This window comes from Hemicordylus capensis, chromosome 5, assembly GCF_027244095.1.
Source record: "Hemicordylus capensis ecotype Gifberg chromosome 5, rHemCap1.1.pri, whole genome shotgun sequence".
In the NCBI taxonomy this organism is placed as follows: Eukaryota; Metazoa; Chordata; class Lepidosauria; order Squamata; family Cordylidae; genus Hemicordylus; species Hemicordylus capensis.
Genome location: NC_069661.1, coordinates 152,124,124 through 152,196,212, shown reverse-complemented (window position 1 = coordinate 152,196,212; position 72,089 = coordinate 152,124,124). Strand labels below are relative to the sequence as shown.

Below are 72,089 nucleotides of genomic sequence, written 5' to 3'. Positions count from 1 at the left end.
GACGCCCACACAGAGCCTTCATCATCTGGGCGTGGTAATGGACACCTCAGTATGCAAACTCTTTCTGCCACAGGATCGGATGGAGGTCTTATCGTCACTGGCTCGTGTGATTGCTTCGAGACCGTGGGCCAGGCTTCTCAATCTAGCAAGGTTGTTGGGTCTCATGGTGGCGGCTATGGACTTGGTGCCTTGGGCGAGGTTTCATCTATGCCAGTTACAGTGGGCTCTCCTCCCTTACCAGCACAGGATTGCTCTCAAGCGCAACAAGAACATTCCTCTCCCGATGTCTCCTCGCAAGTCGATTCGTTGGTGGACGGCCCGGGAAACCTAGACAAGGGCAAGCTGTTCATAAAACCTGAGAGAGTGATGGTCATGACAGACGCCAGCCTATCGGGCTGGGGGACTCACTGTCAGAACAGGTCTGCCCAGGGGCTTTGGTCGGTGGAGGAGTCGCTCCACAGCATAAACTGGCTTGAGCTACTGGCTGTCTTTCTGGCCCTAAAAGCCTTCACACCCTTGGTGAAGAGAAGGAACATCTTAGTGTGTAGAGACAACATCTCAACCAAGGCACACATAAACAGGCAAGGGAGGACAAGGTCAAGATCTCTTTTTCTTCAGTCTGTGGAGTTGTTGGATTGGGCGGAGAACAAATTAATATATCCATTCTGGGCCATCACGTAAACAGAATTTCCAACGTTTGGACAGATTGGCTAGGTCGGCAGGAGATCCAGCCAGCAGAATGGGGCCTGCACTCTCAAGTTTTTTGGTGGCTGACAGAGTGGCTGGGGTGTCCCCAGATAGACTTGTTCGCATATCCTCAGAATGCCAAGATTCAGAGGTTTTACTCACGTTTTCCGACTTTGGGGGCTGAAGAGACGGATGCGCTATCGGTGCCATGGCCTCCGTGTCTGCTGTATGCATTTCCTCCAATGCCACTGTTCTCCCATTGCCTCAGGAAGCTGCGGGGGTCACGGGCATCCCTGATATTGATTGCGCCTTTTTGGCCCAGAGGGCCTTGGTTTTCCAAGATCATCGACTTGGCCATAGGTCATCCACTCAGATTGCCATACCATCCAGATCTGCTGTGTCAAGGTCCAATTTACCATCCTTGTGTCTAGAAAGTGTTCAGCCAACAAGATTTACTAATCAACTTGGCGTAGTTTTCTGCGTTGGACAGCAAAGCACTCCCTGAAGCAGGACAAGTGCAGGTTGAGGGAATTACTGGATTTTCTTCAGGACGGCCTTGCGCTGGGTCTGAAACCCAACACACTTAAACGCCAGGCGGCGTGCTTGATCCAGATATTGTTTCCTCATCAATGTTCGATTCAGGCACAGCACCCTCTTCTACGCAAGTTATTGAGGGGGGCAGCTTTGTTGTCTCCACCGGTCTGCCATCATTTTCCATCATGGGATTTGCATATTGTTTTGCGGGGTCTGCAGTTTCCACCATTTGAACCACTTTGATCTGTGTCATTGCAGATTTTGTCCTGGAAGGTGGCCTTTTTAGTAGCTGTAACATCGGCCAGGAGGGTTTCTGAATTGCAGGCTCTGTCAGTTAAGAGTAATTTGTGTATTTTCTCTAAAGACTCTTCGAGACTTATCCTGGATCCTTCATTTATTCCTAAGGTAAACTCTCAGTTTCATCGTGAGGCGGACATTTACTTACCTTCTTTTTGTCTGGATGCTCGTCACCCTGTGGAGAAGGAGTGGCACCGTCTGGATGTCAGGCGGGCATTGAAGATATATATTGACAGGGCGCAGGCTTTTCGTAAGTCAGATGCTCTTTTCGTGGCCTTAAGGCTTCTAAGATGCAAGGTCTCTACAGCCATTATCGCTCGATGGGTCCGTTCATGCATTACAGTGTTGTATGAAGCCCAGAAACTTCCGGTGCCTGGTCAGATTACGGCGCACTCAACTAGATCTGCAGCCACTTCCGCTGCATTATCTTCACCGGCATCCCTTGAAAAAATTTGCAAGGCAGCTACTTGGTTGTCGCCTTTTACATTTTCGGCATTACAAGTTGGATGAACATGAAGTTGCCAGAGTGGCATTTGGTCGGAGGGTCCTGCAACGGGTCCTTCTGGGTCAGTAGCTCCAGCTTGGGTATTTTCCCTCCCGTGGTTGGTGCTGTGGTATGTCCCAAGCTTGGGTGACCTCCTACACCAGCCGAGAAAGGTACATTGGTACTCACCATGAAGGTGTCTTCTGGCTGGTGTAGAAGAGGTCACCCAAGGCCCACCCAGGTTGTGTTAGGCTGGAGCTGATGAACTGGTTGTAGGGGGACAGTTTTTCTGTCTTTCTCTGCATTATTGTTCATATATTCTTGTATTTTCTCTGTTATGTTCTGTGTTCTGTGGTTTTCATTCTGTAGCTTGAGCTGTTTAACGCACTGAGAAGATCCGCCCACATGCACTGGGTTAAGGATCTTCAAGTATGACTACTTCCTGCCTTTTGGAGCATGTGGGGGGATGTAATCCCAAGCTTGGGTGACCTCTTCTACACCAGCCAGAAGACACCTTCACGGTGAGTACCAATGTACCTATTTCTAGCTTATACAGAGGTAAGTTGGCACCTAGGATTGAGTATTTGTGCGCATCTTGGCACTGCCCTCTTGAAGAAAAACGAACCCTTTGTTTTGTGTGTGTTAAGGCTCTAAGGATAAGTGATAACATAAAAATACACCCTTACTAACTTCTAACGCTGACACCACATTGCTATTAGCTGTATAAAACTGCATGCTGTGCCTAAAGTGGATAAATCAGTTTTCTCTCTGCACATTAGCGCATGGAGTCATCCAGTCAAACTGACAAAAGATTCAGCACTGATAAAAAGAAGTCTGTCTTCACTTAGCACATAACTCTCTTACAGAATTTGCTACCACAAGATGTAGTGATGGCCACTGACAAGAACCTTAAAAGGATTAGACAAATTCTTGGAGGACAAGTAGATCTGTGGCAACTAGTAAAGAGGGCTCTGTGTTATGTCTGTTCAGAGGCAACTCACCTTTGAGTACTAATTGCTGGGAACAATGGCGGGAGAGGACTATTGGCTTAATGTCCTGCCGGTGGGCTTCCTGGAGGCATCTGGTTGGCCACTGGCCTTTGGTCTCTACTTCTACTAAATGTTTTCCCTTCAAAATATTTAATTATCCAGTAATAATAGATTCATGAGCCACCTAATGGCAAGGCGGGGAAATGACTTGCCTAGGGAGCAAAAGGTTGCCGGTTCGAATCCCTGCTGGTATGTTTTCCAGACTATGGGAAAACACCTATATTGGGTAGCAGCGATATGAGAAGATGCTGAAAGGCATCATCTCATACTGCATGGGAGGAGGCAATGGTAAACTCCTCCTGTATTCTACAAAAGACAACCACAGGGCTCTGTGGTTGCCAGGAGTTGACACTCAACAGCACACCTTTACCTTTAATAGATTCATGGCCCAATTCTGTGAGCCCATTCTCTGCTGCAGGGCGTAACCATGCTGGGTTGAGGGATAGTTTAAGCCAGAGGTTAAGAATGGATAGCCACACTCTGGCCTCAATCTTTAATATGCCTGTTTCCAAGTGTAGAGTGGCATTTGAGACCCAGTGAGGCACTTGGAGGGCCACTCTTAGAAATTTGGACTGCACCAGCAACAAAGGGGGCAAGATTGGAAGGGTCCCTGACTGGGCACCATAGAGGACCTTCCATCTGTAAATACATCATCATCAACAACTTTATTTGTTAGCTGCCCCATAACAAATTGTTCTCTGGGGGGCTCACAACAGAGGATTAAAACATACAATAAAAACACATAACCATAACAGACCCCCAAAAAGATGAAAAGAAAATACAAAATACAATACAAAGCAGCTTAAAAACTCACTTTAAAATTAGTTTAAAATTAGATCAAATCTGAAACCCCAAATTTAAGAGGCCTTGGTGAACAAAAACGTCTTTACCTGGAACTTAAAAGAACAAAATGATGAAGCCAGGTGAGCCTCACTGGGGAGGCTATCCTACAAATGGGCTGCAACCACCAAAAAAGCCCTCTCCCTGGTAGCCACCCGCCTCACCTCATTTGGCAGGGGCACCCGGAAGAGGGCCTCTGAAGAAGCTCTTAAGGTTCGAGCAGGGACATATGGGGCAAGGCGCTCTCTCAGGTAACCCAGTCTCAAGCCATTTAGGGCTTTAAAAGTTAAAACCAGCACTTTGAACTGGGTCCGGAAACGAACTGGGAGCCCGTGCAACTGCCGAAGCACTGGCATAATATGATCAAAGTATCCAGTCCCAGTTAATAACCTTGCAGCCCTATTTTGTACCAGCTGCAGTTTCTGGACCATTTTCAAAGGCAGCCCCATGTACCACGCATTGCAGTAATCTAAGCGAGAGGTTACCAGAGCATGAGTAATGGTGGGATTGCCAAGCAATCTCTGTCCAGGTAAGGTTGCAGTTGGCGTATCAGCCAAAGCTAATAAAAGGCGCTCCGAGCCACAGAGGCCACTTGAGCCTCTAGTGCCAGTGCCAGATTGATGAGCACCCCAGACTGTGAAATATCCTTTATGTCAGCACTGCCATTGTGTCCTTTAGTAAGTTACACAAACTTTCAGCATGATATGTTAGGTAGGGACAAACTAAATGTGACTTTAATCACCATTGGCCCTGGCATGTTTGCTCCCCCCGCCCCCGCCGCCTTGTAAAAAGCATGAAATGGAGGAGAGATTTGGATTGGGACCACAGTGGAATGTAGGGGAGCTTTAACCCTAACCCTTCACCACGCTCCAGATGCTATTTGCCCAGCTCTTTGAGATGCCTGCAGGTTCCTTAAAACCATAACTAAAGGGAGAATTCTGTCAGTTATCTCTGAAAGCGCTGCCGTACCACTAGGAGCCACTGTTGCAGCATTTAGAAAGGTTATGAAGTGGAAAGACTATATTGGTCTGTTTTCAATCATCGCCGTTTATAGCTCTAATGTACACTTGGATTGTGAAACACAAATTTGTGCCAAAGTATGCAATGCCAGTTGCAGGCGCGTTCATTTTCTCTCTCCACTACTACTATCCCGCCCCCTTGTTTAAAAAATAAAATAAAAGCAGCAGGTTCTTCTCAGCAAATTGAATTCAACCAGCACTAGGCGAAACCCAGGTTCAAACCCATACTCAGCCATCAAGCTCACTGGATTACTTTGGGCTTTTCCAACTCTCTCAGCCTAACTCACCTCACAGTTTTGAGGATATAATGTGGCAGGGGAGAACCATATATGCTGTCCTAAGCTCTTTGGAGGAAGGGCGAGATTCAAATAGAACAACAACTTGAAAATGAATGTGTTTTCCTCAGGTTCTCTGGTTTCTGGAATCTCATGTACAGACAGATTGCTTGTTCCTGGTTCACCTGCTGTATGTTTGTGTGATGCTGCATAGCAACAAATATCATCTTGTGCCAGCAAAAGCCTGTGATACAACAGAAATAATCTGAAAATACTCAGCCTCTCCAGAATGTTTCCTGTAACCCTCTTTTCCACTTCCAGCACTTTTGTCTTGCAGTCCAGCAATTATAGCTTCCCTCCTGAGGGACCAATGCCAGCTTGCCTCCTGAGGCAAATGGCAGCTTGGGGTGCCATTTTTGTTGGGACTGTGGTTAAGGGGAAAGGGTTAAATGCCCCCTTCCCATGCACTGCAACACTGCAGGCCCAATTCTAATTAATTCCCCTCACTCCAGCTATTATGCAACTCTCTCTCTCTCTCTCTCTCTCTCTCTCTCTCTCTCACACACACACACACACACACACACACACCCCTACATGTTTAACATAATGTGTACTTTAGCTACCCAACTTTTAATTTACCAGTCTGTTCTAAGCTGATCTAAACCTCTCATAGATTCTGGAGTGCATCAAGTTTGTAATGTGTTTGGTGTGCGAGGTTATCAGGTGCTTGTTGTGACTTGTGTGACCATTGTGTGGATGTTCAAAAAATTCAGGGTTTTAGTGCCTGGTCTGTGCTTTCTGTAAGTTCTCCGAAGCCGAGATTCTGATCTCTGTGGTGCAATTGTCATCTCTGTGTACTCATGAATGGCACTGCATTCAGGATTATATCTATGGTTACATAAGCAATGGATCATGATATCTGACTTGTTCTGTACTAGCCACAGGTATGCTAAAAATATATACACCACAGCTAACTTAGCAATCCCTCTCCACACAAATCCAAACAAAGTGTAATTCTGTGAGGTAGACTAGTTCTGTGAGGTAGGGATCTCCAACTAAGAATTATCATAATCATCAAACTTCAATTCTCAGGATTATTTAGGGAAACCCATGACTATTAAATTGGTATAAAACTGCTATGAGTTAGTAATGTAAATAGGCCTATTGAATCTCTGTCCCATTATGTCCCTATCGAAGAAATAAAATTAATACTACTAAATATTCCAAAATGGTGGGTTGTTGGCTAAATGGTAATTCTTTTGTGAGTGAATCACTTGGGGGAGGGGGATAACTTTAAGAACTGGGGAAGGTGCTCTTATTCCCTGCTGTGTCCCCCCCGCCGCTGCGTTCCCCCTCCCGCTGCTGCGTCCCCCCCCCGCCGCTGCATTCCCCCCCCCACGCCGCTGCATTCCCCCCACTGGCGCTGTTCTCAAAAATGGTCCTGCTGGGGCGGCAGCATAACTCCTTGCTGCCTTGATACGTCGCGGACTGGAAGTGGCCTCTGTGTATGTGCACGTTGCAATGTACACGTGCACACTGTATCTGCTCACTTGCACATCGCAACATGTGCACACACAGTGGCCACTTCAGGTCTGCGACATACTAGGGCAGCAAGGAGGTCTGCTGCTGCCCCAGCAGGACCATTTTTGAGAACAGTGCCGGCGGGGGAAACATGGCAGAGGGGTAAGAGCACCCTCCCCAGTACTTAAAGTTATCCCTCCCACCTTCGAACCAGCCGAACCGCTGGTCTTTCAGACTGGTCCGAAGGCTCATAAAGGTTCCATGCACATCTCTATCAATCACTGTAAGTGAATCATTCATTGATGAGTTGATGGGCAAAGATTGCTAGAGAATGTTGCTCTGATGGCTCTAATTGCATTCTGAATGGGGGCTGTTAACAATTTTGTAAGGGCTGGTACAGAAGATACTGTCCTGGCACATCTGATAAAGAAGGGATTTAAACAGGTATTTGGAGAGTGTGTAGAGGGGCCATTCTGATAAACAGCCCTCCATGCGATAAAAGGAACATATCTAGAGTGTGTTGGGACGTCTGCCCTCCCTTACTGTGTATTCTGGGACTGTATTGTTCATACTGGCCCTAAGACAAACAACCAACCTGAAGGGAGGAGCTGAAGGTGACACCGTACTGTTCCCCTTCCCTTTTCCTAGGAGGTGTGCCTGTGTTAAGTCTGTGTAAGAAGGAAACTATAGGCAGCCACCATTGAGAAACATGTGACATGTTTCTCCCACCTCACAGCAAAGGCTCAAGGGAAAGTGTAGAATTACAGGTGAAACTCGGAAAATTAGAATATTGTGCAAAAGTCCATTAATTTCAGTAATGCAAATTAAAAGGTGAAACTGATATATGAGACAGACGCATTACATGCAAAGCGAGATAAGTCAAGCCTTAATTTGTTATAATTGTGATGATCATGGAATACAGCTCATGAAAACCCCAAATCCACAATCTCAGAAAATTAGAATATTACATGGAACCAATAAGACAAGGATTGAAGAACAGAACAATATCAGACCTCTGAAAAGTATACAGTGTAGTGTGCTTGATTGGCCAGCAAACTCGCCTGACCTGACCCCATAGAGAATCTATGGGGCATTGCCAAGAGAAGGATGAGAGACATGAGACCAAACAATGCAGAAGAGCTGAAGGCCGCTAATGAAGCATCCTGGTCTTCCATAACACCTCATCAGTGCCACAGGCTGATAGCATCCATGCCATGCCGCATTGAGGCAGTAATTGCTGCAAAAGGGGCCCAAACCAAGTACTGAATACATATGCATGCTTATACTTTTCAGAGGTCCGATATTGTTCTATTCTTCAATCCTTATCTTCTTGGTTCCATGTAATATTCTAATTTTCTGAGATTGTGGATTTGGGGTTTTCATGAGCTGTACGCCATGATCATCACAATTATAACAAATTAAGGCTTGACTTATCTCACTTTGCATGTAATGAGTCTGTCTCATATATCAGTTTCACCTTTTAATTTGCATTACTGAAATTAATGGACTTTTGCACGATATTCTAATTTGCCGAGTTTCACCTGTATATCACTCCTTTCTCCCTCCTCTGGAAATATGTATGAGTCAGTTAAAAAGACAGAAGGTAATTTCTACTAGCAGAGGCAGACTGAAAAAGGATTTTAAGAGCCTAGAAGATACATCAGCCAAGCAGACAGCAGCAGAGGCATCCTATGATGAGGAGAGCTGGTCTGGAGGGGAGAGCTGGTCTTGTGGTATCAAGCATGACTTGTCCCCTTAGCTAAGCAGGGTCCACCCTGGTTGCATATGAATGGGAGACTAGAAGTGTGAGCACTGCAAGATATTCCCCTCAGGGGATGAAGCCGCTCTGGGAAGAGCAGAAGGTTTCACGTTCCCTCTCTGGCTTCTCCAAGATAAGGCTGAGAGAGATTCCTGCCTGCCACCTTGGAGAAGCTGCTGCCAGTCTGTGAAGACAATACTGAGCTAGATACACCAATGATCTGATGCAGTATATGGCAGCTTCCTGTGTTCCTATGATGCAGAATTTGGTCCATCTGTGGTAACCTGTATTTTAGGTTACAGCCTGTATTTTTGTGTAAATAAACCAAGTATTACAAAAATACCTTAAGTATGCAGTGACTCACCTTCCAGGGGGAACCAAACCCCTAGAATTTCTCACTGCTTGGGGAAGTGGGGCAAACTGAGGCAGAATTAACAATATACTTATACAATATAGTTCATTCTTGTGTTTTAGCAGCATCTGTAAGTTCTAACTGAAAGTAATGCTAGAGACTGCACATAAGAGATATGTCAAACGTTGAGATGGCTTCTAAATCATGTGCCTTAAAATAGTGGCAAGACAACAATAACAACAACAGATATTTATATACCGCTTTTCAATAAAAGTTCCCAAAGCGGTTTACATAGAGAAATAATATGTAAATAAAATGGATCCCTGTCCCCAAAGGGCTCACATTCTAGAAAGAAACACAAGATAGACACCAGCAACAGTCACTGGAGATACTTTGCTGGGGGTGGATAGGGCCAGTTACTCCCCCCCTGCTAATTTGTGGTTGTTTAGCAAAGCACCAAGAGGAAGCTGCCCGCTCCAGTTATGTAGTAGTGCAGAGCCTTATTGTTGCAGTTAGTCAAGATCAAGCATGGAGATTATAGTGCAGTATAAAGTAAATAAGATATATTAGATTAAGTACATTTGAGATAAGAAAGACCAATTCTAACTATGAACTACATATTGAATAGGAGTGGGGGGGGAGAGACGCTCCCATCTGCTCTCCAAGGAGAAAGGAAATAGAAATACCTGAGGAGTCAAGGCAGGGGTCATAGAGTAGAGGCAAAGCAGGGACAGGTAAGGGGATTCTCACTAACTACCTCTACTCCCAGTGCCCCTAGTGGTCATTAGAATAGTTGGTGCATAAAATCTTTTTTTTTTAAGGATTGTTGGTGCAAAATGTCGATGCACTGGAACTACATCTCTAACACGTTTAAATGGTGCCTCTTTTCCCAGTTAGCAGGGGACAAGACATAATGAGGAGTAGAAATAGAAAAGCTGTGTTTGGGCAACAGCAATATAGAAGCGTTTCCCAAATGGTGGAAACAAATGATAGTGCCATGGGACATTGTCTGGTTTGCTGCATGGACTTGCTCTCTGAGTCCATTCCAAAAGTGGGGAGTTTAAACTCCCCATTTCTGGGGTGGCAGGGGAGTAACTATAATAGGGCAAGGGGAGACAGTTGTCTGGGGGCCCACTGCCTTGGGGGGGCCCCCAGAGGCAAGTCACATGACTGACTCCCCCAGCCGTGCACCCGCTCGGGCTTCCTTCAGTTGTATTCATCTGAAATTGATGTGAGTGTTAAGACTTGGAGCTACCAGAACAGCATGTCTTTCTCTAGTACCATTAAATGACTTGCATCGTCCACAATTTACAAAACATTTTTAAAAATAATTTAAGATGATGTTCTATTGAGGCATGTAGGTGTGTATATATGTATGTATGTATGTATGTATGTATGTATGTATGTATATATATATATATATAGAGAGAGAGAGAGAGAGAGAGAGAGAGAGAGAGAGAGAGAGAGAGATTTCACTGTGCTTTTTGTTACCACTATTCAGCCTCATTTAAGATTTCTTTTCTTCATGAGCTGAGATTCAGTGAGGGGAGGCATTTTAAAATCTTGTCGCTGGACCCACTCCAACCTTGCTATGCCCCTGTGGGGTGGGCTTGCTCGCTTATGCACTGGGGATGCCACATCCTTCCTGGTGCATTATGGGGCAAGTCAACTCCCATGTGTGTCTGCCTAGGAATGAAAAAGGTTGGGAAACACTGCAATATAGCCATGTTTTCCTGTAAGCAATTCTGATATGGCTTCACTTCAGAAATGATAAACATCCCTTGGTCATTGCCTGAAGGCCATCTCCTTGACAAACACTGCTTATGAATTCAGTCTGTCCAAGATGCTCAGATGAAAAGGATTCAGAACAAAAACAGACACATCCAACCTAGTTGTAGATTATTTGTATTCATTTAGGCCTTGAAAGTTATTTATATTCTGTCTGAAACTATGACACATAGATCTTTGATGCTGCTTTAATAGGATGGTTAAATTTTTCTCAGTAAATTCCATTCATGGCGTTTCCAGACCTTGACCAGCTCTCACCAGCTTATGCAGCTGTTGCTATAAGAATTATTGAGATAATGTATATGGAGTGCTTTGAATGACTTAAATGCACCACATAGGTGCTACTTGCTAGTTGCTTTAAAGAGTGATGTTTGTAATGGGAGGGACGCTAACATTTTGGTTTTCATTTGGGTGGTTTGCTTATTGGTGTCCAACTTCTTTTTTGTAAATAAATAGTATCTTGGGTTTTTGGATTTCAAATCCTAAGTCCATTCTTCCCAGGCAGAGAGGGTTCCTGCCCTGCCCCTCCAACTAGAGTCCATGGTAAAACTGTATTAGCTGAGCTCCAGCAGGTGAGAAAAACCTTGACACCTCCCAATGCCGATGGTTGAACCAAGCATTCTTTGAAGTTCTTTCTATGGCTATGATCCCAATAATATTTTACACCAGGCAGGGCCAACTTTAGTATTCTCAGGGATCACTCCCCCACCCCCGCCAGTGATCTGGGGAATGGAAGCCTATTTTTTCCTCATACCCAACAAATATCCCATGAATAATCACTTGTTTAAATCTCCCATTGAAATTACTAATAGCACTTTAAAAGAGCTAATCTTTTAGCTTGGACAACATTTTTAAAGAACAGACTATAGAATTGACACATCTGGCAGCCAATGGGACATACATTGGTCCCAGAAACTCAGCTGTGCAATGGAAAGAAAAATGTTTGATGCCACCGCTTGTTGCAACAGGTGACAGTACATATTGTGAGATCAGTAATTCAGTTCTGTTTGGAGATAGAGCATGGGAGTTCCTTTAGTGTCTTAGGTCAAGAAGTTTTGCAGCGTGTGTGTGTTTTTTTTAAAAAAATCTCTGCAAAACTCATTTAACCAGAGTCAATAGCACGTCATGACCTTGACTTTCAGCAGCAAGACAGACAGAGACTCAGGGGGCAATGGGGAGGGGTGGAAATAGGCTGTAGCTGAGTGGTAGAGCATCTGCTTTGCATGCAGACAGTCCCACTTTCAATTCTAGGCATGTCCAGGTAGGGATGGAAAGACCCCCTGAGCCTGAAAACTTGGAGAGCTGCTGCCAGTGTAGTCAATACTGAACTAGATGGAGGACCAATGGTCCAACTCGGTATGCCGCTCCCTGTTCCTATGTTAATGCTACAAGAGGAGAAAGCCCTGGGCCATCAAGGGACTGCAAGCTCATGCTCCACAGAACCTGCTTGCCATGCAGGTAATGCATGCACTCAGGGAGAAATCATAAAGGGCAACAGAGTGCTAGCAGGCTCCTGTCTAGAGGACTGCCCCTTTAAGGGTCTTCACTCCTCAGAAAGGAGGTGAAGCCTGAGAGGTAAAGGTAAGGTAAAGTGTGCCGTCAAGTCGATTTCGACTCCTGGCGCCCACAGAGTCCTGTGGTTTTCTTCGGTAGTATACAGGAGGGGTTTACCATTGCCAGCTCTTGCGCAGTATGTGATTATGCCTTTCAGCATCTTCCTAGATCGCTGCTGCCTGATATAGTATCAATGGGGAATCGAACCAGCAACCTTCTGCTTATTAGTCTAGCATTTCCCCGCTGCGCCACTATATGCATTACAGTAGAGCTGTAAGTACTCCTGCCACTGCAGTTTGAGACAGAGGATTGTCTTGATTTAAATGTTTTATTTATGGTATTATGTGATGGAGGATGTTCTAAATTAACTTCATTTTAAAACAAAGAACACATGCTTTTTCTTCAGACTTATTGTTCTTATACATATGAAAATTTATGCAGATTTAATAAATCGATTAAAACAAAGATCAATCAAATACAGTTTTGTGAATCAAGACGTCAGTTCTATATTTGCATGCAAAAGCTACTGAGAATCATCATAGCACTGCCAGTTGAAACCCCAAGAGGAAAATATATGCAAACTTTTAAAGGCTTTTGTTTGTGTCTAAGATATACGGCTTCTTTATATGGACCTGGCATAGCTGTCGGAAGCACAGAGCTATGCTGATGGAAAGATTAGAGTAACAATATGGGCTTCCAATTACAGTAGCTCCTCCTGGTTCATCAAAAAGGCATCCATGCAGAAACTGGATGTATTTTATTTACATGAAACCAGTGGAAACAATGCACTTCTGTGGAGCTCTGAAAAGCAAACATATGTCACGAGTGTTGCCTGACTCTTTGCCACTATAACAACCAGCAGTCACAGTAAACTCCAGACATGTCAGGACTGCTTGCAGGCTGTGAATCATTCTTCCCTAGCTTTGTCATTGTGTGATTTTCAGATAAGTAGGAAATGAAATGTCATTGTTGAACAACTTTGAACAAGGTTGAACTTGACCTGCCCTGGACTTCCCTACTTGCTTCTGGGCCTTCTGGAACATAGGAACATAGGAAACTGCCATATACTGAGTCAGACCATTGTTCTATCTAGCTCAGTATTGTCTTCACAGACTGACTGCGGCTTCTCCAAGGTGGCAGGCAGGAATCTCTCTCAGCCCTATCTTGGAGAAGCCAGGGAGGGAACCTGAAACCTTCTGCTCTTCCCAGAGCAGCTTCATCCCCTGAGGGGAATATCTTGCAGTGCTCACACATCAAGTCTCCCATTCATATGCAAGCAGGGCAGACCCTGCTTAGCTATGGGGACAAGTCATGCTTGCTACCACAAGACCAGCTCTCCTCTCCTCTTCTGCTTTTCAGCTCATGTTTTTAGAACTTGAGCTTCTACTAGTTTGGGGTTATTTTATCTACTTCTGGCCCTTCTGGTCTTTGCTTACTTGGAACTTGACTTCTGTCTGCCTTGTACTGTGCTGTTTGCCTCTGAATGAACTGATAGCCAACTCCCTTCAAACTCTGAAACCTAATTGCTTGGCGCTCCACTCTTGCCAAACTCTAACAGTTTTGTTGGTTCTTATTCTACGTTCACAGTATGTCACTTGGAAACACAACTGGGCTTGGTTCTGCAATCCTTGTTCTGCCAGTTGTTCTCCCCCTACCCTGACCCATAATACTAGATCTGGTTCCTCCATTTCTCCACTTCCATACAGCATTGGCACCTCTCTTCCAAATGAGACCCCTCCCCGCCAGTAGTGCATCTGTCTGTGCCTATCCAGGTGTCAGGTGTGCCTGGCCACTTGGTGCACGTAGCCAAGCTAGATGAACTAGAGAAAGCAAGTTACTGGCTAGGCAGCTACAGAGCATGCTGTCATACCAATGTATGGCAAACCTTCCAGAATCCAGAATAAAAAAATTAGATAAAGATCAGTGCTGGACTGAACAGAGCTTGGGACTGGATAAAGAAGGACAATAGATCCCTAAAGAGGAAAACAGCAGAGCCCTGAGTGCATAAATTGGAAATGGAATAGGAAGGATCAACTTCATGGGAGGTCTGGCATGTAGGTGTGAACAGGCTGGAGAATGTATCCGAGTCCTGAGCAGCAGCTACTAGCTCTTGGGAATCACCAGCAAAATAAGGTATAAAAGGCAAAGCCTTCAGTGGCAAGCAAAAAGTACTGATCAGCTAGAAGCAAGGGACATGTAAAAACCTCTGTCTAGAGGAAAGGAGGGAAGGAGTTGCTTTTTTCTGGTATTGAGAACTTAGAGCTTTGGACAACCCTAAGGTGTTGTCTCTTAGGACAACATAACCACAGTTCACATGACAATTTTTTATGGGTTGAATCAGCCCAAATTCAGTTTTTTCCTTAATAAATTTGCATATGTATTGAGTCCATCTTGCAAACAGTTCTGCCTGTGTCTAGATTTCAGTATACAAATTCTGAAAAGCCATTCTAAAAGCATATTGACTCAACAAATATTGCATCACAATCTGGACCCTGTACATACCACACACAGTACAGCTCTCTCCATGCAATCAAGAATCTTCTTTTTCAGAGTTCTCAATTGCATACAGAGAGATTGCAAAAAAAAATAAATAATAATAATAAAGGTTACCATTCCACCTTTGCATCTACACATTCATTAACATCATAAGAACATAAGAACAGCCCCTGCTGGATCAGGCACAAGGCCCATCTAGTCCAGCATCCTGTTTCACACAGTGGCCCACCAGATGCCACTGGAAGCCTACAGGCAGGAGTTGAGGGCATGCCCTCTCTCCTGCTGTTACCCCCTGCAACTGGTACTCAGAAGCAGGATGCATCCTGCCTACATCCGAACAAGACCAATGCCCGATAGGACTATGCATCATAATGGAGACTTTAGAACTTACAGAACTGCTGCAGACCCAGAAGCAGCAGTGCCGCTGCAGAGAACTGGCAGTAGCCACTTCCAAGATTATCACACTTTCCCCCATTTGCTACAATGGGAATACATACAGTAATGCTGGTAGCACTACCATCAGTTCTCTACAATGGCTCTGCTGGTTCCAATGATGCCGATGTTAGTAAAAAGATTAAAAAATTGTATGAAGTGCTGCACATCATCTTACTTGTACAAAGTTGCTACAAGGCCATTTTCTTTTTCTTTTAGATATTGTAAGCTTGATTTTTAAAAGATTGAAAAATTGTGATAAAGATACAAAAATTGTAAAATAAATCCTGATTTGGGGGCGTTATTATTACAGCACAATAATTTTTCATATAAAATACATTTGAAAGAGTAATTTGAGTATTTGAAAATACAAACAAAACAATACGTCTTAGCTTTCTTTATTCTTTCAAGATTTAAAGGTTTAAAATCAATTTCCAAACATTCTATATGTAAACTGTCAGTTCCTTTTACAGACTGCTCTGGCTATGACTCAGTGATACCTAAAATGTGGTGCTCTCGATACCCAGATATGGTAGATTATTGATCGTTCTAGCTCTGAGATCGTGATATAAAGGTTTTCTTCTGCTTCATCAATACGCAAAGCAAACATTTAACTCCTAAGTTCTGTGTACTTTGTTTTTTATTTTATTTTAAACTAGCCATTGGAAAGTGTGGACAAGGTTTTAGGATGGAGAGGGGAGCAATGTGAATGCAACTAGTTAGGGGAGCATCTTCTGGACATCTCCTATCACAATGAACTAATATGCACTAATGCACTTTGCAGGACAATGTTAATAGGAATAATTGGGGATTTGGGGGTATATTTTGGGAGAGAGGACTGGCGATCCATGTGTAGGAATAGGTGAAGAAGACCCTTTGCTCGGAGGTTCTTCTTTTGGCTTCTGTAATTTTAGGTTGCTATTATGATCAGAAATCTCAGTCTTCTTTTCAGAGGGCTTTGGTGCCATGTTGTTTTGTCCTCCCTGCTTTCTAGTCTCAGCTTCCTTTTTGCTTAGATTTGCTTGCCCACTTCTTGTATTAGTAGTAGTAGTAGTAGTAGTTGTTGTTGTTGCCTGTGCCGTTGGTTCCTTTGTTTCTGACAGGGGAGGCTCATTTGTATCTTTCCATCTTCGAGCCCCAGATTTTGAATTAAATTCATACAATTTGCCAGTGACTGTGGAAGAAACCAAAAGTTTAACTATCCCTTCTTTTCACAGATGAAGTGCAAACATTATTTTTAGTGCATCTAACATTGAAGCCCAAGAATTATAGTCAAAACACTCTAGGTAGCTGTAGAAATTATCCAAGACTCCTCAACTGCACCTGTGAGCAGGAAGGGTGCAAGAACCATAAAGAGTATTTCAGTCTAAGAGTATAGTGTTAGTTGTAGAATATTTCAGCGAGCTCAGCAGTGCCTGTTTTGCCTACCCAAGCCAAACTTAGCATCTGACATCTGAAACAAATGAACTAATGCATATACTTACAGTGGCTCCTTTCCAGAGATAGTTGCATTCACTAGGACTTTGCACATGACTAATACAGCATGCAGGAAAATTGCTCACCGTGATACTTGAGCAGTATATGTGGATGCCCATTCTCATCCATATCAAGAAACAGGGAGGGATGCACAAACATCTATTTTATGCAGGAATGCCAGACATCACATTGCACTGGCCAGGTATACATGCAAGTATCCACCAGTTTGCTCTTGCATCCCAATGGATCTGCACTTGCAAGTGAGCACATCAGCATGGAGCACAGTAAGTTGCCAACCCAGACAGGCAGAAAAAGGGTTTCAGATTTGTCCTTTTAGCCAACGAGTAGCAAGATCCAGTGTAGGTTTTGTGCATGGAACATCTATTCCATACATGCAGAGTCTTTACTAAGCAGGCAAACCAATTGTTGGATCAGGGCTAATATGTGTTACTACTTCAGTATTCTTGCTAATATTACAGCTCGGCTTTCCTGTTTGATACATATGCCACTGATATTTGCTCTAGAAATGTGGTTCAAATTCCCATTCAACCATGAAACTCACTCGGTGACTCTGGGCCAGTCATGTATCTCTCAGCTTAACCTACCTCACAGGGTAGTTGTGAGGATAAACATAACCATGTCCTCTGAGCTCCTCGGAGGAAAAGCGGGATATAATAATAATAATATAATAAAAGATCATCCAATTGAGAAGGTCACAGAAAATCCTTTGGGATTTTCAAATACAAACTGATAGGCATTTAGCACACAATACGCCTCATCTGACAGTCATCGAGAAGAATCGGGTTCTGATAACTGATATTGCAATCCCAGAGGATAGACGAGTCGATGAAAAACAATTGGAGAAAATAACTAAATAAAAGGACCTTCAGATCGAAATCAAACGACTCTGAAAAAAGAAAACAATAGTGGTGCCAATAGTTGGTGCCCTTAGTGTAGTACCAAAAGAACTTGAACACCATCTTGACACCTTGGGCATCAATAAAATTACAGCACATCAACTACAGAAGGCCACACTACTCAGGACCACACAAATACTACGACAATATCTTTAATTATTCTTTAGTTATCCTAGGCCCTTGGAAAGGGCCCGGTAATTAAAGTATTAAATCCAATCAATAACATCTGGTAGACTGTGTAAATAGCATCATCACCACCACCACCACCATCATCATATCTCACTACAGTTAAATGTACATCTTTCATTTCAAGCCAAACACACAAAATATTATACTCATTTCTTCCCCGCCCATTAATGTAAAAATACCTGGATCTCTTGCTTCCCCATCAAAGATAGGGTTTAGATTAGTCAGCTCCTAGAGAGAAAAACAAAATGTGAAATCAAGTCAGTTCATTCATTAAACAAGGAGCAGAAATGTTGACCTATATTACATGAAGCAGGTCCCTATAAGCTGTATGTTGCATTCTAGCAATGTAAGTTTAATCAGAATTGGCAACAAAGTCACTGCCTCTTAAATGTTGCTATGAAATGCTCAAGGGAGGATTAAATACATCTGTCATTCATAAGTAACTCCAATTGTGTAACGAGAAGCAGATCACCAGTGTCAGAAAGAATTCTGGGAATTTCTTGCCAAAAATGCAGAAATATTTATATATTGTTCAAAAAATTTTAAAAAAAACACCCTTAAGATTTCTGTATCTGGAAATAAAATATCTCTTGTATGATGGAAATAATCAGAACAAAAAATATATTTTCCAATTGAATTTTCAGGTATGAGGAACTAAATTAGGACTTGCAGATGCAAAACTTACACATTACATAAGTTTTTAATCCCACAGAAGCCTTGATATCCAGATTGGCCAGCAACTTGATTAATGAAGCATGAGTGCTACATGAGAAGGGCTGGTGCCGCTGATAGATATGACTAACGCAGCACCAGTGCGTGGAGAGGGTGAATTTCAATGACCTCCACTTCCCTCCAAAATGCTCTGTGCCACCTGAAAATATGTCCCTGAGGGTTGCATAACTCTCAGGGACATATTTTCAGGTAGCACAGAGAGCTTCTGGGGGAAGGAGAGGTTGCTGGAATTTGCCCTCCCTGTGCAAGCGCCAGTGCTACATTAGTCAGGAACTAAGCAGCAGTACTGACGCTTCCCATGTAGTACATTATTCTGGATGTCAGCCAGTAAATTTTACCTAGAATGCGGAACAGAGTACCCTTGAATGGGATTTCCATTTCTGATGCAAGATAATATATTGCTTGCTTATATGCGTATCTTTATTCATGTGTATATGTTAAATTAGGACAATTTTTTTGCAATACATTTTGGTATTCTGGTAGAGACACCCAAGTACTTGCTTCGGCTTTACTTGAGAATGGCACTAACAGAAAGGAACACTTTTCTTGGTGAGATAATGGGAAGTGACAGCTGGGAAGAGAATAGTCCCTCACTTCTGCATATTTCACCAGAAAAGTGGTGATTTAAATCCTTGTGTGCATTGTCAATTGATCTAATGAGTATTTCTGAACTTTGGTCTCTACACACAAGTACAAAGTGAGAAGCAGCAGGAAAGGAAGCTTTCCAGATTGCAATTGAGTAAAAGGAACATAAGCAGAGTAAATGCTTGGTGTGAAACCATAATTTATAATAAGAATATATATCATTATTCAATATTGTGGAAAATGGGGGGAGAGTGTTATATGCCTTCACTGTAGAGCTGATGTTGGTATATGGTTGCCATCCGTTTTTCCTGAATGGTCTCCTGTGCCTTTAACATCTGCATGGCAAGCAGAAAAGCAACAAATGCTGTCTTTTCCCCATCTCCATGTGAAAAATGAACCAGATGAATTTCTGTCATGGAGTGATTCAAGGCCCAGGACACCTCCCGGCCTCCAAATAGTGGTGGCGGGCAACCCTATGTTGGCAACACTTCATCCTAATGTTTACTTCAAACTGTACTTACCCAAACCACTTCTTTCTTGGCCTTCTTCTTCTCTAAAGGGAGAAAGCACAAAAGGAATCAGTTTTGCTGACTGTTAATGATACTTCAGAGTTCCGTGACAACTAACCATTTTAGGAAATTCCATTTGAGATAACTGAATCTGCTTTCCCAAAGACAGGCACTCAGTGGCGTAACGGGGGGAAACGGCGCCCAGGGCAAGCTCTGCCCCTGAAATTGCGCCCTCCCCTGCCCCCCCAGGCCCCCACATACCTGCGCCGGCGCCCCCTGGAGTGAGCACGGCGGTGGCGGGCGGTGGCAGCGATCCGAGTGCGGCGGCGGTGGCAGTGGATCACCCGCCGAGTGCGGCGGCGGTGGCAGTGGATCACCCGCCGAGTGCGGCGGCGGTGGCAGTGGATCACCCGCCGAGTGCGGCGGCGGTGGCGGTGGATTGCCTGCCGAGTGCGCTGGTGGCTGGCGGCGGCAGATCGATTCACCTGCCGAGTGCAGAGCGACGCCGAGGCCTGCCGTCTGCCCCGGAGTCGCTTCCCAACTGTGAGGCGCGCCTGCGCAGTTCATTCTATGAACTGCGCAGGTGCACCTGTGCAGTTGGGAAGCAACACCAGGCCAGACAGCAGGCCTCGGCATCGCTCTGCTGCACTCGGCGGGCGAATCGATCCGCTGCCGCCCGCCACCACCGAATTGCTGCCAGCCACCGCTGCACTCGGCAGGCGATCCGCCGCCACCGCCGCCGCACTCGGCGATCCGGGGGGGTCGGGGGGCATGCCACTTTTTGGCGCCCCCCCCACATGACCCACCGGAGTGGCGCCCAGAGCACGTGCCCTGCCTGCCCCCCCTATCGTTACGCCCCTGCAGGCACTGACCTACTTCTGATATGAGGGGAATTGAATCTTGTCCCCCTATGCTGCTTTCCTCATCCAGACCACTCCATGAAGCTGCTGCTATAAGCTTTGCAAGGGAAACTTTATAGGCACCGATGGAAGGGCAAAAATGGAAGAGCAGACAATAAAATCACAGCTAGTTTGGCCATTAGACTGGAAAAGCAGCATACCTGGAAAAGGTGTTTATGCATGACTGGCTGTGCCAGAACATGGATCAGGATGCAAATTTGTGTGTGCATTCTAACATGCATCCCATAGCAACAATGTAGTGTGGATAGATGCCATACACACTTGCATATGCATTTTATGCACCTTTGGATGACATTCCTAATGCAACAAGTGCAATACATATGTGGAAACCTGCACTAATGGAATGTGGTGGAAAGCACCAGAGTCATTGACTACATGACTATACACACACACAGAGTCATCCCTTGCTAAACGTGAGGGTTCAGGAAAACCTCGCAGTTGGTGAATTCGCAGTTGGCAAGCCATTGAACTCAAAGGCAAACAGGGGGTTCGGGGAATCACAGTTGTGATTCAGTAAAAAATACAGGAAAAAATAGGAAAAAATCCCTGAAAATCACACACCCCCTAATCATGGGGTAAACCCCCAAATTTGCCAAAAAAAATCTCACAAATCCGCAGATATTCGGACTGCAGTTGGCGAGATATGCTACAATTTTCCAGTCACGGATACTCAAAACTACAATTGGGAAACCCACGGTTGGCAAGGGATGACTGTATATGAGACTAAACCCTACTCACCTCTACCTTAATTACAACATTTCATTCTGATATAGGTTGCAGTCCAACCCAGTTCTATGTATTCCCTTTGATCTCAGTAGGACTTTATAACATGTGACTGGATTGCAACTAAAAAACATATATAGAACTTTTTTAATTCTCTAGCTTCTAAATAATTATCTCAGACTTTTAAACAATTCTATTTCAAGGAATGGTTAAAACCAAAGAAATAGATACATACCTGGCTTCTTTATCCTGTCATAAATAATTTTTAAAAAACCATATCAATGTTATTACTATGTTTGACCAGTTATTTGGCAATACTATATAAGCTGAAATGTGTGTGATTTGTATAGAATGAGTTAAAATAAATCTATAATTAATAAATGCAAGTTTGGGGGGATGGCAATTGCTTGTTCTCAGGGCCTAATTGGCAGAACCATAACAACAATATAAGCTGGCACGTATGGCAAAGTTAATGTAGTGTGCTCCTTGATACCACAAGCATGGCGTAGTTTTCCAGTGCTTTGCATAGTTTTTCAGTGCTTAGCAGTCACCTTATACTAGTGACTGCTATATCCCACTACTTTCTCCGCTTATTAGGGGTTAATTAGGTCTGATTATTTCTTCCCATTTTGGATGATTAGGGACTTCCCAGACAAAGAGTTTATAATGCAACAAATGTTTCCTTATTGGGTATTTGTTGCACAGGATCAGGAACCTTTTCTGTATGGAGAATACCACATTTTCTAAGCAAACTAAAATATATTGTTGTTCAAAAATACAAGCAAGACCACTGTGATTTTAAGTTCTGTCATGTGGTTACTCAGATGATGTCTTGGGCATATGTAAAACAATGCCTAAGACATCAGTGATGAGGAGTGACTCAAATGTCTCCCCTCTTCTCTAGAAGAACATATATTGGTGTGTTCTTGGTGTGGTGGAGGACGTCTCTCTCTCCCCACCACCATCACCACCCCGCCATTATTCCTCCTTACAAGCAACCTCTACAGGGAGACTATATCCATTAACAAGATTTTGCATGCTGTGGCTTCCAATAATGAGAGATATCAGTTTCGGCTGATACTTCAGCTATACCCATTTCTGGAGGTAAATGACCTTAAAACAGTGGTACATATGGTGGTAACTTGCAGACTTGACTACTGTGATGCACTCTATGTGGACTGTCTTTGTACATAGTCTGGAAACTACAGTTGGTGCAGAAGACAGCAGCCAGACTGGTCTCTGGGATAACCCGAAGTGACCATATAATACCAATCTTAAAAGAACCACACTGGCTGCCAATATGTTTCCAAGTGAAATACAATGTGCTGGTTATTACCTTAATGGCTTGGGTCCAGACCCTCCCACCTATTAAGATCGTCTGGGGAGGCCTGGCTATGGCCACTACCAGCTCGTTTGGTGGCTGCACAGGACTGGGTCTTCTCTGTGGCTGCACTGGGGCCCTGGAATTTAGCTTATGTACATCGCCTAAGGAGTATATACATTTGATTGATTGATTGATTGATTGATTAGGCTGGTGTTTTCTTTTCTTTTATATTATTATGAATTTAAGTTGTATCATTTATTATTGAAACAAAGAAAAAGAAAGGTTGGACCCAGGTAATTGTTTTTAAGGACCGTTGAAGATTTTATTATAGAGATATAATTTTCTGTGGTATACGCAATAGAGATGGGCAAATCGATTTGAATCTAATTGATTCGAGCTCAAATTGGGGTGATTTGAATGGTTCAAAATTGAATCGAATCACCCCTAAAATGGAGAGCCTGATTCAAGTATGAGTCTAATCACCTAATCAGTCTAATCATCAACTCTAATTGATTCAAGTGATTTGAGCGCCATATTGAGGCCATTTTTTCTGGGGAAAGCTGGTCTACCAATTGGGGCAGCTGGTAGACCAGCTTTCCGCCTTGGGTTTAGCATGTTGACCCCGTTGGAGGATTGGTCTACCTGGTAGACCAGTCCTCCGAGTGATTTATAGTAAATCAGAAATGCATAGAAGTTCACAGCTTGACATAAGCAACGCCATTATGTTTAACTAAATTCAAGGATCTGCTCTGCTAGAAGGATGCTTACTACTGTGTATTCTCTCTGGTAGTTTTCCATCCCCCACAGGTTAGAGTGACCATGGATTTAGAATGTAGAACAATTTTAAGATAAGGCTGTCTGTCTGCCTGCGTGCATGTTTGTGGTTTATTCTCTAATCTTAGCAAGTCATGATGACGTATTTGCTATGTGGCTGAACAACATGTTGTTCTGGAGAACAATTTTAAGAGTATAAAATGTATGCTCTCTGTATGGTCCATTGTCTTGTTTTGAGCATGAGCCAAACAATACCATTACTACTTGAGAGTAAATAAACCTTTGATCTTGTTATCTCATCTGGGCTGATGATTATTGGGCTCCATCTGCCCAGGAATGAACCTCCTTATTGGGGACAAGGTTACCCTGATACATCACGAGGAGGGACGAAACACTATGTTACCCACCAACCCCAACAGTAGACTAGCTCTCCCTTGAAAAACAGCACCATTTTGAGGCACGGATTTGGTGTGTCTGCCCACCATGGAGGGCTGATCTACCCGGTAGACTAGTCCTCTGAGGTGGTCCAATGCCCTAAGTCCAGGGCAGAGGGCTGGTCTACCTGCTCACCTCAATTGTTAGATCAGCTCTCCCCAGAAAAAATGCTACTTGAATCACTTGAATGAATTTGAGTGATTTGAGGTCATTTTGTCGAAACAGCCAGCTAAGCCTGCTGTTTTGATGAATCTATTCAAGGATTTTTGCAATTCAATCCAAGCTAGAATCGAATCACAAAATCCGATTCGTGAACATGTCTAATATACACTAATTAATTTTGTCCCAGAACATTGTTCTAAAACATTCTAAAGCATCACTAATTTATCTCAAACAAACAAACAAACAAAAATATGTAGTGTTGCACATTCCACACAGGTAACATTCCCATTCAATTCCAGGGAACATTTAACAGTTAATTTTTTACAGAAATTAACTGTATCCCTAACACAGATCAGATGATTGGGTGCTGCTGTAATACAGTTAATTTCTGCTACTGAAATTCATCTGATGCATTTTACTAGAGCGGTAGAAAATCCAGTATATGTTCCAATTACTGTTTCTCTTTACATGCTTTAAGAAAAGTTAAACTCTATTTTACCTGTATTAGTATTTTATGTGTGGGTTGTTTGCTTTTTAAAATTTTGGTATTTTAAAAAACGAAGTGCTGCTGTAAAATACTAAAATCATGAATTCTATTAACAATGTGAAACTCAAGATGCATTTTCATCTAAAAGATACTTTATACTTGTAACAAAAAATCATAGTCTGTCAGATCTTGATCAGTGCAAATCTATAAGAATGTATTGTTTGTTTACTTACAGCGGTTTTTTATCTGCCTTGGGTTTTGGTGGACAGTGGGTGCGGATGTATTTTGCCAGCAAGTAGATTAGATACCCCAGAACTCCAAGGAGCAGAAAGCTGCCAAGGCAAATGATGAAGGGTACATACCAAGCAGACACAAAATAGACGTTCTCTTTACTGGTCACAAGGGTAACACCAGGCTTTAAAAATAAAGTTTAAAAAGAAGTTTCTTTATTAGCATGGACCTAAAAATGTGCTGATAATGGAAGGAGAACGCTACAAGAGAAACTATATTTCTGGTACCTTTTACTCTATTAGTGGATTGGTGTTTAGAAACTTTGGATTATCCTGATTCAGGGATTTTCAAACATTTGGAACCTCTTAAAGGGCAATAGTATACTTCTGGTCAGCAACTACTTCTGCAGAAAGGTACTTTGAAGAGGAACTGAAGCCAGGGTTTCTCTCCCTGACCCCCACAATCTTCCACAGTAAACTTTCAATACAGCACGTAGCTGCCGTCCCATTCCCGCCACTTGCTTGTCTCTAGATTGGCAACTTGGGGGTGGGCATGCTGGTGATACCTTGACTGCACTAGTTCTGGAACCTTCCTTGGCTGATCCCTTTTGTAACCGAACCAATACAAAGCCAAAACCGAACCAATACAAAGCCATACATGAAGCCAGAACAATTTTTAAAAGATATCCCTACATTTCAAGAAATTTGGTATTATAGACTTGACTTGACTTTGCTGAAACTGAGCTCTACAAAGAACTCGGACCAAGAAATGAAATGAGAAAATTAAACAAAGATCTTCCAAGTATATGAAGAAATAATATCTCAAGAAATTTGGATTCCTGCTGTCTGCTTAATATTGCAGCTGCCAAAATCTTTCACTTTAACTTTTCATATGTTCCATGAGTAAGTCTCAGTGATTGCACCCACATCATATCCCGTTCTCATACAAAGCCTGTTACTTTCCCCCAGTTGTAATAAGGATAAAAACATACAGGGAGGGGAATGTTAACATTTCTTCTGCTGTCATCCTTCACGTGGACTAATATAATGGTCCTCGGGACATTTCTAGGATTGATTCACTGTTGCCCTTCCTTCCTGTATGCTTATGATACATTATGATGTGTCTGAACATAAGAACAGCCCTGCTGAATCAGGCCCAAAGCCTATCTAGTCCAGTATCCTGTTTCACACAGTGGCCCGCCTGTGGGCTCCCCAGTGGCATCTGGTGGGCCACTGTGTGAAACAGGATGCTGTGAGAGGCATGCCCTCTCTCCTGCTGTTGCTCCCCTGCAATTGATATTGAGAGGCATCGTGCCTCTGAGGCTGGAGGTGGCCCACAGCTACCAGACTAGTAGCCATTGATAGACCTGCCTTCCATGAATTTGTCGAAGCCCCTTCTAAAGCCATCTAAGCTGGTGGCCATCACCATATCCTGTGGCAGAGAATTCCATAGATTAATTATGTGCTGTGTGAAAAAGTACTTCCTTTTGTCGGTCCTAAATTTCCTGACCTTCAGTTTCATGGGATAACCCCTGTTCTAGTGTTGTGAGAGAGGAAGAAAAATTTCACTCTCTCCACTCCATGCATAATTTTATACTGTGGTGGGTTAGGGAGATTCTATTGACTGTATTTCCGTACATTTAAGATTTCTTTTAATGTACATCTTTGAAATGTCATTCATGTTTCATCACTATATTTTGCCACAACATACATTGTGCTATTTACAATAGTTATGTGTGAAGCCTAAAGGGTTTAGGTACAAAGTATTTCACAAGGATATAAAAGCTGCCTTGCTGGGTGAGGCTAGATTTCCATCTAGCACAGCACACTCACTCCAGCAAGTTGCAACAAGCACAGCCAGGGTGGTTAGAGCATCAGACTAGGACCAGAGGAACCTGGGTTCAAAACTCCACTCACTCAGCCATAATATTCTGCTTGACCTTGGACTGTTATGATCTATCAACTTAACCTACCCCACAGGGTTGTTGTGAGAATGAAATTGTGGGGGAGAGAACCATGCACACCTTGCTAAGCCATGATCACACACATCAAACATAATGGTCTATGTGCCAGTTTTCCTACATGGAAATGCTATTTCCTATATGGAAGTGTATAGGAAATGCAGAATGCATGAAGCAAGCATGCACTGAGGATCCACTCTGTTTATGACAAATGAATGATTGTGGAATTTGGAACACACATATAATCTATGTTTATGTCTCTTAAATGCCCCATCGAAATCACTCTGCATTTAACCTTCAGCATTTTAGCAAACTTACTGTAGTAGGGACCACAGTGGTTGGGTTTGGAATGACTTTTATGGTTAATGTCACTGTGCCGGTTTGAATGAGGGCTGCAGTTCTTTCTGTAGTTGATAACAAATTATCATCTGTTATGAAGACTTTCAGTCTGTAGATCCACATTGTATCTCGGCCTCTTTCATAGTCAAATGGAGATGTAAGTAATAGCCAGGAGACATTAGAGCCAGCACTTGGTGAAAAAGTGAAATGGTTATTCACGTTGCCTAAAAACAGAGCCAAAGAAAAATCACAGTTAAGAAATATATAGGAAAAAGCATGAAGAACGATATTGATTTAATTCATTGGTATGGGTGGATTCATGACATGACCACTTTGGTGATTGTTGCATAGACATCTTAATGCACAAGTTCTGCTCCCGATTCACAAGGATTACTTGTCATGAAAGGACTTACATAGCTGATGGCAGTTTCAGGCAACCAAGTTATTATGATAAACTTGCCAGCATCTCATCATATAGTAAATATGTTCATCATTGTTAGAAGTGAGAATTCTACAGCATTGACTTTTAGCATCACAGTAACTAGGGGTGTGCACAAAAACCAGCTGGCCCGGTTCAGTTCAAGTCCGAACCAGACCTAAACTAGACCAGTTTGGTTTTGCCCCTCTTCAAACCACCCCCTCATCAAACCACCGGTTTGGTTTGGTTCAGGGGGGTTCGCAGGTCATTTTTATGGGGGAAATATTTTTTAGTACTTATGCCCTATGGGGGGATTCTCCGAGGCCACAGGGGGAGGGGGTCCGCAGAGGTTCCCCCTCCCTCCTCTGGCCTTCCTCATGGCAAAATTCTTGCAGTTTGGGCATTCTTCAGCCCATTCTGGGACCTTCCCTCTCGTGGTGGCCATTTTGGAGGTGGCTGCACATGCGCAATGGACCTCTGCATGGCCTGGGTCATGATATTACAAGAGGGTAAGTACTAAGAAAAAAATTGCCTGTAAAAATGAGTTGTGAACCCCCAGAACGGCGGGGGGGGGGATTCAGTCCAGGGTCAGACAGAATGGGGTGGTTCGGTTCGACCCCGAACTGTCAAACAGAACCTGTTCGACATCAAACCTGTTTGCACATCCCTAAGAGTAACCTCTTTTGGCCACTAGAGGCATGAGGAGTTATGTTAATAGGTTTCTAAACATAGTTAAAGTCTGTTAAAATTATTCAGTTGTTGAAGGCTAGTGCTTGTTTGGGTATGTTGTTCTCTGTCTCTCTCTCAGTATGTAATATTTTGGTTTTGTGTTTTGAACTCAACCTACTATCTTCAGATAATTTCTTAGGCTAAACCTCTTTACCACCAGAGCATACTCTGCTATGCAAGGACTTTAATGTTTCTTCTCACACCCCTCAACAATCATAGGATCAGATGTTTATTTTATTTTATTTATTTATCATTAATCCCTATACCACTTTTCATTAAAATAATCCCAAAATGGTTTACAATATAATTAAAACAATGCACAATTAAAATACAAAAAATACAGATATTAAATACAAATATATATATATATATATATATATATATATATATATATATATATATAATATCTCTATTTAAAATTTTAAAAACCTATATAAAACAGCAACATACAAAACACAAAGAAGCATCAGCAAAAACTGTACACTCATTTAAAAGCCTAGGTAAAGAGCTACATTTTAACTTGTTTTCTAAAAACTGTGATGGAGGCTGAGGAGCAGATGCCAGCAGGGAGAGCCTGGGGGCAATGACTGAGAAGGCCCTGTCTAGCATGCTCAATGGCCGAGCTTCTGTCACCATCGGCATGTGCAGCAGAGCGCCATTGGATGATCTTGCCAAGCCAGACAGAAACCCTTGGGAGCAGGTGGTCCTTCAGATATCCAGGGCCCAAACCATTAAGGCTTCAAAGGTCAAAACTAGTACCTTGAATTGGACCCGGAAACAAATTGGTAGCCAGTGCAGCTCTTTCAGAATGGGTGAGATATGACCCCAGCAAGGAGCTCTGGATAAAATCCTAGCTGCTGCATTTTGCACTAGCTGCAGTTTCCGAATAGTCTTCAAGGGAAGCCCCAAGTAGAGTGGGTTGCAGTAATCCAGCTGTGACATGACTAATGGTGTGGGTAACTGTGGCCAGATCTACCTTCTCAAGAAAGGGGGGTTGTCGAAATCTGCCTTCTCAAGATATAGTCCTAAGTAATTAGATTCTCACTAAATTGTTTTACTAAAATGTTTTGCACATCTGTTTATCATAATTAAAATAGGTAGTAACAGACAGCCCACAAGATTATGCACAGCATCCACAGACTGATTCAGACTAATGCAACAAAGACCACAGATATAATGTGCAGGGATAAAATAATATCTGATAGACTTTCATTGCGACAGCTCATCATTCCAATATTTGTTTCACCTACTATATATTTACACTTATGTTTTATATGTACATGTAAAAATGTAAATATATGCAAGGGACATATACAAGTTTACAAATGTGTATACTATACAGGTACACATCAGGGAGCCAGAATTGTTTGCAGCTCCTTGCCGCACATGCAGCAAATAATTGCACAATATATAAAGCAGCCCTTAGAGAGAATGCAAAGTCCCATTTTATGACTCAAGGAATCTCCATTGTATAAAACCAAAAGTGCTCAAAGGATTCTGTTGGAATATAAACTAGAGATTTTGTTAAAAACGACCAGCAGCCAAAGAGACTCTCAAGCGCAATGACTTTTTTCATATACTGAGTACATGACAGTGAAATTCAGGAGTCCAAAAGTAAAGTACCAGAGTTAATACTGTAACGGAAAGATCTGGGACTTGAATCCCGATCTACACACTCAATACTGAAACCCTCAATGATGGTGCCAAACTGTTGGTCCACTGGAACCTCCAGCAAATATGAATTGGGTGAGCAAATGGGTTTTTCATCATTTGCTTCAAGAACATTAACAGTCACCTAAAAGGAAATAGAAAATATTTTAAAATAATCATCAGTACAATATCTTACCCTTTCTGCTCATTGGTAGGCCTTCACCACCACCACCATGACCCATCCCTAAAAATATTAGTTGAGCAGGCATAAATGGACTGCTCTGGCAGCCTTTTTATATGTTAGGATTGTGGGAGGGAAAGTCTCTGAGATCTTTTTAATGAATTGTTTTTTTAAAAAAAGAGAATAGCAAGACAGGTCAGTGGTCCTTCTAGCTTAATATATTCGTAAGAACAGCCCTGCTGGATCAGGCCAAAGGCCCACCTAGCCCAGCATCCTGTTTCACACAGTGGCCCACTAGATGCCACTAGAAGCCTACAGGCAGGAGTTGAGGGCATGCGCTCTCTCCTGCTGTCACTCCCCTGCAACTGGTACTCAGAGGCATCCTGCCTTTGAGGCTGGAGGTGGCCTATAGCCCTCTGACTAGTAGCCGTTGATAGACTTCTCCATTAAGTTATCCAAACCCTTCTTAAAACCATCCAGGTTGCTGGCTGTCACCACATCTTGTGGCAGAGAATTCATCTCTGAATATAGTCCTCCAGTCTCTCAGAAAGAGCTCTACATGTGTCAGGGCACTGGGAATACTTCATTGAAGAGATCCAGTGGCATTGGGAGGTCAGCAGCAGCCACAGTTCAGCTGCTGCCAGTGCCCCCGCCCCCCGCCACACACCCTGCATCTGACATCAGACGTCAGCATCTGACAGACGCAGGGGCCGTGGTTTTGCTCGTAAACGGTCTGTGCTGCCCATTTGTGAGCAAAAGCTGGCCAGCGTGGCATTCACAGCACGGCTGGGAGCAGCTCCCCCTAAAGGCAGGGAGAGCCACTCCCAGCCGCACTGCGAACACTGTGCTGGCCAGATTTTGCTCACAAACAGGGTGCGCAGCCCCGTTTGTGAACAAAACCAAACCCCCTGCGTCTGATGTCAGGCACAGGGGGTGAGGCGCAGCCCTTGAGCGCGGTGCCTGGGTTCTTTGAACCCATTTGCGCTATGGTGGCTCTGTGCCTGAAGATATCAGTAATAAAACTTGGGGCTTCACACGTGCAAACCATGCTCTCTATCACTGAGACATAAGTCCTTAATGGAAGTGACCCTTTAAAGCAGATTACATATCTAGTCACTTCCATTGCTTTTTCCATGTTGCCGAATAATAAATAGGGATCATGTTCTCATGATGAGCAAGATCACAGTTAACCGGCGTTTAACCAGAATTGCTAACCAGGATGGTTAGCAATCCCAGTTAAATGCTGGTTAACATCAGCTATTTAACCAGGATAGCCTGGAAATTCCAGATGCTCATGACATGCTCCGCAGGAGCATTCAGGGCTCAATGATCAAGTTTAACTCTTTAAACTCATGTATTAGGGCCAGGTGGATGCACATGATCTCTCCAGGGAGTTATTCACACATGGCTTAATGCCACAGGATATCCGAAGAATGAATCTACTTCGCAGTAGATTCGAGGCAGTTTAAGTTGGGGGGATTAGATGGACAGTTCATATAGCTGTGGGCTCATCCCCGCACTCCCTGCAATCTTTCTCCTATGTGCGTCCCCACTGCTTGCTCCAGTTTTTTCCTCCAACCAATCAGATCCCAGGAGGAGGCATGAGACACCTCCCTTCAGTTTCACCTTTTTTTAGTTTGTAAACCAGCCGGATTTCCACAAAATTGACAAGTCAAAACAACAGAACGCTTAACCCCAACCTGACCCGCATCTTTGATGGTCTTTATAATTAACTTGCCTTTGTGAAATCATTGCTATCTCTCTGTGATGAAGAAATATTAGCTGAGCCACAAACAGCTCAGGTTACATATAACCTGCAGTCTCCATAGTTAAGCTTCCAAACATCTGCATATGTAAGCTGTGTTCCTATGGTGATCAGACTTGAAAGCATAGGAAGACCCACATTTTGCATGTGCTTGCATTTAACTCAGGAATTTCTCCCTCCCCCTCCCTTTCTGGACTCCCTTCATAGAATAGCATCAATCTACCACAGCCCCTCCCCGCTGCCCCCAGCACTTGCAATTGCTAATCACTCCGAGAACACACCAGACTGAGCTGTCAAACTCTCCTTTGCTGACACTTGGTGTTACGGAAGTCCACCCAACAAACTTTTAAAAAAAACTAATATGAATACTAATAATACTAATAAATACTACTACTACAATAACAATAACAATGATGATGATGATGATGATGATGATGACTGACATGATGAGCAGCAATATGGCTCTGTAATGCTGCACCCAAGGACTGCTGTGGACTCATAAACCAACCCCAACACTGTTGAGAAAGAGCAGTTGTGCAGCAGCACTTCCTCATGTTGAACCCATCGGCACTACTCCAGCTCCACCCCTACTTTTGCAAGGTAGCTTTGAGAGGGAGGGACAATCAAAGAGCAAAACTGGAGACAATGAAGGCTGAGGGGGTGGGCTGGGCAGCTGACACAGCCGTCGTAAATGAGCCCAAGCTTACCAAACTTGTAGAGAACTCTTGGGAAAGGCCTGAGCTCCCCGCCCCCAATAATTCTTAGAAGCAGCTCAGAAAAGCCAGTCCTAATCTAAATCAAAATGGGCACGTTTTGCCCACTTCTAGTTTCAAGACCTTTCACTGCCTAAACCTCAGCGCAGTACAAGTAGCCAACTCTTTTCTCAGTAGGACTGGCCGGGTGTTCCAGTCATGCAGAGTAAATCCATATAGGTGGAACAAGATCTTGATAGTAGGTCCTATCCATACACACAAGCATTGGACTGTATACGTATAGTTCCCACACATAACTGTGTGTGCATGCATGCGTTCTGTATGCATGGTCAGGAATCCTGCAAAAATCAGATTCCCAAGTATATGGATAAGCCTACATGCTGTAACTGTGTAAGGACTGTATACATATTCTAGTAATGAAGGTTACTCCACTCTAATGGAATTCAGGAGTAGCATTATTTATTATTTTATTTTATTATTTTTACATTTTATATCCCACTCTTCCTCCAAGGAGCCCAGAGCGATGTACTACATACTTAAGTTTCTCTTTCACAACAACCCTGTGAAGTAGGCTAGGCTGAGAGAGACGTGACTGGCCCAGAGTCACCCAGCTAATTTCATGGATGAATGGGGATTTGAACTCGGGTCTCCCTGGTCCTAGTCCAGCACTCTAGCCACTACACCACGCTGGCCCTTGCATCCATCATATGCTTTCCCTACATATATGTCCACATAGCCCAATTGTTTTTTAGCCAGATACAGCATAAAAATTAACAGTGCCAAGGCTGCAGATCTAAAGCAGCCTGGACACTGTTAAGAAAAAGTGGTTGCACAAGCAGCACCTCCACATGTGTTGCAATGGGGGAAAGTGAGGAAGCGCTGCCACATATTTTAGAAGTTGGTACATGCTGGCATTTTACTCACTGACACAGTAGAACTCCTTCCCTCGTTGTCAGAAGCCTGCACAGTGAGAAGGTACTTCTTCTTGGTTTCATAGTCTAATTTAGCAACATTTTTCACAATGCCCTCTATAGGATCAATCCAGAATACTTCTGAGTAGTAAAGGGTGCCTCCTCCAGCCACAATCGAATAGGATATTTTAGAGTATGAGAAATCTTTGTCTGTAGCATTTACTATTCCGATGTTAGAATCAGCTGAAATAAAACAGCATTTGAGAAACACACACTAGAGATGTGCACAAACTATTTTTGGAATTCGATTTGACCTCAATTTGAATTGCAAAAAATAGAATCAATTCATTGAAACAGCCGGCCATTACCCTTGCCCTCAGTGTGACAAATCAAATTGGGGGGGGGGCGAGATTGGGGGGGGATTGTGTGTTTTACCCATAGGGAACAATGGGAAACTCAGATCACCCCATTGTTCCCCATGGATATGTCTTAGGGACACCAAAGTCAGTTGAGTGATAGGGCATGATGCGTGCTACCTACCACCAAACCCACAAAAGAAATGAGCAAGCAGGCAATTAAAAAAAAAAATTAAACTTAAAACAAAAAACAGAATAACACCCAACAGCATCCTGTGAAGGTTTAGGTTAAAAAAAAATCACCAGGTTGCCCATTTATTTTGTGGGTTGGGTGGTATGTAGCACCCATCATGCCCTACCAGACAACCCACTTTGGTGTCCCTAGGACCTACCCATGGGGAACAATGGGGTGATTCGAGTTCTCAATTGTTTCTTATGGCTGGAACAAGTACTGTGCACGAATTCTGCAACCTTCCCTTAAAAAACATTTCAGAAGAGAAGCACACACAGTCCCTCCCAACACAGAACAACATATTATGCCAGAAACACAGTCCAAAGATGGCCAAAAAAGAATGACCCAGAATCCTCTGCTAGAAACAGTGCCTGTGCTGCAGTAACATAATTGGCACAAGTTGCTCTCTCACACAAAATTATGACTCCATCCTTACTTGCAACAGCTGCCACAGCAGCACCCTTAGAAGCAAGCATAGACATAAGCTCAACTACAGCAATGTCTTCAGCCACATTTTGACTGAGTGACTACACCTTGCAATGCAAGTTGCAGATTGCAGAGCAGACCAGAGCAGTGATTGAAGCACAAGTTACTTTCAAGGCTGCCACAGGAAGAAGAGCTTCTTCCCTGACAGGGTGGGACTGGCTACAAGCAAGAATGGGGCGGGGGGGGGGTGTTCAAGCAGCACCCAGTTAAAGCCACTGGTGCTCCTGGTACATTTAAAAAGAAGAAGAAGAAAATAAAAGCAGTTGTTTGCACTGCAAATTAAAAGGATTTTTTTTTTAAAAAAAAAAAAGAGAGATTTTTAAAAAGAGATAGACAAGCCCAGCAGGCATGCTCTCAAAAGAATGTCAAATCCGTCATTAGCACAAACAGTCTTAAGTTTTCTTTCAAAAATGGTAGCTGTGGAAGAGGGCTGATCTGCATTGGTGGGGATAAAGTGTTAAGTCCCACCACCACTACCACGGACAGTTTTTAAGAAAGTAAACAGGTGCCTGAAGCATGGAGGGAGGCCAAGACGAGTGGCTGAACCAACATTTGATTTACTGGTGTGTAGCTGTCATACAAACTGAAACTGGGGAGACCTGCTGTGGTATCTCCTGTTATATATGACATCTGTCTTTACAATAACATACAGAAATTCTCAGTCCTTCCACAAAGCCGTCATTGCTGTTTGTCAAGTATTAAACAATATGAGACTTTATGTTTGGGTAAGGGATTTATGGCCTAGTACAATCAGGGATGGTTTTGAAACAGGGCTGCACCATTTCAGCCCTCTAGCTGTCGTTGGACTACAACTCCCATCATTCCCAGCCACAGTGGCCAATATGCAGGCAGTTGTGCAGCCCTATGAACCATACATACATTTTGCAACTTTGCATATACAGTACTTACTTGCTTCTATTTCTGACACATTGAACACATACAAAGGGCTACTGAAGACTGGTTCAAACTCATTGACCGGCAGTACTCTGATATAAATGTACAGATTATCTGTAAACACAGTAATTAATAAAGCATGAGAAGTGAAAAACAATTGTGAACCATATTGAAAAAGAGAGCTCTTCTTCTAGAAAAAAAGAAGAAGAAGAATATAGGAAAATTCCAAGAAAAGAATAAAAGAGATACTTGCTAGGAAAGTTAGGTGGAACAATATCCTGCACCACAATGTTCAGTATATATTCACACAGTGCTGCTCCATCTGCTGCATTTTCAAGGTCCAGATTGCCTATCAACTGGATTAAAAGGAACATAATTGTATTTGCTAGTTGTATAAGGTGTGCAAACAACCACAGTTGGATTGTCCACACACAATTACCTTTACCTTTACATCAGGAAGTTTGGCTCTACTAGTCCTCCTAGTTCTTAGAAAGCAAATGAAGGCCTTTTAAAAAGGACATTTGGGCTGTCCTCTATGTCATGCTATCTGAATTATTATATATTATATACTAGCTGGGCCGGACACAGAGCATCTGTGCCTCCAGCCGGCCCACTCACCACCGCTGTTCCCCCACCCCACACACACACCACCACCACCACACCAGAATGTTTGATTTTTTGGCTGGCAGGCCAGTTGCTCCCTCCCCCCACCCCCACACACTTTCTGGCTTGTGAGCCAGCCGGAAAGCGGGCCCGCCACCTCCTCCCACCCCCTCCTCCTGGCAGGCGGCTGGGCCAGGCCGGCCCGCCACCTCCTCCGGCCGACTGATGGCTGGGCCAGGGCCAGGCTGGCCCGCACTGCCACCATTGTCTCCCATCCCCATTGTTATCCCCCAGGCAGCTGCTCTCACGAGAGCGGCCATGCATAGGATTAGCGACAGGTACGTTTAAGAGAATTAAATATATTGATGGTCTTAAGTCTAATCCTGTGCATGTTTACTCAGAAATAAATCCCACTTTCCCCCAATGACATTTATTTCCAAATAAGTGTGCATAAGATTACAGCTTTTGTGTTGTATTTATAGCTACAATATACAGGTGGACCTAATTATCCGTGGGGGTTCCATTCCCCTCTGTGCCATCTGCCTAGATAGCCAATAGAATGTGGCCTCATTCCTGTGGCTGCAGGAATGTGGCTGCAGTTGTGACTGAACATTTTTGGAAGTCCAGAGACCCACAAATACCCCAATAGCCACAACTTAGCATGGAGTTTCTTGCCTCCATCACCAGCCTGGCTGCTCTTGGTGGCGGTGCCAGTCATGGATGGTGAAGTGGTGTTCGAACACAGATACTGCATGGCTGCTTGCGATTTCAAAAGCAGAGGGTTTGAGGAGCAGGGTATGGTCCAAAGGCCGGGGGGGGGGTAACTTTAAGGGCAGGGGAAGTGCTTTTATCCCTCCATTTCCCCCACCAGCATCGTGTATTCAAATAGTCCAGCAGGGTGGCAGCATATCTCCCTGCCGCCCCATTGCTTCCTCGGACCAGAAGTGACCAGAAGTTCCCCGTGCTCATGCGCACATCATACATTTGAATACACAGTGCCGGCAGGGAAAACGTGGCAGGAAGGGTAAGAGCACCCTCCCCACCCTTAAAGTCAGCCACCCCCCTCGCCTTCGAACCAGTTTGAATGCTTATCCATGGAACCTGTTAAGCACTCTTAGGATGGAGTTCCATGCACATCCCTAGAGCAGGGCATGGGTCGCCAACCTGGTCTCTTCATGTGAGGGAAAAGGAGGAGGGATGGGGGCATCTGTCGCATGCATCCAAAGCCACCAGTGTGCAGGAGCGGTGTGGTCATCGACCTCATGCACGCCGAGCAAGTGCAGTGTGGAGACCAGCCCTCAAGGCCGTTTTACAAGTAACAAATTTGCTTTGCCAGTGCCAGTCTTAAAACAGCAGGCATTGTTTGCACAAGCCGATGCTAGGCAGGAAACAGCACCAAGGACACTTAATATGTGCAATGCTGAAAGATTAATGGATGGGCTTCTGGGGAACAAATCTGGCCCTACAAGCTACATTGGTGGGATAAAGAGCCCAATGTTGGAAACAGTAATGTCTTGCAGCTCTGGCTTCTGGAGGAATTATTTCTGGAGAAATAATCTGTGACATCTGTTATTGTGGCACGCCCTGTTATTCCATTCTTGTAAGGAGAGACCAAATGTGCCTTTTGGGGGGACTAATACTGGGTTGTGAGTCCACCCCTCCCCCATCACCCCGCCATATCCCCACTTTGAGGTGTTAATAAATAACTTTATAGCCAATGGGACAGGAAAGGAAAACAATGGTCCTTTGAAGGCCGCTGGTGACCAAAGTTTCCCTCCTCCCCTACTACTTGACTATCTTCCCTTCTCAACTCTCCCTTGATAGATAGACTCACTTTTTGGACACATCAGTAGTCCTTGCTTGGCAGGAACCGGCCGTGTTTGTGGTTCTTGAAACCTGTTTCCTACATCAAACTCACAAAATACATCCCTGTCTCCTTTTGTGTCCCTTCACATATCCACTCGCTTGGGCCCCGCTGATGTCCATTGCCCGAGGGTATATTGGCACAACAGACTTATTCCTTAGACCATGGCCACATCACACATTAATGCCTTAGCCCACTGGCACATTGGCACGGTGGCATATTTGTGAAATCTCACGAACCAGAATCCCACAGTGCATAATACAAGCATCATGGAAAACAAGTGGGACATTGTGGAAGGAAGCTGCCTGCATGAAAATACATCCATGTAGAGGCCCTTGTTCTAAAGATGGAAGGATGCAGGGCCGAGGGTGATAGAAACATGTGTGCTGAGGAATATGTTCCATAATTTGTGCTACTAGGGCTCAATGTGTTTTTGCATAAAGCCCTGCAGTGATGAATTGTCAGGGACCTCCCCCTCTGTCTCTGTCTCATTCTAACTTCCCTTTAGTGCCAAGAAACATCTGAGGCTCAAAACATGCAGCAGAAACTGGGCATTCACCAATGTATTTCTTTCGCTTTAAATGCAGGAACTGCAGGGACGCAGCATCCCTGTTGCCAAGCAGGGGCAGGAGGAGAAAGGAGACAGCAGAAGGTGGGGTGTCAGCGCAAAGAGGTGGCCAACAAGAAATGTGGCTGCCCTTAAACTGATGCATTTCTGGGCTGCTCTGAGCTGACTTTTCGATGGTAGCAGGAGGAGCTTGCATGCAAAACCCTGGTTACAGTGGTAACAAAATTGAGATGACACAGTGTCGCCTTCTAACCTCAGGTTTCAGCAGCAAAACTCACTACAAACTGAAGGTTCAAATTCAGATTTGGGAGTAAAAATGGAGCTGCAGTTGGGTGACAAAACTGCAGTTTCACGCATTCGGATAACCACAACCTCAAACCTCTGTCATGTTTACCTATGGTCTGGCGTTTTGTCTGAATGTGGCCTATGTTTCAGCATGGAAGTTAGAGTGTGACTGCATTGTACCTGGCCACACTGAGAATAACTGGTGCAATTCAGACCTCATTTTCAGGCTAGACACCAATTAGAGCCCCAAATTCATCTTTTTTCCTTCACTTTAAAGTTGGAGAATCTCGTTATGGAGGCACAAAGCTTCCCATGACATTCTTCATAAGAAAAGGAAGCTATTGTCCCAGCATTCTTCTTCAACTATAACATATAATTAACTGACCTTAGTTGATAGAATTACCAATAATTAGCTGACCTTAATTCTTCCAGAGCCAGGTGGGTCTTGTGTGAATTTATTACTTCCAACTCCAGACAGTCCAGTGAAGTTAAACAGGTTGTTTGGTGACTCTGCATCAACATCCTCACAAAAATTTTTCAAGTCAATAATGATTGTTCCAGTGTTGTTTGTTTCATAAATCTCCGTTCTGCTGAAAAGGAATAAATGACCTAAAGTGGTTGTTCCAGGCTTTCTAGTACTGACACAGCACAACACCTTTCCTAAATGCTTAAAGTATTTCACATGTGCCATCTCAGTGATGTATTTCTCTGAGGGCATGGCCATATGGGACCAGGGATAGTACACTAACAAGACTTGTGCAAAAAGCCATTTGGTGCTTCTGACACAGAATTTGTGCAGAGACCACAGGGGCAAGGCTGGTGATACTGGTCACAAGGAAACATGTGCAAAATCACATTCAGAATCCTTCTTTCCTTCCACTATTGTTTCCCACATTTCCTGGTCTGCACTAAGAGACCAAACAAAAGCATGAGAATCTCCTGGGTGGGCATGATTGCTGTAGTTGTGCTATGTTGCACACACAATGAGAAGCTCAGCAAATGTCCCCAAGAAAGGGCCTTTCCAGGTGATTGAAAAATCACATGGATTTGCCCCCTTTCTCAGTATCCCATCCCAAAAATTATATGTGTGGATGGAGGGGACAACATAGTTTTGCTATTTGGTTTTGAGATAGCAGGCAAAACAACCAAGAACTGCAACTGTTTTTTTCCACATCAGTCCTTTAACACTGAATTGCAAACTGCCCTTTGAAGCTACGTTTCAAAAGCAGCTTGTGGTATGATGTAGAGGGACTAGAATTAAGGAGGGAAAGATATACTCTCATTGGTGTGAATACAAATAAGACAAATATTTATATACCGCTTTTCAACAAAAGTTCCCAAAGTGGTTTACATATACTGTATATATGTAAAGGGCTCACAATTTTAAAAAGTGCACTTTTGTAGATTGTAGCCACAGTAATCTTAGAGATATAGTAGGCTTTCAAAACTGTCAATCACCTGTCTATGACAAGACCAAACAAAAGCATGAGAATTTCCTGTGTGAACATAATTGCTGTAATTTCAGCCATTGACTAAGATGTCATAGAATATTTACAAACAATCTATGGGAGGGAAAGCTTTGCCATTGATCACTGGCAAACCGGTATCTTTCTGAAAAGTCTGTGCAGCCCTCATGGGACTCAGACTCAAATAGGGCTTTTGCAAGGAGAGGAGAGGAGAAAAGTAAGGCTCCCTCCTCAGCCTGTCCAGTGCTGCATCGCAAGCCTTGTGGGCAGTTAGTTTCCTGGTTGTGCTTGCTAGACTGGTGCTCTTGTCCTGCCTTCATACATCTGCACAGCATAGCAGTCAGTAACAATAAATTGTTATTTCTTGTTCAGGCAGGGTTTGTTTGTTTGTTTGTTTGTTTGTTTGTTTGTTTCGTTCAATGAATCAGTTATTATGAATTCATTATACAACAGGAGTAACAACTTGACATACTGAACACTATGCTAAGAAGAATCTAGGGGTTATCATCACTGCCCAAACTTTGTGAGGAAGTTGATAGAACACAAAAATATTCAGACCTGAAATTATATTTTGTACATGTTGGTGGGTTATCATTCTTATCTTTAATGGTTATAACAATTGTAGTTTGATTACTTCGTCCACCATCAGGACTATCCACAACACGAATTACCAAAGTAACATTGGGCTGGTTTCTGAATGGCCCTGTGTCTCTGTCTATTATTGCAGCCACTTGAATCTCACCAGTTACTAAGAAAAAAAATTGAAGAGAAGTCAAAAATTATTTTAATAGAAATGTTGTAAATATTTCTAATCACACACGCAAATGTCTTCTGTGATTGATACAATATCCTCAATAAAGGATATTGTATTTATTTGAAAGTGAATTAAATTATTTCATATCCTATGTATGTTTGGCTCCATACATCAGAATCTCTTGTATTCTCTTACGCATTCAGTATTGCTGCCTGTCAAGGCTGAGCTGTGGGCAGTGGCCACTAGGTGGCACAAGACCAGAAGTGAGGCCTGGGAGAACCAGGCAACTGGTCACAGAGTTCAGGGATAAAAACTAGGAGCCAAAGATTAGGAACATGCCAGAAGTCAAGCCAAGCAGATAGATCAAGCAAGAAACAGACCTTGAAACTGAGGTAAAGTCTGCTTCTTATTGTCTGCAGGGAAGCCAATAACAAGTCTGTTATTGTCATTGTATAGTGCCTGTGCTTTCAATAGCTGCTGCACTGTGGCAAGTCACCACAAGGGGCAGTGGTAAACAAAGCCTCAGTCTCAGGGAATGCTGACACAGTTATATCAGAGGGCTTTGTGGAGAAGGCAAGCAAGGTGGGGCAGGGCAGCTTGTCCCCTCCACTTTCTCATCCGTCCATTGCCTAGTTCAGTCAGGTGATGGATGGACAAAAGGAGGAGGAGGCTGGCAAAGTGTACCCTGGAAGGGGGAGGTGAGGGGAAAGAGGATGGGAGGGGGCAATGGCAAGAGGCAACATTGCCATTTACTTTGAGCCAGCTTTGAATAGCTGTGTATTTCCTTATGCATATGAGGGCAACATGGCACATCTACCTCACCAGCATGCACACTATTAATATTCATAGAGGTCATTTCCAGGAATATGCCTAGGAATGCTACATCATTAAAAAAAATAGTAGCCCCACATTGTATGCATGTTACAGGAAATGCCCAGAAATGCCCCATTTAGATATGGACCTCTATAGTTGGGAAAGATCAGGGGCACCATCTCCACAAAAACAGTGGCTCTCCATGTAGTAAAATTCACACCTGAAGCCTTTCAACTTCACTTGAAAATCAAAATATTTTTGCTAAACCCAATATTTGCAAGAGTGCTATATAGAGAGGGCAGCAGGCAGGGGGTCTTCTTCCTTGTGTTTCAGATGACATGGAAGTGTTCCTTGAAGTGGGGTCTCCAACTGGTAGATCAGGCCATATATATATCGAAACAAGGGCTCAGTAATGAGAACTAGATGTGTGCCTTGCCTTTCAACACCCCTCATGATTTAGTGCAACAGAATTACTACCTGGATCTATGGAGAAATTAGGAATCACTTCAGGAGGACTGAGGCTGTAGCGGAGGCTGCTAATATAAACATCATCTGGATCCTTGGCCTTTATTGTGGCAACAATTGTTCCTGGTTTACTTTCTTCTTCAATCTGGAAATCTCTTTTTTCTCTATATAGAATATAAAGCCACAAACGTGCAGGTTAGGTTGTTCAGTTTTCCCTTACATTATTTAAACCAAACAAACATCTTGGTTTGGAAAAATGAATTACCCTCTAGAGTGACAAAAAGGTGCCCATAGTGTTGGGAATCCTCTCTGGTAAGAGAAACCCTTTTTCATTATAGCAGAGTGCACAGAGGCACCACACAGCAGAATTTGGTTAGGCATGTGTGTATGCTGAGAGTAAAGTAACTTGGAGCCAGTTCATAGTTTCAAATCAATGTAAATGGCATTTATTAGAGAACTCCATTCTAGATAGGAAAGTGAGGAGTTAGGATCTCTAATCTATCTATCTAGCTGGATGCAGATGGATTCTGGATTTCTGCACAAATGGTGCAGGGGAGAGGAGCTTGCATGTTGCAAGGTAGAAGGAACAGGAAGAGAAGGAAGAGGGAAGAGGAAGTGCAAAGCAGGAAGGAAGGAAGTTAGTCCCTAAGAGTAGCAATCTACATTCCAAAGGGATAGTGTCAGAGCAGTAGAGAAGGGATGACCAATGTCTTGACCCTCTAGCCCTCTGTCTCACTAGTCTGTCCTCCACTGTCTATGAGACAAGAGACAGCACAAAGTCCTTCACTTCCAACACATAGTTGATCATGAAGCAGATATTTCCCCCACCCAAGCTTCCTTTGATTATTTTGAATATAGAAACTCACTAAGACTGTCAGGCATTTTCTTAAAAGAGGCACTACCCTTTTTCTCTTACCTATGCAGGAATGCCTAAGATGGCACCTGCTGTGACATGTTCATGCATCATAGGACCATAAGAAGCTGCATTATATAGAGTCAGACCATTGGCCCATCTCACTCAGTATTGTTTACACACAGGTCACTCAGTATTATCTACACACAGTATTGTCTACATACAGGCAGAGCCAGCCAAATGGCGACCTGTGTCCAGCCCCACTTGGCGGCCCCTCTAGTTACGCCCCATGCGTGTGACATCATGCACACTGGGGCATGGCTCGGGCTCCGGAAGAGCCCTGAGCGAATTCCCGCTGCCAAGCGAGCTCTCCCCTGTCCTTTTCAGGCAGCACTTGCTGCCTGACAGCATGTAAGACAGGATCTCGGTGGAGGGAGAGAAAGAGAAATACATGCTGTCAGGCAGTAAGCACTGCCTGAAATGACAAGGGGAGAGCTCGCTTGGGGCTCTCCAGAGCCTATGCGTGGGGAGTTTGCTCAGGGCTCTTCTGGAGCCCAAGCCATGCCCCCTTGCAGGCTTTGGTGGCTCTTTTCATTGGTGGCCTGGGTTCTTTGAACCCATTCGCACAATGGTGACTCCGCCCCTGTCTACACAGACTGGCAGTGGCTTCTCCAAGGTTGCAGGCAGGAGTCTCTCTCAGCCCCATCTTGGAGATGCCAGGGAGGGAACTTGCAACCTCAAATAAAAACAAAATATGTTTTCTTCACAAATATTACTTTTATTCATATGCAAATCTATAAATGGGTTAATCAACTAAAACTTATATGATTAATCAACATAGGGCCAAACTAGACGTGAATTTAGTCATGTCACGGGCCCTGACGTGCTGACTTTCCTCCACTGTAGAGAGGATGCATAGAGAGGCCTTATACAGATTTACCCCTCCCCTCCCCTCTCCCAGTGTGATCGTAATCTGGAGTCTAATCCAGGTTGACCCTACACTAGGGTGCTACAACTGAAGTCCTTGTATCTGTGCTACAATCCTGATCCAAACTGAGCTCTTTCTGTGCTTTTTACAGGGAAAAAAGGAAGCACATCAGGACCAATTATTGCTGACATGATCAGGAAAATTTTAATTTCAATGGGACTACTCTGAATACTTGCCTACTCCAATCCAGCAGTATGCATGGGTGCTGAGCACAAATAGCATACCTTAACAATTAATTTGGGTTTGGAAATATATAAATCGAGCATAATTCGTAAATGTTTCTAAGAGCTTTACTGGCTTTACCCAGCTGTGTTTTTAATGTGTGTCCTCAGGGAGCAGTTTTTAAAATAATCAGTCATATTTGAGGTTGATTAATAGTTTTATTGGGCTGTTTTGTATGTTGCTTTTAATTCCACCAAGTTTAATTTCATTGTGTCTTCTTTCTCAGTAAATGGCAGAAAATTATTGTAGATACAATAAATGTGCTAGATTTCTCAGGGAGTCATTTGATAAATTTGCATTATTCCAAGGACTACATACAAATGTGAAAAGCACGTTCTATGACAGTGATCTTCATTATTCTTCAAGTGGTGGCCGCCTTGGCAAAAAGATCATAAATGCAAGAGCCATTTCTCACTTCCGTACAGGCTGAGAGTTGCCCTTTAAGGGAAACAGAACCCTCTTGAGCTCCATCACCACCTTGGAAGGTATACATGGAGCATTGGAAGTGGAGTCCTGCCCATTGTCTTTCCCCATAGAGCTCTAGACCTCCCTGTTCTTCATGTGTGCCTTCCAAGATGGCACTGGGGCTGGAGAGGTCTCGGTTTGCCTTAAAAGGGTTCCACCTGCACTGGACAAAGTACAGCACTGCATGGTGGAAATAGTTGCCTCCACATGGTGCCAGGAGGACTGTGTGGAATTTGCCTTCAACTGAAGCTCCACACAGGCCTCATAAACAATTAGTCAGGGAGCCCCACACTTAGGGAGCATGGGATTTGCCCATAGCTCCCAAGGCTTTCAATGAAGAACACTGTTCTATAACACAGAAATCAAAGAAAACTATGCAGGAGCTAGTAATTCTTTGACATTAAAAAAAAGGTTCTTCATGTGTATATTTATCTAACCGCTTGGTTCCAACTCATCCAGCTTGCTCACTGGAAAGGTTCCATGTACTTCTTTTGGCCTATAGAGGATCAATTTAACAAAAAAATCAAGCAAGTGAAATCTTGGCTTTTTACCCAGGCTTTTATATGAGTTTGTTGTTGTTGTTGTTGTTGTTGTTGTTGTTGTTGCTGTTGCTGCTGCTGCTGCTGCTGCTGCTGTGTATTTTTTGGTCTTCTTGTGTGTGTTTTTAAAAACTTTTAATTAGATTTGTATTTTTATATTCCAATTTAAAATTTTATTGCGTAACTGTTTTATATTGTTTTAAATATTTTGTAAACCACCTTGAGATTGTTTTAATGAAAGGCAGTATAAAAATCTATAAATAAATAAATCTCCAATAATTTATAATATCTGTAAATTCAAGAGATATCGGGCTGTTTCAGATGCAACGCAGATCCTCGGATAAATTTAAGAGTCCCAGCTGTGCTTTTCTGATTGAATGTACCTCTCTAATTCACCCGAGTTCATCGTGGCCAAACCGAGTTTTGAAACCAAGGTGTATAGTTCGCTTTTCTGTTTTAAGCATGGCTCAATTAGCCTTCATGTTGCATCCGAAGCAACCCCCAGGCTTTTTTCTCGGCTTGTTGCAAGAGGAGCCGAGAAAGAGCCATGGGCTGGGTGAATGACAGAGAAAGAAACCCCTGACAGCAAAACAAACCATGTTGCTTTCAGGTCATGTGTGGAGGGAATTCTCTGCTTGTTTTTGGAAGCATGGTTAGAAGCTTCCGTGGCTCCACATTTTGTCTGACAGGGCCCATTGATTTGATTGGTCATAGTCTACTTTTTGTGTATTTTTAAAAGGATGATGGAAAAGCTTTCTATATTTATTTATTTGTTTGTATCAAATGTTCATGCAACATTTCTACCCTAAACATAATAAATCAGCTGATGCTTTAGTTCTGATTTTGCTAAGAACAGAGATATCAATATCATGTGCAAGGTAGCTAGATTTATTTCATCTGCAATAAAAACAAGGAAAACAATGAGATTTAATCAATGCTGACAGTCACCTTATTAGTTTTAATTGTAGTTTGTAATACTTTATTTGCTGTAAAAAAAGAGCCCACTATTATGTAATTATGTTTATATAGTGGAAATTGTGATAGCCTGTGTTTCTACAATAAATTCATTTTGGATTTGAAAGCAAGCACCTAACTAGACAATGATGCATTTAATGCCACATCAGACCTTTTCTCTGAGGGAAAAGGCCCTCAGACCTTTTCTCGGGGCTGGCATTGTTGGGCAGCTGCCAAGTGTCCAGGATCCTCTGCTGATTCCCAAGATCCACTGTGCCCACAGCCTTCATGCAGAGTTACTCTGTATCAACAGAGTTACTCTCTTAGGGCCCACTCAAATAGGAAGGACCAATGGAAGGTGACAAAACCCTGGCCTGAGTAGCAACTCTGAGTCTGACCCATTGGAGGCAGGACCAGCACTCAACCCAGTCGTGGGCCTTGACACCAAGCCAGCGCCTGAAAGAATCCCCAAACTGGAGCCTGCTGAGAGAGCACCCTCAGAGTCTAAGCCCCTGAAGCAGCACCTACCTCAAATCTCAAGCTCCCTGAAGAGCGGGTCTCTCCCACACCACTGCACTCCCTGATATCTGATATCTGATATCTGACCACTGCACTCCCTGATATCTAGCACTGGCAACAGGCTAGATAGGATCAGATAGAGAGAAGACCCCTCTTCAGACATACAAAACAGGATGCTGTACTTGTATACAGAGTTCCAAGAAAGCATCAGCAAGCCCTGCCCTGGCCATAAGCATAATGGCAGTGGTTTCTGCGAGCAGAAGACTGGGGTGCCCCAGGCTTTTGATCACAGAAGCAACCACCATTACACTCCCAGTGCTTGCCTCTTCAGACAAATGCTGTAAGCATGGACAGGTGGCATGAGCCTTTTGGCATGTGAGCACTGGGACAGGGCTTACTGGTTAGCTCTCGGTGTGTTGCCATGGGGATATCTTAGGTGTAGCATGCATGCAAATTATAAATGCTATGTTATTATTGCTGTGTGGTCCAGATGTTAACAAGTATTGGAGACAGTATGAAGCCTTGCAGGATTTTATACCAGAGTGCTTGCTTTGAAGAGCAACAGTCATCAGCATTGCCTCCTACTCCCAACACCTTCAGATGCTCCAGAAGTATACCATGGTTGATGGTATTGAAAGCCACTGAGAGATCCAAAAGAACCAACAGAGTCACACTTCCTCTGTCAATTCCCAATAGGAGATCATCCATCGAACTGTCCAAGGCAGTCTGCACTCCATAGCATGCCTGAAAACCAGTTTGAAATGGATCTACATAATATCTATAGTCTATTATCTGTAAGATTACCCAGAAGCTCTGCAAGATTATCCTTGTAGTTAGATAAAAGTAAAATTGGCTTTTATAGTTAGAAAAAGCCCACATCTTTTCACCTAGCTCTCATCTTTCCACAATTCTCCATTTCTCCAGGAATTCATCTCCTGGACTCTGATTTTCATTTGAACTGCAAAACCCCTACAAGATGATGAACTGCTGAGAAGCAAATGATCTAGAATGCTTGGAAGAAAAATAAAACCTTTATTTATTATTTTTATTTATATATTTATCATATTTTTAAACTGTCCTATATAAAATCTCAAGGAGGTTTATAATTTAAACCAAACTAAAGCCTAACAAGTTGTTCTTGTAAGAACTAATCAACCTACTTTCACTGTCTCTACAACTGAACTAAATTTGGTTCTAATCAAGGTCCACAAGTTAGATCGCTTGCACCTCAAATGTTCATGCATCCACCATCTTGGGTCGGGGTGGATTACATCATTACAAACAACACCATTGAAGTGTCCCTGTGTGTCACTCACTACAATTGTATCAAAATTTGGTTCAAATCAGTTAGACAGTCCTCAAGTTAGTACACTTGCACCTCAAAAGTTCGCACATCCACCATCTTGGATTGCAGTGGATGACATCACCACAAACTACACCATTGGGGCATCAATATGTGACCATACAGCTGTAGCAAATTGGGTTCAAATCGGTTAGACAGTCAACAAGTTAATGCACTTGCACCTCAAAAGTTTGCATGTCTGCCATCTTGAACTGGGTTGGATGACATTGTCACAACCTATGCCATTGAGGTGTCCCTGTGTGTCCCTACAACTGTAGCAAATTTGGTTCAAATCGGTTAAGCGGTTCACAAGTTAGACCACTTGCTCCTCAAAAGTTTACGCATCTGCCATTTTGGATCGGGGTGGATGACACCTTCACAAATTACGCCGTTGAGGTGTCACTCACTGCCACTGAGGTGTCACTCACTGCCACTGTACATAATTTGATATAAGTCAGTTAGACAGTCCACAAATTAGCTTGTTTGCACCTCAGATGTTCACATGGCCGCCATCTTGAATAGGAGTTGACGACATCATCACACAGCATGTCATTTCGGCATCCCTATGTGTCCCTGCAGCTGTAGCAAATTTGGTTCAGATCGGTTAAGCGATCACAAATTAGCCCACTTGCACCTCAAAAGTTTATGTTTCCACCATCTTGAATCATGGTGGGTGACAGCATCACAAACAATGCCATTGAGATATCCCTATGTGTCCCTACAACTGTACCAGATTGGGTTAATATTAGTCCAGGCATTGCGAAATTGATAGGGAGGGGAACATACACGGGTGGACACATGGACACACACACAGAATGCCAGGTGATCTCATAAGCGTACTGGAAAGTAGGCTAAAAATAGTAAGTTGGTGGATCCCACCAGGGATCTCTCACACCATGTGCAGTTTGGCCCTCAAACACTGATTGATTGATTGATTGATTGATTGATTGATTGATTGCCTGATTGATTGATTGATTGATTGATTTGAAAATAACCGGTCAAATTTCAACCAGATTTGAAAATAACCAGTCAAACCTTGGCTCGCAAGTTTGTGAGAACTATTGAAAACTCATGGATCACTAATGCTCAGATAACAAAGCCTAAATACAAATGTTTTGATGCAAACAGAAATGTTCACTTACGTGATAAAGTAAGGCCATTCATCATTGATGTTTATTATATTGACAATCACTGTCCTAGTGGTATTCAGACCAAGGTGATCTGTCGCTGTAATGTTTAATATATAGCTGTAAAATCAAAAGACAGCTCAAGTATCATTTTTTGTCTTACATGCAATATATACAGGTGAAACTCGGAAAATTAGAATATCGTGCAAAAGTCCATTAATTTCAGTAATGCAAATTAAAAGATGAAACTGATATATGAGATAGACGCATTACATGCAAAGCGAGATAAGTCAAGCCTTAATTTGTTATAATTGTGATGATCATGGCATACAGCTCATGAAAACCCCAAATCTACAATCCCAGAAAACTAGAATATTACATGGAACCAAGAAGACAAGGATTGTAGAATAGAACAATATTGGACCTCTGAAAAGTATACAGTGTACTGTGCTTGATTGGCCAGCAAACTCGCCTGACCTGACCCTATAGAGAATCTATGGGGCATTGCCAAGAGAAGGATGAGAGACATGAGACCAAACAATGCAGAAGAGCTGAAGGCTGCTAATGAAGCATCCTGGTCTTCCATAATACCTCATCAGTGCCACAGGCTGATAGCATCCATGCCACGCCGCATTGAGGCAGTAATTGCTGCAAAAGGGGCCCAAACCAAGTACTGAATATATATGCATGCTTATACTTTTCAGAGGTCTGATATTGTTCTATTCTACAATCCTTGTCTTCTTGGTTCCATGTAATATTCTAATTTTCTGGGATTGTGGATTTGGGGTTTTCATGAGCTGTACGCCATGATCATCACAATTATAACAAATTGATTCAAAAGATGTGTTCCCAATGTAATATTGAGGGTGGAAACTGGTATGCTTAAGATGGAAACCCGGATGTGGTTTTCCATTTTGAGCTATTGGTTAAGGTTGTCTCTTTTCTCTACAGGCCTTGTTCACCTAATACTTATTGATAATTTTAATTCTAGTTGGAAGCTGTCAATATCCTGTCAAATAAGTTTATATGGCTTTAGTCCGGACGTTCTATTAGAAATGGGCTTCTCCCATGCAAGACTGTTACTAAAGCAGCGGATCTATGATATGGAAATGCAGATTGATCGATCTCTAATCTCCAAAGAAGTTTTTCTGGGATTACAAATGTATAATACTAAACCTGCGAATTACTTGGATAAGATTATGATTACTAAGTATCACAGGATGTTTACACTGGCCAGATTTAATGTGCTACCTTCAGCTGAACTAGAAGGTAAATTTAAAGGGATACCAAAAGAGCAGAGATTGTGCCCTTGCAGTTCTGGAGGAGTCTATTTTTCATATTCTACTCCGCTGCCTCTTTTATAGGGACTTACGATCTCGTTATATTTCCCCATTACTGGCTGATTTCCCAGGTCATACAGATGTATTCTACATCAATTATCTGCTCTCAGATCAGAAGAAGGAAGTAACAATTAAAGCTGCTAAATTCTGTGAGGCAGCTAAGAATGTTAGACAACAGATGGTAAACCAGATTATGTAAATTGGAAACTGCTGATCAGGATGAGATAATATTGGCTCTTTGCATATATTATTATTATATTATATGTATATTATTATGTATGCTTTAAATTTTGGTCTATGACCGCAAATAAACATGAAAAAAGAAAGAAAGAAAGAAAGTAGTCCCCATACTATACCACAGATAGGCCTAAGTACATTTACATGAAGTTATCATAGTATTATCTGGTTTATCCTTGCCTCAATTTCCTTCTCTTGTATTTGTTTTGAGATTGTGAGCCCCTTGGGAAAGGGACCTGTCTTCTTGTTTATTAAAGTGCCATGCTTTATAGTGCTATATAATAATAGTAACATGCCAGATAACAGTAACAAGTGTTTTAGTAAGAACTAATCTGCCTACTTTCTTTTCACTATCCGTACAACTAGACTAAATTTGGTCCAAATTGGTTAGTCAGTTCACAGATTAGCTCACTTGTACCTCAGATGTTCATGTGTACACCATTTTGAATCAAGGTGGATGGCATCATTACAAACTACGCCCTTGAGCTGTCCCTATGTGTCCCTACACCTATAGCAAATTTGATTCAAATCAGTAAGGCGGTCCACTAGTTAGACCTCTTGCACCTCAAACATTCACAAATCCGCCATCTTAGATCAGGGTGGATAACATCATTACCAACTACACCACTGAGGTGTCCCTATGTGTCACTCACTACAACTATACCAAATTTGGTTCAAATCAGTTAGCCCAGCATCTCAAAAGTTTACACATCTGCTGTCTTCAATCGGGGTGGGTTACATCATCACAAACTGCACTGTTGGGGCATCCCTACAACTGTACTCTATTTGGTTCATATTGGTCCAGGCATTGCTATGTTGATAGCAGGGGACACATACATGGACAGACACACACGGAATGCCAGGTGTCTCATATGCCTACTGGAAAGTTGGTTAAAAATAGTAGTTTACCATAGAAATGTACTTACAATCTTGGATCTGTCTCATAATCAAATTTCTTCAAGTTACTAAGGGTTCCAGTTGGAGAAACAAAGAATAGGTCTCGTGCAGGAGATGCCAGTGAATACTGGAATAAATAAAATTATTATGGGTCATATAGAGGACATTCAGACATAAACCACAGTTTAGCATTAACAAGCATGAGCCTTGGGCTCATGAGATACTCCTTCCTTCACTCACACAAAGTGACTGAATACTTCATTCTTGGTTTGAGGGCAAACCATTGTTTTTCATTTAATCCAGACCAAGTAAACTATGATATTTGCAAATCAGGACTGCAAACTACAGTTTGACTGGTTTGGATAAAATGGCAAACCAGGAGAGGAGAGGAGAATATGACACCAAAGCTAGAGGATGTTCATAACACTCTGGCTTAGCATTACAGCTGAATGCAGCCATACTAGAATATGAAGCAAATAACATATACAGAGGCGGGTCTCACGATCAGTGAGACCCGCTTTGTCCTGGTTTGCAGGGAGAGTGGGCTAAGCCCGCTCTCTCCGATTGGGCAGACCTGCCTGGGTGGCCGGATCGGCCGCCCATGTGACTGTCGGCTCTGTGACGGAGCCGGCAGGGGCAGGGGAGTTTGGGGGCCGTGTGGCCCCTGGAAGCTCCAGTATGTCCTGTGTAAGCACGCAGGGCATACTGGATAGACCCCCAAGCCAGGAGGCTGCTTTTCAGCCTCCCGCCAGCGGTCTACTCATGTGTAGCCACAGCATGGAGCCACACTGTGGCTACTCACGATCCCAAAAACCGGGTTAGTGGAGCTCTTGCTCTGCAAACCCGGTTTAAGGGGCAGGCTACTTGAGTGGGTCATCTGCTCAAGAACCACTGGGCTCGCAGCCGAGCTCGGTGGTTCCCATGATGGGACAAAATCAGGCTAGTGGAGGCTAGCCCGATTTCGTCCCATTATGTGAACAGCGTCACAGTCTATGTTTTTCCCAAATCATGGTCCCATCTGGCACTTCAGTCTCAGGTTTCTTTACAGGAAAGTTGGTACCTTATTAAAGAGGTAAACAAACGCTAACTCTCCAGCAATTAGTCTGGACACCCTACCCAGGAAGTTCCTCATCTCTGCCATTCTCTAACTGTGCCAAGTTCATATGTACGCCATTTTGAATCAAGGTGGATGGCATCATTACAAACTATGCCCTTGAGCTGTCCCTATGTGTCCCTACACCTATAGCAAATTTGATTCAAATCAGTAAGGCGGTCCACCAGTTAGACCTCTTGCACCTCAAACATTCACAAATCCGCCATCTTAGATCAAGTTTTTCCCTCCTCTGTTCTTAAAAACTCTGATCTTGCAGCATTGTAGCACTTATCCAGACGTATGTTTTAAAAATAAGCAACCTAAATTGTACACAGTCCAAGAGGGGGAAGCCCATGTATTCAGGAACTGTAGTACCAAAACACCAGAGGATTTTTAAAAAAAAAATAGGGACAAACAAATCTCCTAAAAATTCCAAGGAGCACCAGCTTCAATACACACTGTGGAAAGAGGCTGGAAACATGCACAAGCAACATATGGAACCCACTCCCAAAATTGGGCAAACAGCTGCTAGGTAAAGGAAAAATGTGCCATCCAGTCAATTTTGAATCCTGGCGCCTACAGAGCCCTGTGGTTTTCTTTGGTAGAATACAGGAGGGGGTTACCATTGCCTCCTCCCACACAGTATGAGATGATGCTCTTCAGCATCTTCCTGTATCACTGCAGGAAGTACCAGCAGGGATTCGAAACGGGAACCTTCTGCTTAAGGATCAGGCAAATTGATGCTCCAGCAACATGATAGCTAAACAGGAACTCCCAGGGCTGGTTTAGTGCCTTCACCACTGGAGACAAACACAACATGCCGCCCTGTTCCCTGGGCCAGAGTCCAGTGCTGATGCCAATTTGCCTTCCTCACTGATCCTGATGCCACCCCTCTTCCACCTCACCAGCCTCACCTTCTGGCCCAGGCTGCTGCTTGCTGAAGAAGTGAGAGGAGAGCTGGTCTTGTGGTAGCAAGCATGACATGTCTCCTTAGCTAAGCAGGGTCTGCCCTGGTTACAAATGAATGGGAGACTAGAAGTGCGAGCATTCCCCTCAGGGGATGGAGCCGCTCTGGGAAGAGCATCAGAAGGTTCCAAGTTCCCTCCCTGGCATCTCCAAGATAGGGCTGAGAGAGATTCCTGCCTGCAACCTTGGAGAAGCCGCCACCAGTCTGTGAAGACAATACTGAGCTAGATAGACCAATGGTCTGACTCAGCATATGGCAGCTTCCTAAGTGTAGGCAGCAGCAGGCATCCAGTGGCAGCTTCACCCACCAGCCTCTCCCCCCACCTCCACTGCTAGCTGTGCCGCACCAAACTAGACCACTTTCTCCTCTATCTGAAGAGGAGACAAAGAGGACAAGTTTGATACTGGAGCACCACCAGCTGTTCCAGCACCAACAACAAGAAGCCAGCAGATGAAGCTATCACTGGGTGCACACTGCCTGCCTGCAACAGTAAGCAGCATCATAGGCTAGAAAGCAAAGCGTGCCCCAAAACATGAGGCCAGGGTTGCGGGGGGCTGGGGATGGAGTGCAGGTGGGGGAGGGGAAGCCCAGAACAGAAGGCAGCAGTAGTAGCAGAGATGAGTTGGGGGCAGTGGCAACTGGCAGGTGGGGTGACGCCCATGGCAGGGTTTAGGCAGAGGTGCTTTTACCCCTGGACTTTTGGGCTGAAGTACAGGCTCTCCACAGCCCCTGGGGGCCCTCAAATCCTCTTTAGTCTGTCCCAGGTGGTGTGGTTGCCTGGCCAAGGATGATGATGCTTAATTTGCAGGGGAGGCGGGCCTCCAGAGGCCTTTAGGTCCAGGATCCAAAATTACCCAGCTGCACCTCTGGGTGTAGGGCGGAGCTCCCGCACTTGCCGTTCTGTGACACACCACCTAAGGCCATCGCCTCACATTTCCTCATGGGAGAGCCCCCCCCCGAGAGCTCCATTCTCAGGGGCAATATAGCTCTGAATACCAGATGCTGAGAAAGAGGAAGGCTGTTTGAGGGCTTCCCTGAGTTCACAGAAAGGCCACTACTGGAAACAGATCATTAAAAACAGGTAGAGCATAAGTCTGATCTAGCAGGGTTCTTCTTATGTTCTTAACATGTTGAGTGCCAATTTTAATTTTTAAATGGGGCTCTGGACCCCATGATCACAGAATCATGCTGGAAAATAAGGCCAGAATGAGGTATTTGGTAAAAAATATGTCCAGAGATTTCAATCATAAGTATGTCTTCCACAAAAAGAAAACACTTCTGTTTGCACAGGAAGGAGGAGATATTCACCATTGCTTCTTTCTGCTCCTCCCAGAACACCCTGAAAATCTGCTCCTAAAGGTTCGTGGGCCCTCTGGAGCATGGGCTGCAGCAGAAAGAGAGATTGGCAAAATTACCTTTCCACCACAAGTTATTCACTCCAGTGTAGAGCAGGTGAAACACTCTTGGGGTGTGTGTGTGTGTACTTAATTTCATTTATACATAAAAATACTCTTACTGCAAATGTTTATGATTCCAAAACCTAGTACCAATAAATAAATATTTTGTGGGAGGACAAAGAAAATTATCAAGAAACAACCATGTATATAGATCTTACTGAATCTGTGCTCTTCAGTATTTAGACCACACTACACGACTCTTCTTTTCACAGTGTTTTTTGTAAAGTTGTACTTCCAGCCAAACTGAGAAATACCCTTTCTTATAGAAGTTGGATTGTGAACATTCTATAGCTGGAAATTTTGTTCCCCAAATTGCAAGAATTCTGTTCAACAGAACATTCTGTATCCATCACACCAGCTCAGCCAGAGACTTCATCACCACAGATGCATTACGGTTCCTCTTTTTAACAAGATTTAGAATTTTTAACTGATTTTGTATCTACTAAAGCTAGTTCAAGTATCTCAACATGCTTTTACTTAAACTTACAGCAAGTCTTGTACTTGTTCCATTTTCATAATCAGTTGCATGAATTTGGTAAATAACACCTTCTTTTTCTTCCAGCATATAGATCACGACAGCTGTACATACAGAAATATAATCTACAGTAATTAAAGGAGGTTAGGAAACATATTATGCAAACAGATATGAACAAATTACACAGCCTGTATGGCATACTGACTATCAATCTGATGAAGTATACTAAATGTCTTGGATGAACTCCTGCAAAGCTTGCTGCTTAAAAAGAAAGACAGCTGAAGCACTAATGTTGTTGGAACTATTGATTACACTGGAAAAAAGTTTATACTTGGACTGAAGGCAAATGCAGGAGATGAAACTATCAATCCCAAGGCCCGTCTACTGCTTCTCTCTTTTTCTCTTTAGTGTTTTGATGGGAAATACCTTTTTTGCCTCTCTCTCTTGGACAAGAGAGAGGTCCTTCCTAGACCCTTAAAGGCTCCTAGTGAGCTTCTGATTCATGAACTTTTTTTCTAACTAGCTACAAGGTTTGGAGTTTAGGGATTAAGTCAGGGCATAGCAAGGGGAGAGCAGGGCTCGTGTTCATATAGTGAACATGGGTGGCCTTCGCACTTGCAGCACTGTGGTGGCACATGCACTCAATGCATCCCACTCCCTTCCAGGGGTGGATTAATGGAGAGGCAGAATAGGCATTTGCCTATGGCAGCAGAATTTGAGGAGCAGCAAATTTTGCCACTCCTCAAATTTTGCCTCCTCTTTCTGTGGGCAGTGGCAGCTGCTGCAAGGTGGAGTGGGCGAGGAGAATGTCCCCCCCTTTACTTTATATAAAACAAAACAACAAATATTTATGTACTGCTTTTCAACAAAAGTTTCCAAAGCGGTTTACATAGAGAAATAATAAATAAATAAGATGGATCCCTGTCCCCAAAGGACTCACAATCTAAAAGAAATGTTAGATAGACACCAGCAACAGTCACTGGAGGTACTGTGCTGGGGGTGGATAAGGGCCAGTTACTCTCCCCCTGCTCGATAAAGAGAATCACCACCTTTAAAAGGTGCCTCTTTGCCCAGTTAGCTGGAGTTTGAAAAGCTTGAAGGACATGTTCCATCACTGTAACCCGCTTTACGGGGGGCTGCCCTTGAAGAATATTCAGAAACTGCAGCTAGGCAAACCATTTTTGTTTAAGGTAAAAGGGCAGCAAAAGCCTTTTTGCCTATGGGCAGCAAAAAGCTTAATCCGCCCCTGCACCCTCCCCACCCCCATGTTTGCCTTCCCTCTTCAGTTGGCTGAACGCCTGCCTATCCAGCTGGTGCCCCTTCCATCGCCACTGCTGCTGGCTACCATGGCTGCCGCCCAGCTCCCAAGCCTGCTCTATTTCCATGGGCTCATTGGGAGTGCATGTGCACCCTCCATCCATCAGCCAATATGGAAGGAGCCCAGCCAATGGAAGGAAGATGGGCCTTGGAACTGGGTGAGTGGCTGAAGAAGACAGCTAGCGGCAGTGGCAGCAAGTGGTCGATGGAGGCAGCAGCAGCAGGGACCCTAGTGGAGGGAGGGCGGAGCTCAGCAGCTCCTCCTGGACACTCACTGGCTCCCAGATGCAGAGCACAACAAGTTCTTTGAACCTGTCCGCCCTATTATAGCTCTGCCCCTAGATTAAGTTCAGATTCAAGTTCAAGCCAATTGAGATGTTTCAAATTTAGGTTTAGCTCCAGTTCATCAAAAAGTCCCCTCTAAACTAGTTTTTTTTTTTAAACTGGAGATTCAGTTTGATTCCCTCGATAAAATTAATTATGTCCTAGATAATCGCATATGTAGTAAACAGACATAGGACTCTATGTAATCCCTTTCTTGAATGGCCAGATACATTTTTAGAGTGCTTGGATTGTTGTCTATCCAATTGAAATGTGACCAAGTCAACAGAATGTTAATATTTCTGCAGCTACTCAGTATTTACAATATCTAATTGCAACAAAAGGCACCATATCAATAAGAGTTCAAATTACTTCATGGAAAGCAATTGCTTATTTATTTTTAAATTGCCTTTCAAAACGTATTGTCCAAAATGTAGCTATTTCATAATTACAAAATTAAAGAAAAAACAAGTTTGACGTTATATGGATTTTGTGGAAATTAATGGGGGAAAACAGGGCAATATCTGTGAATAATCTCCTACAAATAATAATATGGTAAATGTTGACATTTACTGGAAAGCACTGAGATCTGAACATAGAAGAGGGGAAATCTTGGCATTTATCAGGAATTTTCATAGTCACCTAAGTGCCTCACTAAATCTCAGCTAGTACCCACAGTTCCAGCATCTACAGATAGAGGGTTACTATGCCACAAGTGACAGTGTGAAAAAGCAGGTTGATTTCTAAAGTTAAGACTATTCTCAATGCTTATGTGTGGTTTGCCAGGCTGGGATGCTGGGTCAAAGACACAGGCGTAGCATCCATTGGATAAGGGAGGACAAATGTCCCTGGGCCCGGAGGGTCAGAGGGCCCACAAGCAGAGGCCTCCTGCTTCTGTGGGGGCTCCCAGTGATCTTGGGGGCCACCCCACCACCATTTGCTGCCACTGCCCGCTGCCCCACTGATATTTCTCATCTTCACTGCTGGTGGATGAGGGTGAACCAAGCAGAGCAGGCCAACCCCTGCAGCAGCAGCGGCAGGGTGCTGCTGGTGGTGGGCCTCTCGTGCACACCTGCACAGTTTGAGTATGGATTTCGCATGCCACGGGGGATGACTAGCTCCACTTGGCTCACCTGCCCACCCCCCAGCGGTGAAAATTTATTATTATTATTATTATTATTATTATTATTATTATTATTATTATTTCTTGTTTACACAGTCAGACAGGTGTTATTGGCTGGTTTGTTTTATCCAGACATCGAGTCCTTCCCAAGGACCTGGGATGCCAGAATGTTATTGTCAGTTGTTATAGATATCGTTGCAGAATATAGGCTGTTCCCAGTAAAGCTGCTTTTTGTAATTGGCTGATGGTGATTTCTGTGGCCCCTATGATGTTGAGGTGCTCTTCAAGGTCTTTTGGAACTGCACCCAGGGCGCCAATTACCACTGGGATTACTTTGGTCTTTTTCTGCCACAGCCTTTCAATTTCAATTTGTAGATCTTTGTATTTGGTGATTTTTTCTATTTCTTTTTCTTCTATTCTGCTATCCCCTGGTATATTGCTATGTCGATTATTTTGACTTGTTTTTCTTTCTTCTCCACTACAGTGATATCTGGTGTATTGTGTGGCAGATGTTTGTCTGTTTGTAGTCAGAAGTCCCATAATATTTTTACATCTTCATTTTCTTCAACTTTTTCAATTTGATGGTCCCACCAATGTTTGGCTACAGGTAGCTTGTATTTTTTGCAGATGTTCCAGTGTATTATCCCTGCTACCTTGTCATGCCTTTGTTTGTAGTCAGTCTGTGCGATCTTTTGACAACAGTTGATTAGGTGGTCCACTGTTTCATCTGCTTCTTTACAAAGACGGCACTTGCTGTTTGTTGTTGACTTTTCTACTTTTGCTCTTATTGCATTTGCTCTTAGTGCCTGTTCTTGCTCAGCCACTATTGAACCCTCTGTTTCTTTCTACAAGTTGCCATTCTTAACACATTGCCAGGTCTTGGTGATGTCTGATTTTCCACTTATATTGTGCAAATATTGACCATGCAGGGGCTTATTTCTCCATTTTTCTGCTCGGTTCTTGACTTGTTCTTTCTTGTAGGCCTGCTTTGTTTCATTGGTGTTGAATAATTTTGCGTTATTGACCATTTGAAGTGCATCTTCTTCACTGTCCTTTATATATTCTTCAAAGCCTCTTTTCTCCTCCTCTACTGTTTGATGGACTTGTAGCATTCCTCTTCCACCTGAGCTGCGAGGGAGGTATAGCCTATCTACATCACTGAGGGGGTGCAGAGCATGATTGCTGGTCATGATTTTCCTGGTCTTACGATCCAGAGTCTCTAGCTCTGCCTGGGTCCAGTCTATTATTCCTGCAGTGTATCTGATAACAGGTATAGCCCAGGTGTTTATGGCTTGTATGGTGTTCCCACCATTGAGTCTGGACTTGAGGATTTTTTGAACTCTCCTGATGTATTCACTTCCAATTTTTCTTTTAACTTCAGTGTGTGCAATGTTATCAGCCTGGAGAATGCCCAAGTATTTGTAATGTTCTTTCTCTTCCAGGTTCTTGATGTTGCTTCCATTGGGCAGTTCTATTCCTTCTGTTTTTCTTATTTTCCCTCTGTTCATTATTAATGCAGCACACTTGTCTAGTCCAAACTCCATTGCTATATTGCTACTGAATATACGGACAGTGTTTAGCAGTGATTCGATTTCTGACTGGGACTTTCCATACAACTTCAGATCGTCCATGTACAGCAGATGGTTGATTTTATTGGATGTTTTAGATGTTTGGTATCCGAGGCCTGTTATGTTGAGTATTTGTGAAAGTGGGGTCATGGCGATTACAAACAACAGAGGGGATAGTGAGTCCCCTTGGAAAATGCCTCTTCTAATGCTAACCTGTCCAAGTGTCTTGCCATTGATTGTTAACTGTGTACTCCACATGCTCATTGCTTTTTTTATAAATATCTGAATGTTTTTGCTGACACCAGTTGTTTCTAAACATTTTATTATCCATGTGTGAGGCAATGAATCGAAGGCTTTCTTGTAATCCATCCATGCAACACTTAGATTTGTTTTTCTTCTCTTGCAATTTTCTAAAATCATTTTGTCAATCAGCAGCTGGTCTTTTGTGCCTCTGGTGTTTGGGCAATTTCCTTTCTGTTCAACTGGAAGCTGTAACTTAGTTAATAAGTGTTGCATCACTTCATCTGCTATTATTCCAGTTACCGTATTTTACGGACTATAAGACGCTACGGACTATAAGACGCACCTTAATTTTAATCCAATTTTTCAGAGTTTTAACATATTAAACTGTTAAAACATATAAGGCGCACCTGAATTTTGGCGGATATTTTTCGAGGGGAAAAGTGAGTCTTATAGTCCATAAAATATGGTAATAATTTGAACATGGTTGGTAGACAGGTTATCGGTCTATAATTACTTGGAACTGCACCTTTTGCTGGGTCTTTCATGATGAGATGAGTTTTCCCAGTTGTTAGCCATTGTTCAACATCACTGCCTTGCTAAATGTGTCTGAACTATTTTGATAGTTGTTTATGAAGGCTTGTTAGGTGTTTAAGCCAAAAGCCATGCAGTTCATCATCGCCTGGCACAGTCCAATTTTTAATTTTCTTTGCTCTTTCACTTATTAATTCTGGTGTTATTATTAGATCTTGCATTTGTTGGTTACATTTTTTGACCTCTTTCATCCAGCCTGCTTTTTTATTATAATCTATTGGATTGTCCAATAATTTCCCCCAGAATTGCACTGTTTCTTCTTTATTTGGTGTTTCTAGGTTTCTTGCAGTTTCTCCTTCTATGCTTTGGTAGAAACGTCTCTCATTCGACTGGAACTGGAGATTCTGCCTGTGTTGTGTAATTCTGGCTTCATACCTGCTAATCTTCTTTGACACTGCTGTTATTTGCTGCTTTATTATTTCCAGGACTTCTCTAACTTTCCTTGAATCTAGGTGGTATTTTTGGATCAGATACTGTTTGGTGTTTTCCTTCTTCAGCTTCTTGTCTTTCATATCTTTCAATTTACTAGCATCTGATCTAAGCCTGGAGATTTTATTTTCTAATCTAATCTTCCATTTAGGTGATGTACTGCTTTCTTTTTTTACAGGTCCACTGATCTTACAGGTGAAACTCGGAAAATTAGAATATCGTGCAAAAGTCCATTAATTTCAGTAATGCAAATTAAAAGGTGAAACTGATATATGAGACAGACGCATTACATGCAAAGTGAGATAAGTCAAGCCTTAATTTGTTATAATTGTGATGATCATGGCGTACAGCTCATGAAAACCCCAAATCCACAATATCAGAAAATTAGAATATTACATGGAACCAAGAAGACAAGGATTGAAGAATAGAACAATATCGGACCTCTGAAAAGTATATAGTGTACTGTGCTTGATTGGCCAGCAAACTCGCCTGACCTGACCCCATAGAGAATCTATGGGGAATTGCCAAGAGAAGGATGAGAGACATGAGACCAAACAATGCAGAATTGCTGAAGGCCGCTAATGAAGCATCCTGGTCTTCCATAATACCTCATCAGTGCCACAGGCTGATAGCATCCATGCCACGCCGCATTGAGGCAGTAATTGCTGCAAAAGGGGCCCAAACCAAGTACTGAATACATATGCATGCTTATACTTTTCAGAGGTCCGATATTGTTCTATTCTTCAATCCTTGTCTTCTTGGTTCCATGTAATATTCTAATTTTCTGAGATTGTGGATTTGGGGTTTTCATGAGCTGTACGCCATGATCATCACAATTATAACAAACTAAGGCTTGACTTATCTCGCTTTGCATGTAATGCGTCTGTCTCATATATCAGTTTCACCTTTTAATTTGCATTACTGAAATTAATGGACTTTTGCACGATATTCTAATTTTCCGAGTTTCACCTGTATATCCGAGCTCTTGTGTTGTTATTGTTGCTGCAATGTACATTAGTTGGTTTGTTTCTTGCAAATTATTGGTTGTTATTTCTGCAAGTGCAGCATTGACATCTTTTAATGCCTGAGCAAGTTGTTTTTTGGCAACTGTTTTTAGAGCTGGAATTCGAACCCTGGTGGTTGTTTGGTTCATGTGCTCAGTTATTTTTTGCTTTAGTTCTTTTTGCTTTTCTGTTAAACGGCATTTGGGTTTTTGAGGTGAAGGCAAAGGGGAGGTTGCCTGGTTTTGATTTTGAAACAGTTCAGCAACAGTGGCATCCTCAATTTCCGACACCTCCTCCACCTGCGCCTGAGCAACTTCTTCAGTTGGTGGCAATTCTTCTTCCATATCTTGAGCCTGTGTTGCTCTTTGCAGTTCTTCCAGCTCAACTCCTGTGAATCCTTTATTTCTTATTATGAATCTTCTCTGGTCTGCTAGCCTTTGTTCTGTTATTTCTGTATCTGGATGCTTCTCTTTCCAAATTTGGTACATTCTTTTTAAATAACCTCTTCTAGTTGGACTAGACTTGTAATAGCAGATCATTATTTCCTTGTTGGCATTTTTCGTATATTTTTTTCGGTTAAGCGACATTTCTTCCAGTAACTTTGCTGTCTCCAGCCCTGGTTGCTCAACTTAAGATCCTGAGTACTGTTGCCCACTTGCCACCAGATGTCCAGGGACTATAGCATCTCGCGCGGTCCTTGTTGACCCGGGCGACGACTGATCCGGTATAGATTTATTAAAGTTACATCTCACCATATTGTTGATGGGAGAGGCACTCTTTGTCTGGCTCCTCTGGTGAGACCTGTCCAGTATGGTTGGACCTCTGGCATAGCTCTCACCTTCCTCAGAGCACACAAGCCCCACAACCACGCCAAGGTAGTGCCTCACTGGGGGATTATTATTATTATTATTAGATTTCTATACCGCCCTTCCAAAAATGGCTCAGGGCAGTTAAATGAGAAATGAGAAATATTGGTGGGGCAGCGAGTGGCAGTGACAGTGGGGCAGCCTCCTACATAACTTGGAGGCCACCAAGGAGGCAGGAGCAGTGGCACAGCAAGGTATATTAAAAAAAAAACTAAGGGGGGGACCTCGTGGTGGCAGGGGGCCTCTGGGCGAGCGGTGCCACTGATGTTGGGGAGATGTGGGGCAACGTGGAGCTTGGTGGGGTTAGGTAGATTGCCCCACCCCTTGCATCTGATGTCAGATGCAGGGGGCGTGGCTTGGGGCATACATACCCTGGCCCCTGGGAAGCTTGCTACACCTCTGGTCAGAGTCTGAGGTGGCTGAAAAGGTCAGAGCAAGTGGTAAGAGAAGCAAGTTAAGGCAGCAAGCAGGGAACCAGGAATGCAAGAAAGCTGACTGAACAGAGGCAGGAGCTAGGAGCAACAGTAGAGCAGGATCATAAGTCTTGGACACAGGCTCTCAGGTGAGTTCTCAAGACAAGCTGTTGCACCAGAGAAAGTCTAGCTGTAACTAAGGTACTTATACAGGAGCAGAAAACTTCTTCCTGGAGCTAGCTAAGCCCCGGTTCAAGCACACAAGGCAGTCAGGCAGCTTCCTATGTCCTATGTTCCTATTGGCTTCTATAATACTTCCTCACAGGTCTTGGAGCAGCAAGGGGATCCTGTTCTTCAGTGGAAGGGAGAGCCGAAAACTGGGACTGAGTGAGTTCTCCTCTCCTGAAGGGTCTTCAGAGTTCTTTGTTGCTCTGCCATCTACCTCAAGAGGAGCTAACCCAGCTCTCTTGCCTTACTGACCAAGTATCTTGGCTTGGGAACCTGTACTGTTTGCTTCTGCTAAAGCTGCAGAACCTCAAAACATTTTGATAAAGCTTCCCTTGTAGCTTTGTTATATACATAGAGGATCCTGGATCCAAAGGATAGCCCATTGGCTTCTGTAATACCACTGTGATTTCTTTTTGAGCAGCCAGCAGACCTCCATATCGCACACTGCTTTTGAAACTCCCTTCAGTTTCAAAAGTGATTTGCCATACTGCTAGGGGAGCACAAGTCCCCTTGGGTGCTTGGAACTGTTTGCACAGTTTTGAAACCTGTCCATAAAATATTGAGATACATTGACGATGTATTCTGTTATTCAGCAAATATGTTCTTGATGTTATCTTGTTTTAATTAAGCCACCACAGTTTGACAGCTCATACATGCAAGAGCATTGATTTACTGCAGCTCCAATTACTGATGCATTTAAGAGTAAAAGGAACTCTTTGGTATAGGTGTTCCATGCTGAGTTTTCCCAGAGTTTCATAGTGTGACAATGCACTGTTATGTTTCCAGATCAAGCTCAAATATTAATTTTTTACTTGGAATTATGCCCAAATGCTAAACCACAGTTTCTGCTAACTTAAAAATTAGTGTTTGATTACGGTTCAACATTTCTATTGGAACTACCTCAGGCTAGTTCCTTTCTTATTCTGGACACACTCTGTCACCCAGCTATTTCAAAACGATCTATACGATCAATAGAGCTTTTCTTGGGTAACTTGCATTCATCACTACTTAATCCATCAGTTTTCAAACTGTTACTGCTAGCATTCCACATAAAACTAATTAATTATGGTTAACCTGCCAAGCAAAATGAATTAATTAAGGACTTCTCTGAGCCCCAGTGTAACTGATTCACTGTTCTGGCCTTTCCTCCTTCCCATCAGTCTCCAATGGGTGTGGGAGTAAGTGATTCTGCTTTGTCACTGCATTAGGTAGGATTGTATGATTCTATGCACAGGTCAGAAACCATGTAGGTTGAATGTGGTCAGAATCTGCATCTGCTGAATGCGTGGAGAGTGAGTGTGATGACATCAACTGCCCCTAACGTATTTCCAGCTTCCAAATGTTCATTGGCTCTGTGCACTTCTATGGGTGTGTAGTCTCTCTGCATGTGATATGGAACCAAGGGCAGGTCTAGGGTTTTTGGTGCCTGAGGCGGAGTTAGACTTTGGCAGTGCCCCACCCCCCAGCCAAGAAGTGCATTGCTGCTCATTTGTGAGGTCAAATGACCCACCTGCCCGGATAACCAGCAAATAGCAATAGCAATAGCACTTAGATTTATATACCGCTCTATAGCCGGAGCTCTCTAAGCGGTTTACAATGATTTTAGCATATTGCCCCCAACATTCTGGGTACCAGCCCCCGCTAGTTTGAGGATATGGTCAGAAAGAGTCTATTGTAGTGACAAAACTTCCGATATGAAAAATGCTGCTGTTAACTTGGAAACCCAGTCTGAGACCATTTCTTTTTGGATATGAATGGCAAGGAAGGCAATTCACATTCAAGAGAGGGAGTGCAGCTTATGAGATTAGCTTTGTTGGGGGCTGAAGTGCAATGGGCAAAGAAGACTGTATTTTGGGATACAGATGTGCAGGCCCTTTGGGGAGCAGGGTGCAGTATTACACATTGTCGCTCTAATGGCACTGAAGGGAAAAGATGTGACTAGCAAGCCAGAGGTTGCTGGTTCAAATCCCCGCTGGTATGCTTCCCAGACTATGGAAAACACCTATACTGGGCAGCAGTGATATAGGAAGATGCTGAAAGTCATCATCTCATACTGTCTGAGAGATGGCAATGGTAAACCCCTCCTGTAGTCTACCAAGAAAACCACATGGCTCTGTCATCTCCAGGAGTCTACACTGACTCAACAGCACACTTTACCTTGCCCTTATTCTTACATCGCTGTGTAGTACTTTGGGGTGCCATACAAGAGAGAGAAGGAGATTAACTGGCAGTGCTATTTTGTGGCACTGTTTATGCAACTGCCTAGGTCTGCCTAGTGGACAAGCCACATTTTTATGTGACCTGGGGTTCCCAATTGCATGGGGAGAGCCTGTGCATTTATTTATTTATTTATTTGATTTATATACCGCCCTTCCAAAATGGCTCAGGGCGGTTTACAATTAAAACAAACTTATAAAACAATGAAAAGCTAAAACAAATTAAAAACAATAACACAACAACTAACAATTTAAAAACATTTAAAAACAAAAATTAAACATTGTCCCCAGACCCCAGCTCAAGAAGACCCGTAGACTTAGTATGGAAGAAAAGGGCCACAACTTTGTTAACTATTACACAAGGCATGGCAGACTGGAACACCAGGTGATTAATCACCCTTAGAGAACAGTGCGGGCCAATAGAAGCAGGTCAGAACTCTGAAGTCCTACCCAGCAGGACTTATATACAGGTTGATTATATACAGGTTGATTCTTGTGCACGCAGAGTCAATCAGCTTATGAAAGTCAGGGAATGGAGTGAACATGTGCAACCCTTTCCCCCCTCCGCAAGTTCAGCTTACAGAGTTTCCAACAATATGAAAAGGTCTAATAATGCCCAATTCAGAGATGCAATGGAATTACTTGTTCAGATCAATGACATGTGGAAATACAAGAGTGGGTGCGCTTGTCTGAGTGTGGGTAATTTTTATGCACTCTAAAAGTAAACCTTTCCAGGTGCAAGTGAAATGACTCATCCAGTCTAATAAACAGCAACGGCATGCTTCCACCTTGGCTTTCTGAAGCTTGGGAAACATTAATTAACAGCAAATGTCTTACTTTGATTTGCCATATTGCCTCGAAACACAGGAGGTTCGTTTGCATCAAGTATTTCGACAGTCAGGATTTGTAGGTCATTTGCCCCAGCTGTGTCCTTAACAAAGATCTGCAAATCAAACTGGTGAGGCATAGTTTCATAATCTAGAATAGGCCTTCCAGTGGTAACAACCTGAAAGAAAAGTTTATTTATTATTTATTAGATTTATATACTGCCCTTCCGATACGGCTCAGGGCGGTTCACAACGTTGGTAAGTATCCACAAACAAGAAACTTAAATCTCAATTACAGGGCAAAATGAGCACATATAAAAATGGTGTTTCATTTCGCCCAAGAGTCCAGTATTTCAGACTTCATTTGGGCTTCATTTTACAGTACATGTTTCATGATTGTTCATGAGAGGTAATATATTTGGACACAATCCACTCACAGTTTCAGTCCTCTTGGTTTAAAGGGAGAGGGAAGCACTTGCTTAGCTCTTTCCCACTAAGATCGCTGTGACTTAAGCACATGCTTAACTTGTGCTAAATTGCACTCTTACTTTCTGAAATTAGAGATGTGCATGAACCGAGATTCGTGCACTGGTTCGATGCTGAACTGGTTTTGACAAGATGGTCAGCATGGTGTTGCTGACCATGCACATGGTGTCCGTGCATACATGTACACCATGTGCATGCTGGTGCTGCGTGCAGGCTCTTAGGGGCAGCGCGTTGCAGCAGGAAGCTACGGGGAGACATGATAGAGGTCTATAAAATCATGCATGGTGTGGAGAAAGTGGATAGAGAGAAATTCTTCTCCCTCTCCCATAACACTAGAACCAGGGGTCATCCCATGAAATTGATTGCCGGGAAATATAGGACCAGCAAATGGAAATACTTTTTCACACAATGCATAATCAACTTGTGGAATTCTCTGCCACAAGATGTGATGACAGCCAACAACCTGGATGGCTTTAAGAGAATATGTTTCTCGGGTTACACATGTTGGGGGAGGGGTGGATCTAACATGTTATGTAGAAATAGTCATGTAAGTATCTGTTTCCCTCCTTTGGAGTGCCAAAAGCAATACAATGTTGTCTCATTTGCACTGGTAAAATTAAGATGGAAATGGGTCTCCACATAATGCTGTTAACATTAGAGAGATGATAGCTCTATTCACATGACCATGAATAAGATGGTTGGAGGCAGTAAACGTATCAAGGTTCATGTGGACCAATGGGACATTCCCATCCAGTGTGCTCAAACTTCGGTAGCCTGAGTTTTTTACCTGATTCTTTTCTGAGGCAGGATGAAAAGAGGAACCATCCTACCCCGGTGTTTGCTCATGTGTTGGCATTTCCTTTTCTCAGCAGCTCCCGGCAGTAGACAACCATGTTTGTAAAAGATAGCTATGGCTACAGGGGCTGCTAGCTGCAAATGTGCTGCTCTCCACAGCAATTTCTATATTTTGTTCTTTGCAATGAATTGAATAGGGCTGGTCCCGCCTCCTGCTCCCTCATAGCCAATCAGAGGGTGGCTGCTGATGTCATGGGTGTTCCTGGTAGTGCTCCTGGTAGCACAATGCATGCAGAGAAGGTTCTCCCTATACTGGGACGACCTTCTCTGTTCCACGTTCCTGACCACCATGCTCATCTGGGTACGAGGTTTGTAGAGCCAAACGGAGGCTCTGATCTTCTGTTTGGAACCAGGTAGGAGCTCTCCCCCACCCCCCCACCCTGCTCAAACCACCCCACATGTTCATGTGAAAGGGCTCATTAAATAACAAACTAATGCTTGTTTTTCTTAAAATACAAATTCGAAGTAGGCAGCACTAATACGTTCCATGTTTTATCATTAAAGGAAAAGCAGACTGATAGTATAGCAATCATCCATCAATAGCCTGTAGAGCAAGTCACAATGCCTGTGACTAGGCAGAATGTTTTGGATCAAAGCAAAGACTTAACCTTGTACATGAGGGTAGATTCAGGGTTGATTCTGAAAGCTTCTGTGAGTGGGTTTGAGTTTATTATGACAGGATATCCTGTGTCCACTGTAGCATTTGATGGTGATAAGTTGACACTGAAGGTATATACCACAGTACCAGAGGGAGAAAGTTCTGTCACTTTGCCTGCGCTAGGTAAACCAACAAAATTCAGCGTGCTTCCCCCTGCAGATAACAGAGAAGGAAAACATATTATGAAGACGTTTTTTCTCAAGTGGCAAATTGGTCAAGGGTGGACACTTTAGTGTAACCAGCGGCTTCAAATCAAGGAGAAATACTCCTGCTTCCTCTCCCTTCTGCTGTTGTAAATGTCACACTCTTAAATATCAAGATCAGGACCAAATGTCTTAGAGAATGACATGAAAGCGTTAATTAGTACAGGGCTTTTGCAATACACCAGTATTCAAGCTGCAATTACTGTGCCAATGTTAGGAAGAAGACAGATCCCAGTCTGGAAACAAGGGCATCAGCTGAACTCTTATGCCATGGCCAAAACTGAACTTCTTAAACCCAACCCTATATGTACCACATGCAGCCCTGCTAGACTAACCATAACAAGAACATCTCTCTTCGATATTTGCAGTCATGAACTCGGCTAGTGCTTGTGAAAAAGAGATTTAAGAGATTAATTTCCAAGTGGTTGGATGTAGTGATTTTTTAAAACTAGAAGTAAAAGAGAGTCAGTAAGAAATGGCAATCCAATCCAATTGCAAATAGTTCAACTCTTCTGGAGAACAAAGTAACAATACATTCTCATTGCATTTCGGCCATTGCCATCTCTTGGCTGATGCAATCCATGCATGGTTAATATAGGGGTGTCATCAAATAGGACATCATGATTGGTGGGTGGCCATAATAGTTCTAGAGACTCTGTGGGAGTGGCCAACATTTTTGCTATGTGAGTTCTCTTTTCTACTACTATTGTTGTGTTTTTTCATGTGACTTCTAGTTACACTAGTTTAAACACTATAGAATAGTAGCGTAGCAGTAGTTATCTTACTGAACCTTAAAAACTGCTTTGCATTTGGCCAAGTAATAGTCATTTTGGTCAGCCAGAAGTACCCATCCATCCATCCATCCATCCACCAAATGTATATGTTACTGTTTCTGGCCATATATACCCTCAAAAATGACTTTCAGTTAAACCACTAAAAGCACAATTAAAAAATTAGCAATGCAATAAAAATAGATATCAAAAACTATCAAAATAGTGCCAGTATCAAAGCAATTAACATAAATATGTAAAACAAAATTTTGTAATAAGCTTTTTCCAGCTTGTTATAAACCACAAATGAGGTGCTTTGGCCCTTTCTAGGTTCCATCTGGTTCATGTTACCAACAATCACAATTGTGGGTCATAAAGTCACCACAGCTTACTTCTTATGCTCATAGAAAGGGTTCCTGCATGGGAAAAGTACCTGCCATACTATTGTCTGCAGCTGTCCACTACAGGACCCCAAAAGAAAGTCAAGGGGGTGGGCTAGAGAGAAGGCAGGAGCCTACCTGCTTCCCTCCAGATGACCATCTGCCCATCAGAGCTCTGCCGCCTGTGCGCCATGTTGGAAGTGGCAGTGGTGCACACGACCAGTGGGTGAGGTAGGAAATGGTTTGTTCTCCTCCTACCTCACTTTTAACTTGGTAGCAGATCTGGGCTACCCAGCAACAGAGCTTGGGAGAACTCCCGCTGTCACAGACTACCAGAGCTACCTGGGTAGAAGAGGGTTAACCCAGGTAGATCTGGTCATGAGAACAGCCTTATTATCTAGAGCAGGGGTGAGCAGATAGACTATTGGCCTTTCTGTGAGCCTTTCTTGATGGTAATTTCACCAGCTCCAATGTTGATTTCCACAAGGCATATTGCTGCCCATATAAATGCTGTTCATGTCATTCCACACTTTTCTACCACGAATAGCCCTCAAATCCATGGAAAAGGTAGAATTTTTTTTTAAACCCTTTTTGCTGGGTTGAATGTGGGAGGAGGTTTTGTGTGTGTTAGATTGCAACATGTAGATACTGTCAACAGATTTCCATGGTTGGTGTAGGTGGGACTATTACCTTCTCTGGGTGGTGAGAAGTACGTTTCAGGAGGGGAGGCGATGGTGCTGGGGATGAAATTCCATGTTGGCAGTGTGGGGGGAGGAGGGAAACCACCGCCCAGCTTGTTATGCCCCTACTGAAAGGTGATCGAGAATAAAACCAGCTGAATGAAAGAAAGAAAACCCTTTATCCTTATTTAACAATGATACTGTTTGCCTGAGCTGCCCACAGTACACATGCAACACTGTCTGTGGACAGCAACAGCGGACAGCCGCAGTGGGCAGAGAGGAAAGAGGAGGTGGTAATGTTGTGGATGGAGGAAGCATTAAAATAGCATTTTTAAATGTAGAAGACTGAGGTGTCTCTACAGGAAACGGTGCAAGAAACAATAGGGAAAATGTGAGCGTTTCAACAGTCCACCGTCACTTTGGATAAAATTAAATGAGCAAACCCACCAATCCTACTGAAACAAACTCTCTTGTTTAGAAAGGCTCTGTGGTAAGCCAGAGCCTGTGGTCTGCCCGTTGCTGGTATCCTTGCAGAGACTGCTGGACTAAGCAGACTTTGATCTGATCCAGCAAAGTGCTTACTGATGTTCTTAAACAAGATTGTATATTCAGGATGACTTAACAGGGATTAGGTATGGCCTGTTGCCCTGTAAATGTAAAATACTGGTGGACCACACAAGGATTCTCGCAAAGGACAACGATGGGGATGAAGAAAGCATGTAAGGCTGAAATCAGCCCATCACTGGTGTATGTGATCATTTAAAGCAATTCTGAGATGCAGTCCACAGTATATTGTTCCTTATCCTACAAACAAACAAATAAACAAACAGTGTTCTTACCAGATATTTCTCCCAGTAAGAGGATGAGACAGAGGGCCAGCATGTTCTGCATCTTTCTTCGAATGTAGCCATCCATGATCGGTTGATATATCTCCCTCAACTTACTTCAACCGTCACTGATCAATTTCCTCCTTATCAAGCAGTAGAAGGTGAAAAATCAAACAAAGGTTCTGCTGTAACTAGGCAGTTTCTAAAACATCAGCCTGTTTACCGTCCTGTGAATAGCTCACACTGACTCAATCCTTCAGCAAGTTAGTTAACTTTACATAGAAGAAACCTGGGAAGTGGGCAGGTGGGTGGGGGGAGAATATCAACAGTGCATTTTATATAAGTAGATATATGCAATTAAAGGGAATTCACGAGGCAGAAACTAGCCACAAATTACTGAAATATCTCTAAGGACTTTTAAGGAAGATTAAATAAATTTTCCTAGTAAACAATTTTTTAGAATCATTCCTACTGATGTTCAGAAGCCGATAGAAACAAGACACTGGCATCACTGTGTAATGCTCAAATGTTTTTCTTTAAACCAAAACATCACATCCCACTATGGATTTTTTGAACACATTAAAAGAGACAAGGAAAAAAACTGAA

The 72,089-nt window shown here is 43.2% G+C and overlaps 1 protein-coding gene across 1 annotated transcript; it reads right to left on the bottom strand.

Annotated features, from left to right (window-relative positions):
• Positions 1-15,607: 15,607 nt before the first annotated feature.
• On the bottom strand, positions 15,608-71,568 carry CDHR3 (cadherin related family member 3). Its single transcript, XM_053251919.1, has 19 exons — positions 71,496-71,568; positions 68,574-68,776; positions 66,635-66,803; positions 55,491-55,582; positions 51,516-51,613; positions 49,028-49,132; positions 42,016-42,167; positions 40,530-40,719; positions 38,924-39,092; positions 35,439-35,541; positions 35,201-35,299; positions 33,231-33,460; positions 29,621-29,792; positions 26,830-27,074; positions 24,554-24,735; positions 21,374-21,387; positions 19,508-19,539; positions 17,849-17,897; positions 15,608-16,261 (listed from the first exon to the last, which is right to left on the bottom strand). The coding sequence occupies exons 1-19, from the start codon at positions 71,545-71,547 to the stop codon at positions 15,879-15,881; spliced, it is 2,739 nt and encodes a 912-aa protein (XP_053107894.1). The 5' UTR covers positions 71,548-71,568; the 3' UTR covers positions 15,608-15,878.
• Between the last annotated feature and the right edge of the window lie 521 nt (positions 71,569-72,089).

Bases quoted from the DNA above. Each gene is read 5' to 3' on its own strand.
- CDHR3 (XM_053251919.1), bottom strand. From the start codon at position 71,547: ATGCAGAACATGCTGGCCCTCTGTCTCATCCTCTTACTGGGAGAAATA. The intron at 33,461-35,200 runs GTAAGTACTGTA...GTTTTATTTCAG, and splicing joins TGTGTCAGAAATAGAAGCAA to CTGATTCTAACATCGGAATA. The intron at 16,262-17,848 runs GTATTTTTACAT...TTTCTTCCACAG, and splicing joins TGGGGAAGCAAGAGATCCAG to TCACTGGCAAATTGTATGAA.